This window comes from Cololabis saira, chromosome 22 (genome assembly GCF_033807715.1).
Source record: "Cololabis saira isolate AMF1-May2022 chromosome 22, fColSai1.1, whole genome shotgun sequence".
In the NCBI taxonomy this organism is placed as follows: domain Eukaryota; kingdom Metazoa; phylum Chordata; class Actinopteri; order Beloniformes; family Belonidae; genus Cololabis; species Cololabis saira.
Genome location: NC_084608.1, coordinates 36,917,202 through 36,989,290, shown reverse-complemented (window position 1 = coordinate 36,989,290; position 72,089 = coordinate 36,917,202). Strand labels below are relative to the sequence as shown.

The following is a 72,089-nucleotide window of genomic DNA, read 5'->3' as shown; positions in this document are numbered from 1 at the left end:
TCGACTTTTTTCTCAGAATTTCGACTTTTTTCTCAAAATTTCGTCTTTTTTTCTCAATTTTTTTGTCAAAATCTCAACTTTTTTTTCAAAATGTTGACATTTTTTCTCAAAATTTTGACTTTTTTCTCAGAATTTCGACTTTTTTTCTCAAAATTTCGTCTTTTCTCGATTTTTTTTCTCAAAATTTCGACATTTTTTCTCAAAATTTTGACTTTTTTTCTCAAAATTTTGACTTTTTTCTCCAAATCGACTTTTTTCTCAAATTTCGACTTTTGTCCCAGCAGATCTGATTGATCTCTAACTTGTTCCTCCAGAATCCTCAGCAGAAAAGACCTCTCTGGTTCCAGGAAGTGGCCTCGTCAACAACCGGGACAACATCATCAAGTAGGTCGTCAATAACTGGAACATCGTCAATAACCAGAATCACATCCATGAAGGAGACTCATCCATGATGAAAATGATGTCATTGATGATGTCATCATGACAGGAATGATGTCATTTATGATGTCAGTAACATAAATGATGTCAGATGAAGTTATGGATAAAGGAAACGTCTTCAGTAACGGTGATGATGTCATGATGACATCATGATGACATCATGGTTAAAGTTGTTCCTGATTCTTGTGTTGCAGGTTTGATCACACGCCGCTGACGACGCCCAACGGAGACGTTCTGATCCGGGACCTGAGCTTCGAGGTGAGACCCTAATCAATAACCTGATCACCTTTATCACAATCAATAACCTGAGCTTCGAGGTGAGACCCTGATCAATAACCTGATCACCTTTATCACAATCAATAACCTGAGCTTCGAGGTGAGACCCCTTAACCTTAATCAATTAATTGTTCACAACTGGTTACAAGTTTAGAGGAAACTGAGTATGGAGGGAATCTGGACTCAGACGTGGTTCCTGCAGTAGTAACTGGTTCCTCTGGTTCCTCTGGTTCCTCTGGTTCCTGCAGTAGTAACTGGTTCCTCTGGTTCCTCTGGTTCCTCTGGTTCCTGCAGTAGTAACTGGTTCCTCTGGTTCCTCTGGTTCCTGCAGTAGTAACTGGTTCCTCTGGTTCCTCTGGTTCCTGTTGTAGTAACTGGTTCCTCTGGTTCCTGTTGTAGTAACTGGTTCCCTCTCTCCCTCAGGTCCGGTCCGGCACCAACGTCCTGGTCTGTGGACCCAACGGCTGTGGGAAAAGTTCCCTGTTCAGAGTCCTGGGGGAGGTAGGAACCTGCAGGTCCTGGACTGGTTCTTGGGGCCCCTTTAACCCGCGTTAACTGGTTCTTAACCCCTTTAACGCGCAGCTCCGCCGTGGTCCCCACCACGCAGCTCCACGGTGGGCCTCACCCCGGAGCTCCACGGTGGGCCCCACGGCGGAGTTCCACGCTAGGCCACACCACGCAGCTCCGCCGTGGGCCTCACTAACAGTTATTTCTCTTGTTCCAGCTGTGGCCGCTGTTCGGGGGTCAGCTGACCAAACCGGATCGGGGGAAGTTGTTCTACGTCCCACAGGTATGAAACCTACACCTGAACCTGCTGAGTCAGGGTTTTACATTTGTTTAAATGTGTTATTAATGTGCATTGTCCCTGATAACTAAACCTTTACATAGATAAATAGATAAATAAATGGTTCTGCTGCAACTGTAACCAGCTTTAACCCAGTTACTGGTCTGAACTTTAGCCTCATGGTTCTCTAGAGACTAAAACATTACAATCAGGTGCAGCAGCTCCACCTAGGGGCCAACACGGCTCACTACTATTATTATTTGGACTCGTAATAAAGAAAATTACACAGGAAAAGGTTAAGAAAAGATGTGCAGTAGACGTGATAAAAACCTGAAGGAATTATAAGCAACTCCTGCCTCCTAAAAACATTATTACTCTGGTATTGTGAATAAACTCAAACTCAAACAAACTCCAAAAAAAAAAAAACAATAAAAAATAAAAAACAATAATTCAGAAAACCATTTAAGCACAATCCATATAAAGTATAACTGATAACTGAGTTCTACGATACTTCACAATACAATTAAACAGCTTAGAAATATATTTGGATAAAGGTGAATGAGAAACAGATATATTAAAATTCTATAAACTTTTTTTCAGCTTTCTTTTGAATGCAGATAATGTTGAGAATGTTTCACTTAGATGTTTTCTATTTGATTTGATTAGAATATTTTATTTCGAACATGCATGATAAAAAAAAGAGTATGAAAAAGTAAAAAAACAGAATACAGGACTTGCAGTACATGCAGCACTTCATATAATAATAGTTAACAGGTTCTGTTCCAGAGACCGTACGTGACGCTGGGGTTATTTATGTTAATGTTAATTATATAAATGTTCTTTATATAGATAATATTTATATATATTGATATAAATGTTCTGGTTCTGGTTCCAGAGACCGTACATGACTCTGGGGTTATTTTATATAAATGTTATTTATATAAGTGTTATATATTTATTTCCAGAGACCGTACATGACTCTGGGTTCCCTGAGGGACCAGGTTTATGTTAATGTTATTAATATTAATGTTATATTTGTGTTTCTAGAGACCGTACATGACTCTGGGATTATTTATATAGATAATATTTATATATATTTATATAAATGTTCTTTATTCCAGAGACCGTACATGACTCTGGGGTTATTTTATATAAATGTTATTAATATTAATGTTATATATTTATTTCCAGAGACCGTACATGACTCTGGTGTTAATTATATTAATATATATTAATATAAATGTTCTTTATTTCCAGAGACCGTACATGACTCTGGGTTATTTATGTTAATATTATTAATATAAATGTTATATTTATTTCCAGAGACCGTACATGACTCTGGTGTTAATTATATTAATATATATTAATATAAATGTTCTGGTTCTGTTCCAGAGACCGTACATGACTCTGGGTTCCCTGAGGGACCAGGTCATTTACCCCGACACCCTGGAGGAGCAGAGGAGGAAGGGGATCTCTGACCAGGTTGGTGGTGGGGCATCACCTGAGGGGCGGGGACCATGGATGTATTATAGAAACTGGATTGGAGACTAAAAATGGCCGCCCATTCATTTCAATGCATTCTGCTCAGCCAGCGCATAAGCCGAAAAAATCTCTGACTTCCGGGTTTACTTCCGCATACAGCGGCCCATAGAGCATGCTCAGTTGAGTCACCTCCCATGATGCTCTGGGGCCTCCCATCATGCCCCGGGGCAATGACGCGAGTATTAATATAATATGTATTAATATAATATATTAATTAATGTATATTATTACATGTATAGCATTACATATATTATTAATGTATTAATATAATATAATTATATAATATATATTAATATAAACATCCATGAATGCACGGACACGGCTGTGACGTCAGCCGTGACGTCACGCCCAGAAAGAGACTTTTCTTTGACTTTTCTGGCCGTTATAAAACATTGACGGATATAAAGTCCATGACTTAAAAATATAGAATACAAAGATTAGTAATTGGTGGTGATTACAGCTGGAGGTTCCTGTGAACAGTTTTAGAGGCTTCTCTTTTACTATTGTGGTCTATGGGAAAAAAGCTTTCTGGGCCGCATGGGATTTTTGGTTGCAGTACCGCGGCTGGACACTGGGAAAAATCGGCGCGCCTTCTGACTGCCAGACCCGGGGGCTGGCGGGGACCTGGGGGGGCACCGGAACACCCCACTTCCTGTCTGTCCCCTGACCTCTACTTCCTGTCCCCTGACCCGATGCCGGTTTTAGGGGGGGGGCAGGGGTGGGCTGTGCACACCCAAACAAAGTTATGGGGATCCTTTATTTTTTTATCATTTTATTTTTTTATATTTATAAAAAAATATCACAGAATATCTGTACCGTTCCTGATTGGGTCGGCACTGCGCATCATTTTTAGACACAACAATGAACGCATACCGCAAAAGTTGTGTCTCAGCAGAGGGACCCGGTGTTCAGAACAGAGACACACTGAAGGCTGGTTTATGGTTCCGCGTTACACCAACGCAGAATGGTGCGCGTCGCCGCGTAGCCTACACCGTAGCCTACACCGTAGCCTACACCGTAGCCTACACCGTGTAGGCTACGGCAGCCTCAACAGGCCCAAGCCAGTGTCCTGTTTGTGCCGGTGTTCTGCCATTTTTTGCTGCTTTGCCAAAAATGCTAATGTTTTTCTACCTTTGCAGAGCTACAATTTTTGTGTTTTGTTTTTTTCTGTGTTTTACTCCCTAAACCACTTCCTTGTCTCTTGCCAGGCCGTCATTGTAAATAAGAATGTTCTTAATGACCTGTCTGGTTAAATAAAGGCCAATGACTGAATTAATATCAAATAAAACGCTAGAATGTTCACAAAGTGTAATGTAATTCATGTCATAGGTAGTTTATTTTGAAGGATCCAATACTCAACATCCCATATTATCCTTTTTACATCGTGCAAGAAATGATTGGCGGGGCAATTAAACTTTGAAAATCCACTGGGCGCGTGGGCAGAACCACAAAGTAGCATTTCTCTGCAGGTATCAAAGATTGGCAGAACAGCTGTACCAGGCCCGGGTAAATGCAGAGGGAAGTGTCAGGAAGGGTTAGGGTTAGTAACTGTGGAGAAGACAGATGAACTGATATGATGACAGCAGAGTTTTCTAAGCATTTCGGGGGTTTATCCCCCAAAATCTTTTCGCCGCGGGCAGCGTCGCCCACCCTGCATTTCAGTCTACCCACCTTAGTGGGCCTCGCTAAATCCGGCCCTGCCCTGACCTCTGACCTCCACTTCCTGTCCCCTGACCTCACTTCCTGTCCCTAACCTCCACTTCCTGTCCCCTGACCTCACTTCCTGTCCCTAACCTCCACTTCCTGTCCCCTGACCTCTACTTCCTGTCCCTTGACCTCACTTCCTGTCCCCTGACCTCTACTTCCTTCCCTAACCTCCACTTCCTGTCCCTAACCTCCACTTCCTGTCCAGGTCCTGAAGGAGTACCTGGACAACGTCCAGCTGGGCCACATCCTGGACCGGGAGGGGAACTGGGACGCCGTCCAGGACTGGATGGACGTGCTGAGCGGGGGGGAGAAGCAGCGGATGGCGGTGAGTAGATCGATCATCAGCCGATCAATCAATCAATGACAGGAAGTGACCTGGCTGAGACAGGAAGTGACCTCGTTTTTGCGTGCGTCTTTGCGTGTGTTCCTGCGTTTTTGCGTACGTGCGTGCGTTCGTGCGTTTTTGCGTGCGTTTTGTGTGTTTTGCGTGCGTTTTGTGTGCGTTCGTGCGTTTGTGCGTGCGTCTTTGCGTGCATTCGTGCGTTTTTGCGTGCGTCTTTGCGTGCGTTCGTGCGTTTTTGCGTGCGTTCGTGCGTTTTTGCGTGCGTTCGTGCGTTTTTGCGTGCGCTTTGCGTGCGTTCGTGCGTTTTGCGTGCATTCGTACGTTTTTGCGTGCGTCTTTGCGTGCATTCGTGCGTTTTTGCGTGCGTCTTTGCGTGCGTTCGTGCGTCTTTGCGTGCGTTCGTGCGTTTTTGCGTGCGTTTTGCGTGCGTTTTGTGTGCGTTCGTGCGTTTTTGCGTGCGTTTGTGCGTGCGTCTTTGCGTGCATTCGTGCGTTTTTGCGTGCGTCTTTGCGTGCGTTCGTGCGTTTTTGCGTGCGTTCGTGCGTTTTTGCGTGCGCTTTGCGTGCGCTTTGCGTGCGCTTTGCGTGCGCTTTGCGTGCGTTCGTGCGTTTTGCGTGCATTCGTACGTTTTTGCGTGCGTCTTTGCGTGCGTCTTTGCGTGCATTCGTGCGTTTTTGCGTGCGTCTTTGCGTCTTTGCGTGCGTTCGTGCGTTTTTGCGTGCGTTTTGAGTACGTGCGTGCGTTTTTGCGTGCGTTTTGCGTGCGTTTTGAGTATGTGCGTGCGTTTTGAGTACGTGCGTGCGTTTTGCGTGTGTTTTGCTTGCGTTTTGTGTGCGTTTTGCGTGCTTTCGTGCGTTTTTGCGTGCGTCTTTGCGTGCGCTTTACGTGCGTTTTGCGTGCGTTTTTGCGTGCGCTTTACGTGCGCTTTGCGTGCGTTTTTGCGTGCGTTCATGCGTTTTTGCGTGCGTTTTTTTTGTGCGTTTTTGCGTGCGTTTTTGCGTGCGTTTTTGCGTGCGTTTTTGCGTGCGTTTTTGCGTGCGTTTTTGCGTGCGTTTTTGCGTGCGTTTTTGCATGCGTTTTGCGTGCGTTTTGCGTGCGTGCGCAAACGCAGGGGGGAAGAAGCAGCGGATGGCGGTGAGTATCGGTGATCAGACAGGAAGTGACCTCACTGGGACAGGAAGTGACCTGGTTGAGACAGGAAGTGACCTGGTTGAGACAGGAAGTGACCTCACTGAGACAGGAAGTGACCTCGTTTCCCCCCAGATGGCCCGGCTCTTCTACCACAAGCCCCAGTTCGCCATCCTGGACGAATGTACGAGCGCGGTTAGCGTGGACGTGGAGGACTTCATCTACGGACACTGTAGAACGGTAAGACCTGGACCCCCCCTGGGAACCAGGAACTAGTCTAGACCCCCCCCCCCCAGGGAACTAGACCCCCCCCCCCCGTAACCCCCCCACGGGCGCTAGCGCTCGTGTTGAAAAAATCCACTCTCAAAATGTCAAAAATGCTAAAAAATCATCCCGCCAGGCCGTGGTATACGCTCATTATATCACAGTGATATAATGAGCGTATACCACAGTTGTTAACCACAGTTAACAACCAATCAGATCATTATACCACAGTTAACAACCAATCAGATCATTATACCACAGTTAACAACCAATCAGATCATTATACCACAGTTAACAACCAATCAGATCATTATACCACAGTTAACAACCAATCAGATCATTATACCACAGTTACCAACCAATCAGATCATTATACCACAGTTAACAACCAATCAGATCATTATAGCACAGTTACCAACCAATCAGATCATTATAGCACAGTTACCAACCAATCAGATCATTATACCACAGTTAACAACCAATCAGGTTGCAGGATTTCCCCCCAGATGTCTCTCTCTCTCCTCATTCTTCTTCTTCTTCTTCTTCAGGTCGGCATCACCTTGTTCACCGTCTCCCACAGGAAGTCGCTCTGGAAGCACCACGAGGTAACTAGTCTGGTTAAAGTCTGGTAACTAACCCGTCAGTCTGGTTAAACTAGTCTGGTAACTAACCCGTCACTAACTAACCCGTCACTAACTAACCCGTCAGTCTGGTTAAACTAGTCTGGTTAAACTCTGGTAACTAACCCGTCACTAACTAACCCGTCAGTCTGGTTAAACTAGTCTGGTAACTAACCCGCCACTAACTAACCTGTCAGTCTACTACCTACTAACTTTTTTTTATCACTCTCATTTTACTAATTGTACTTGTCTTTGTTTCTGTGTTTCTTTTTCTTATTGCATTTTTACCTTTTCTGCCTTTAACACCTTACCTGCCGATATTGGACTACAGATGGAAACTAGCCTTGTGCTACAATCTGGCACATTTACATATGTATATATATTTATATATATATATATATATATATATATATATATATATATATATATATGTTCATCAATGTGCATTGTCCTGAGAAATAAAAAAATAAAAGAAAATAAAATGCAGTCTGGGAACTAACCCCAGTTTCTCCGGTCTGCAGTTCTACCCCCACATGGCCGGTTCAGGTTTAACCGGTGAAAGATCCAGTGTTGGTTTGTCTGGTGAACCATAAGAAAACCAGTGGAATAGAATAAAAGTTAATACAAGCTTTTAATTTATCAAGCACAACGTTTTCCGGCCGGAGGTTCAATTCTTTCAGACCACAAGGAGATCACAGATCAGACCCCCCAATGCTAAACATCTGTTTCTCCCCATTGTCTCCTCTTAACAAATGGTATGTGTATTTGTTATTTAACCCCTACATCTAAAATATTCTAGCCATAACAGTTTGACTCCGTGACCAGATGAAAGCAGTCCTGCTGAATACGACGTTACTTTGCATATAAAGAGAAAACCCACCAGTGTTAGAAACTCCTTGAACTCTTAACAATTTCATGAAATCCCAACACCGGTTTAAACAGGAGTGACTCCGGTTTAAAACCGTCTGACCGATGTAAACGCGGTGTAAACGTTGTGTAAATGCTTTTTCCACTAACCCTGGTCTTTCCGGTTTAAACTGACTCTGGTTTCAAGTCTAACCGGTTTAAACAGGAGTGACTCTGGTTTCTGGTGTAAACCGGTTTAAACTGACTCTGGTTTCTGGTGTAAACCGGTTTAAACAGGAGTGAATCTGGTTTCTGGAGTGAGTAAGGTCAGTGCGAAGACAGAGTGAGATTCTTTTGAAGAAAACGTTTGATTACATTACAGTGAATGGAGACTGAGACAGGAATTGGCGCCGGTCTAGTCCTCCCCGTTTAAATTTTGTGCATACCCCGCCTGTCAAAGTCACATTTTATGAATCCCAACACCTATGTCTACATTCTGACCAAAAATTATTCGTCTCCTTTTCACGGTTTGGCCGTGAGCTCGAATTACAAATACAAATGTGGGTTGTTTTTTTACTGTTTCTCCCACTCTAGAAACCAACACCCGCACTCTAGATTTGACAAAAAAGTGATTTCCAGTCCTCGCTTGTGCGCTCATATTTTGAAAAGTTTACATCTTAGGATAAAACTGTTGGTGTTTTGGAGAAAAGAGAAGTTTTCCTCCGTTTTGAAGTTTGAATGACATTTCTACGTATAAGTATGAGAAAGTTAGGTGACTTAGAAAAAAGGTGAATTTTTGCTTTTTCCCATGTAAACCGGTTTAAACTGACTCTGGTTTCTGGTGTAAACCGGTTTAAACTGACTCTGGTTTCTGGTGTAAACCGGTTTAAACTGACTCTGGTTTCTGGTGTAAACCGGTTTAAACTGACTCTGGTTTCTGGTGTAAACCGGTTTAAACTGACTCTGGTTTCTGGTGTAAACCGGTTTAAACTGACTCTGGTTTCTGGTGTAAACCGGTTTAAACTGACTCTGGTTTCTGGTGTAAACCGGTTTAAACTGACTCTGGTTTCTGTTCCAGTTCTACCTCCACATGGACGGCCGAGGGAACTACGAGTTCAAGCCAATCACAGAAGAGACGGTGGAGTTCGGTTCCTAGCCTAGCTCGCTGCTAGCCGGCTGCTAGCCGGTTGCTAACCGGTTGCTAGCTGGTTATTAGCCGGTTCTAAACCGGTTCTAAACCGGTTGCTAACCGGTTCCTAGCCGGTTCTAAGCCGGTTCACGGTTCCCGGTTCAAACCAGTCCATTAATTCTTTGCACTTGAGAAGAAAACTATAATTAAAGCTAGAAACGGATGTTTTTAATCATTTGTAACGGAACTGTGTTTGTTTTGTTTAGTTTTTTGTTCTTTTAGACGTTTGAATTGTTTCTAATCATTAACGGTTTTGTTGTGATCATGAACCGGTTCCTACGGGGGACGTTTGGTTCTCGTCCGTTTCCGTCGCCATGGAAACACGGATAACTAGACTAGACTAGTCCAGGAACCGGTTCTCGCTAACAAGGGGGCGCTGTGGCCCCAGGAGAACCGGACCAGCACCTGATTGGGTCATGTGACCCGGGGGGGGGGCGGAGCAAAAACCAGCTGACGGGTCATGTGACCCGGGGGGGGGAGGGAGGGAGGGATCGGGGCCCAACGGAGCGCGCTCAGTGTTGTGAAGCTAACGGAGCTAACTAGCATGCAGCTACAGCCTCTGCTAGCGGCAACGCTAACGTAGCCAGACCCGGAGTCGCGGGTCAGAACCTGCAGGAGGTCTGGACCTGGTCCAGGACCTGGTCTGGACCTGAACCCTCCGGTCCAGGACTGGGTTTGAAGTGCAATGATGGCGTCTTTGTAACCGTTCTGGTCTCTGGAACTGGTCTCTGGGTCTGGTCCAGGTCTGGATCTGGTCTCAGGATCTGGTGTCTGGGTCTGGTCTAAGGACCCTGAACTGTAAAACTGTAAAACTGTAACGACTTTGATTCACTGTAATAAAAAACTAAATCAGAAACTAAAGTCCTGCGTGATTCTGTGGGTCTCCGGGGTTTCAGGGGTCTGGATCCAGGTCTGGATCCAGATCTGGATCCAGGTCTGGGTCTGGGTCTGGGTCAAGTCTAGTCAAGTTTATTATTATCATTGCATAACAATAACTAGAAAATTTCCTTACAGAAATGTGGAGAGTGCCACGAGAGGCTGCTGCCCATTTGTGTACATTGCTGAATTTTTCAGCAATAAAGGTGAAGGACTCAAAACCAAGTCCGATGACACCACCATGACTCTATATCAAACCATTCAAAAGTTCAAAAATTGTATTGTAATTGTATAATTGGGGTCGGCTAAGGTCAAAGGTCAGGGGTCAGATTTTCCAGAATTTTTTTTAGGCGTCTCCAGTTTTCAGGTTAAAGCGACAGGTGGCAACCCGCGGCTCTTTAGCGGCTCCTAGTGGCTCCTGGAGCTTTTTCAAAATGTTTGACTTTTTTTTTCTTCTTTTTTTAATCTTTTTTTCTTTTCTTTTTTTTCTCTTTTTTTCTTTTTTTTCTTCTTTTTTCTTTTTTTCTTCCTTTTTCCTTTCCTTTTTAATCTCGACATTTCAAATTTTTTCTCAACATTTCAACTTTTTTCTCGAGATTGTACTTCAACATTAATCTCGACATTTCGACTTTTTTCTTCGACATTTTGACTTTTTTCTCAACATTTCCACTTTTTTTCCCAAAGTGCATAATGAATAAATAAATCTCCCCCCAGTTCTAACTAATATAGAAACATGCAGCATGTGTTGCTTCATTCTAATTCTGATATAAACCCTTCATTTTTTGCGGCTCCAGACATATTTGTTTTTTGTGTTTTTGGTCCAATATGGATCTAAAACATGTTGGGTTGCCGACCCCTGGGTTAAAGTATATGAAGTCTGTACTGACTGAGTCATGTGACCAGTTCTGGCTGAATGAGTCGGCAGCTGAGCTCTGGTTGCCCCGGCAACAAGAACCTCGACTTAGAACCTTCCGGTTTGGCTGTGAGAGAAACCCAGATTTTGGCTTCTGATAAGCTCTCAAATAACTCTGATTTGTGAGAAAACCGTAGCTCGTAGCAGAAAAACAAATACATTGTGAGAGACACAGAACCCGGCAGATTCTGAAAATCTTAATTTTATTCAGATATTCCTTAAAATGAGTGAGTAAGCTCAGTGAGAAGACAGAGTGAGATTCTTTTGAAGAAACTTTTGATTACATTACAGTGAATGGAGACCGAGGCAGGTATCCGCGCCGCTCTACACCCCCGTTTAAATTTTGTGCATACCCCGCCTGTCAAAGTCACATTTTATGAATCCCAACACCTATGTCTACATTCTGACCAAAAATTATTTGTCTCCTCTTTACGGTTTGGCCGTGAGCTCGAGTTACAAATAAAAATTCAGGTTATTTTTTTCACTGTTTCTCGCACTCTACCAACCGACACCCGCACTCTAGATTTGACAAAAAAGTGATTTCCAGTCCTCGCTTGAGTGCTCATATTTTGAAAACTGTACATCTTAGGAATTGGGAATCTTAGGAACGGGTTGGTGTTTTGGAGAGAAGAGAAGTTTTCCTCCGTTTTGAAGTTTGAATGACATTTCTACGTGCAGGTATGAGAAAGTTAGGTGACTCAGAAAAAAGGTGAATTTTTGCCTTTTTTTTTACCTCTTCCCATTCACTGTGAATGGGGTTTTTTGGGAATAACTTTGGGAAAAATGGGAATTTCAACACCAAAAGTCATAGCACACTATTCCCGATTGAGACACACGTTTTGATATAATCCAGATCTGGATCCAGGTCCAGGTCTGAGTGAATAATAACGAGTCTTATTGATCAGCAGTTTTATTTTCACTTGAATAAAAACATTCTGGAAACATTAAATGGATTAAGTTCGGGGCAGAAATGAAAACATTCACCACAGAAATTAAAATAGCTGCAACAGCGTCAACAATGACGCTCCATAAATGTAATAAATTAAGCAATAAAAGTAAAAGAATAATAAAATACAATGTGCAACGTAATGATTTATAGTGTAGCTTCCAGCCGCCTGCAGCTACAGTTCCACCGCCGACCACCAGGGGGAGCTGTTTGTCTGCATATTATTAATATATATTAATGGTTAATACCAAGATATATATATATATATATATATATATATATATATATGTATGTATATATATATATATATATATATATATATATATATATATATGTATGTATATATATATATATATATATGTACATTAATTCATATAGATAGAGTTTTCTGCTAGGTGCCGCCCCCTTGTGGTGGGAGGAGGAACTGACGCAGAGCGACTCCAACAATAATCCAACAATAATAAAACCATAAAAGTCACGATCACAGCAGGTTCAAGTTAATCTAAATAAATAAAGTATAAAGAAATATAAAGTCAGAAGTACCTTTTCCCAAAACAGAAGAAGAAGAAGCAGCTTAAAGTTTCTTAAAGTTTCTTAAAGTTTCTATGAGTGAGTTTGTCCGGAAGTTTCGGGGCAGTTTCACAGAAACTAAGAAGATTCCAGTGTCTGACTGAGGAATGGTGACGTCACGGAGGGGGCGGGGCCTCTGAGGGGGGCGGGGCCTGAGGAATGATGATGTCACGTCGATGGGGGCGGGGCCAGGGCGGTGGGCGTGGCCTCTGAGGGCGGTGGGCGGCTTCCTTCCCGGGGTTGGGGGCGGGGTTAGGGAGGTGGGCGGGGCCTAGACGGCCCTCAGAGGCACCGCCTCCTTCCCCGCCCTCTGGCTCCGCCTCCTTTTGGGGGCGGGGTTAAGGTGTTTGGGGGCGGGGCTACACCGCCCTCAGAGGCACTGCCTCCTTCCCCGCCCTCTGGCTCCGCCTCCTTTTGGGGGCGGGGTTAGGGAGGTGGGCGGGGCTACACCGCCCTCAGAGGCACCGCCTCCTTCCCCGCCCTCTGGCTCCGCCTCCTCCTGCAGCAGAACACGCCCACCCCGATGGCTCCGCCCACCAGCAGCAGCAGCAGCAAAACTCCGCCCACGATGGAGCCCAGGGAGTAAACTGGAACACAAGAATAATTAACATTAATAAGATAAGAAATCCTTTAATAGTTATTAATATATATGCAAATAAAATAAAACTGAAACAGGGAGTAAACTGGAACACAATTAAGAATTAAACATTAATATTATTAACATTAATGTACATGCAGACTAAATAAAATAAAACTGAAACAGAGAGTAAACTGGAACACAAGAAAGAATTAACCATTAATATAATTAACATTAATATACATGCAGACTAAATACAATAAAACTGAAACAGAGAGTAAACTGGAACACAAGAAAGAATTAACCATTAATATAATTAACATTAATGTACATGCAAATAAAATAAAACTGAAACAGGGAGTAAACTGGAACACAATAAAGAATTAACATTAATATAATTAACCATTAATATACATGCAGACAAAATAGAGTAAAAAAAATAATAAAAATAAGTAAATAAATAAATAAAAAGGATGTACTGGCTGTTGCTAGCCTGCTAGCCAGAAGATTAATTATAATTAATTGTAAATCAGCAAAACCGCTGGATTAGAGATTCCCTTTATTATCTTAAATTGGAGAAAATCAGTTTTTTTTTTATTTAAAATTTAATTAATAATTCCCATTAAAATTCTTTATTTATTTTTTGTAATTGTCTATTTCTGTCCTAGTTTTATTTTATATTTTTTTATTTATCTATCTAATTATTTTTATTGTGGTTGTTTTCTAGTTTTATATAGATTGTTCCGGTTTGCTGCAATACTTATCTTTTTCTGTTGTTTTTCCTAAAAGAAAACTAAATGTTTTAATATAATTTTTCTGCAAAACCCAATAAAAAAAGTAAAAAAGAAAGAAGTATCGGACATACCTAGTTATTAATGTTTTTAATATCTATTAAATATTAAATCGTTTTATAATTGTATTTAACAATCCAGACAGTTGATGTGTGTTTAAGGGCGAAAGATTCCTACACTGGTGTTACGGTCTAAAGGGTCCCTCCCTGAACAACCACACTTGGTTCCTACGCTGGTGAAACCGGACAGGAAGTCGGCCATTTTGAATTAATCATGTAATTTTGGCGCAATGTATGCCATTCCTTCTGCAGTTAATTCAGCCCGAACCGTAACGTGCACCCAGGTGTGTTATACATCAAAATGTGCGTCTCCATCCTCCGACACCACGCATTACTTTTCTCTTTCAAAAGTGTTACCGTGGCGACGCTAGACGCCAAGAAGTTTGCTCACCCTTCATCTGATTGGTCCATATTTGATAGTTCCTACTTTCTGTTATAACTTTTGAATAGTTTGATATAAAGAGTCATGGTGGAGTCATCGGACTCAGGTTTAGAGTCATTGAGCTTTATTGGCCTTAATTAACCCCGCCCCTTCTTCTCATAATGAGTTAGCATCATGAGTTAGCATTAGGATTTAGCATCATGAGTTAGCATTATGAGTTAGCATCATGAGTTAGGATTATGAGTTAGCATCCTGAGTTAGCATCATGAGTTAGCATTAGGAGTTAGCATCATGAGTTAGCATCATGAGTTAGCATTAGGAGTTAGCATCATGAGTTAGCATCATGAGTTAGCATTAGGATTTAGCATCATGAGTTAGCATCATGAGTTAGCATTAGGAGTTAGCATCATGAGTTAGCATCATGAGTTAGCATTAGGATTTAGCATCATGAGTTAGCATCATGAGTTAGCATTATGAGTTAGCATTATGAGTTAGCATTATGAGTTAGCATCAGGAGTTAGCATCATGAGTTAGCATCATGAGTTAGCATCATGAGTTAGCATCATGAGTTAGCATTAGGAGTTAACATCATGAGTTAGCATTAGGAGTTAACATCATGAGTTAGCATCATGAGTTAGCATTAGGAGTTAGCATCATGAGTTAGCATTAGGAGTTAGCATCATGAGTTAGCATTAGGAGTTAGCATTAGGAGTTAGCATCATGAGTTAGCATTAGGAGTTAGCATTATGAGTTAGCATCAGGAGTTAGCATCAGGAGTTAGCATTAGGAGTTAGAATCATGAGTTAGCATCTTGAGTTAGCATTAGGAGTTAGGATTAGGAGTTAGCATCAGGAGTTAGCATCGGGAGTTAGCATTAGGAGTTAGCATCATGAGTTAACATCATGAGTTAGCATTACGAGTTAGCATTATAAGTTAGCATCATGAGTTAGCATCAGGAGTTAGCATCATGAGTTAGCATCAGGAGTTAGCATCATGAGTTAGCATCATGAATTAGCATCATGAGTTAGCATCATGAGTTAGCATCATGAGTTAGCATTAGGAGTTAGTATCAGGAGATGATTGGTCCATATTTGATAGTTCCTACTTTCTGCTATAACTTTTGAATGGTTAAACCAGGACCCGGACCAGGACCAGGTTTAGGTCTAGGTTCAGGTCTAGGTTCAGGTCTAGGTCTGGGTCTGGGTTTAGTTCTGGGTCCAGGACCAGGACCAGGACTAGATTCACCTTTAAAGAGGGACTGGTGGTCGTCGTGGGAACACTTGGTGCTGCTCATCTCACTCAGCTGTTTCTCTCCGGTCCGGTCGGGGATGAAAGCCTGGACGGAGAAGCAGTAGCTCTCACCCGGGTCCAGGTTCTGGAGCTGGATCAGGCTGCTGGGGGAGGTCTGGACCTTCTGGGGGGACAGAGACCAGAGGGGGGTCAGGGGTCAGAACTGGTCTGGGAGGTCTGGACCTTCTGGGGGGAAACCCAACGGGGGTCAGAGGTCAGAACTGGTCTGGGAGGTCTGGACCTTCTGGGGGGACAGAGACCAGAGGGGGGTCAGAGGTCAGAACTGGTCTGGAGGACAGAGCAGCTCCAGGCCACTAGGGGGCGCTGGTCTGATCTGGTCTCACTAAAAATGAACGACTTCTTTTGAATTTTTTTTTTGTTTTGCTTTGTTTTTTTTTTTCCTTTTTATTCCTTTTTTAATTTATAATGTGTAGCTTTAATACTTAATTACTTAAAATAGTTTTCAGTTATTTATTTATCATTATCTTCGTTGAATTGTGTAATGTTTTGTCCTTAAATCCAGAAAAACATCCCATCAGGTCGACTGTACATGTATCATTATCTCTATTAATATATATTGATTTATAGTGATTTTTATGTATATAATTGAAGGTAAATATATGAACCAGTATCTATAATATCTACTCTTATATAGTTAATAAAGTATCTTGTTATATCATTGCTGTTTATTATTCTCTATTATATTGTATATAGTAAAGTAATGATAATATATACATTATAATTACTTCTATTATTACAAACATTCATAGTAACAACTAAATGCTGGAGTTTGTTTTCTTTCGTTTGCCTTGATTGTTTTTTTTTCTATATTTATATATACATATAATTGAGTATTATATCAATGTATTGAATAGTTATTAAAGTAGGTATGTGTGTTTTATAAGTAAGTTTATTCAAACTTGTCTTGTTATTTGTAACGTAGACTGTATATAATGTGAAAAGCAAAACAAAATTTAATGAAAAAAAGATTTGGCTAAAACTGTCTTGACCAAGAAGTAACTCCGTCTCTGACCACCGGGGGGCAGTAGAGGACCAGGACCAGGACCGGGACCAGGACCAGAACCAGGACCCCCAGGGGGCAGTAGAGGACCAGGAACTACCGGGTCTGGGTTCTGGTGAGGAGAGGAAGACCAGAGAACTACAGGACACCCTGGTCCAGGTCCTGGTCCAGGTCCTGGTCCTGGTCCAGGTCCTGGTCCTGGTCCAGGGTCTGGTCCAGGGTCTGGACCAGACCCTGGACCAGAACACGACCCTTAAATTAAAAGCATTCACTATGAATGAGTTAAATTCCGTTCTAAGAGAATATTTAACAGCAGTTGTGGACTGGGAAACAAGAACAAACTTGTTTTGAAGGTTTTTAAAACAAACTGTTGGTAATTGGCTATAATAAAAACATCAGTAAAATAATCCTAATAATCAGAGAGGTTTGTATCAAGTTCCAGAGACCAAACTGCTGGCATCATAGATGACAAACTCTCATGGAAAACACATCAAATGTTTAGTAAAATGGGAAGATGCATCTCTGTCGTTAGAACATGCAGGACATATTCATCACTAAAACCAGTTCAATTAGAAACCAGCTTTAATGTTGTGGACTGTAACACTAACACTAACCCTAACCCTAACAAGCTTTAATGTTGTGGACTGTAACACTAACCTAACCCTAACCCTAACAAGCTTTAATGTTGTGGACTGTAACACTAACCTAACCCTAACCCTAACAAGCTTTAATGTTGTGGACTGTAACACTAACCTAACCCTAACCCTAACAAGCTTTAATGTTGTGGACTCTAACACTAACCTAACCCTAACCCTAACAAGCTTTAATGTTGTGGACTGTAACACTAACCTAACCCTAACCCTAACAAGCTTTAATGTTGTGGACTGTAACACTAACCTAACCCTAACCCTAACAAGCTTTAATGTTGTGGACTGTAACACTAACACTAACCCTAACCCTAACAAGCTTTAATGTTGTGGACTGTAACACTAACCTAACCCTAACCCTAACAAGCTTTAATGTTGTGGACTGTAACACTAACCTAACCCTAACCCTAACAAGCTTTAATGTTGTGGACTGTAACACTAACCTAACCCTAACCCTAACAAGCTTTAATGTTGTGGACTGTAACACTAACCTAACCCTAACCCTAACAAGCTTTAATGTTGTGGACTGTAACACTAACCTAACCCTAACCCTAACAAGCTTTAATGTTGTGGACTGTAACACTAACCTAACCCTAACCCTAACAAGCTTTAATGTTGTGGACTGTAACACTAACCTAACCCTAACCCTAACAAGCTTTAATGTTGTGGACTGTAACACTAACCTAACCCTAACCCTAACAAGCTTTAATGTTGTGGACTGTAACACTAACCTAACCCTAACCCTAACAAGCTTTAATGTTGTGGACTGTAACACTAACACTAACCCTAACCCTAACAAGCTTTAATGTTGTGGACTGTAACACTAACACTAACCCTAACCCTAACAAGCTTTAATGTTGTGGACTGTAACACTAACCTAACCCTAACCCTAACAAGCTTTAATGTTGTGGACTGTAACACTAACCTAACCCTAACCCTAACAAGCTTTAATGTTGTGGACTGTAACACTAACCTAACCCTAACCCTAACAAGCTTTAATGTTGTGGACTGTAACACTAACACTAACCCTAACCCTAACAAGCTTTAATGTTGTGGACTGTAACACTAACCTAACCCTAACCCTAACAAGCTTTAATGTTGTGGACTGTAACACTAACCTAACCCTAACCCTAACAAGCTTTAATGTTGTGGACTGTAACACTAACCTAACCCTAACCCTAACTAGCTTTAATGTTGTGGGCTGTAACACTAACCTAACCCTAACGCCACAGCAGACGTGATCAATAAACTCCAAAGAGTTAAAATAGAGCAGCTCGTTGGTCCTGGGTCGGGATTTCAGAACAAATGTAGTTCAAATGCATATTAAATCTCAGCTGGTTAATGGTAAGAGAAAGATTACTTTATTCTTTATTCATATTGGTAAGAAATGTATCCAAAAACCCACAAGTTCTATACAAAAAAATAAAGATAATAAAGACAAACTCTGGTAAAAGAACAGTGAAGTTCAGAGCTGCGTCTGCATGGAAACCTCTTCCGTAACTCTTTAAACTATTAACATAATAACATAAAAATAACATATTAACATAAAATAATTCAAATTGTCAGTATAGAAACATCTCTTGAATATATATATATATCTATATATATAAAACGTATTTAATTATGAAATAAATAGATAATGTAGATAGTATATGGGTATGTGTGTACATATATATATACATATATATATATATATATATATATATATATATGTATATATATATATATATATATATATATATATATATATATATATATATATATATATATATATATAAATATTCATTTATATATATATATATATAAATGAATATTCATTTATATATATATATATATATATATATATATATATATATATATATATATATATATATATATATATATATATATATATATATATATATATATAAATGAATATTTATTAAAAATGGTTATTGGTGCAAACTATGATAACTATACATGGTTTCAATTTGTTGATGTTATAAAATGTATGAATTTGTATTGTTTTTATTTATATCTAAATGTTAAATGGAATTGCTTTTTATTATTTGTTTCTTTATTTTCTGTTTTTTCCTTTTTTTTATATGCTACCTCTTTAGGTTTGGTTTTAATGTCGTGTAGTAAAGTTCTGTGTTTTATGTGTCAGATCCAGGAGGAAAAGCTGCAGTTTAGCTGGAGCTGATGGGGATCAGAATAAACTCTAAACTCTAAACTCTGACCCATTATTACATAAACAACCGCAGGTAAAAACTCCCCTTTAGGAGATAGTCAGGGGTCAAACCCTAAGATTGGTAACTGCTCACGCTTCTGGGTAAAGTTAAACCTTATGTTTTTGTTAGAAGGAACCCCTAGGAGGAATAATAGGGTGTTTCATCTTGGATTGTTTTGCTGGTGACCACTGGAGGCGCTGTAACATTCAAATACTCAATTCATGCATATGGTCACAATAATGGTCCAAATGTACAGTTTATGCAAAATCTGCAATGTTCAACATTTTATATTTAGGGAAATGGATAAAACATCAATTGAAAAACATTTTTTTTAATTGTATTGCTATATTTTGTCCAATATTGGTTAAAAAATATGACTTTTTTATAGGTGTTTCTAACACACACATAATAAGCATCTTTTTTCTCTTTTTTTTTTTTTTGCAGTGAAACACATTTTCTATGAAATCCTGTGTCAAAAACGTCTATAAAAAGTGATATTTAGTATCCAATATTGGCTAAAATATTACAAAATGATTCATAAAGGCTTTTTTACTATTGTTTTATCTATTTCCTTAGATATACAATGTTTTAATGTTGACAATTATGGATATAAATTGTACACGTTGACCAAAACTGACCATATGCCTGAATGGAGAACTTGAATATTCTAGCGCCTCTAGTGGTCACCAGCTAAATAATTCAAGATGACAACAGCCCTAAAATTCCGGAGGCTTTTTATAAAGTCGCCCCTTGACTAAGGGAAGAAACCTGGACCTGGATCATAAGGGGGGGAGAAACCTGGGGCGGGCCTGGGTAAAGGGGGCGGGGCCTGACTAATGTGGGCGGGGCCTTACGGGAGTGGGCGGGGCCTGAGTAAAGGGGGCGGGGCCTCACTAACGTGGGTGGGTTCTCACCGTGCCGGTGCTCCGGTTCTTCCGGTACGTGACCTTGTACTGCAGCTTTTCTCCGAACACGTCCCGGACGTTGAGCTGCCGTCGGTCCGAGAACAGAGCGGTTAGCGGGTCGCTAACGACCAGCGTCGTTAACGACTTGTCCTCGCTCATCCGGAGCTCGAAGTCGGGACGGCCGATGTCGGCTGAGGAGACAGGGACAAATCAGGACAAATCAGTTAAAACTCTGCTGGAAAGATCAGGAAAGATCAGTCAAAACTCTGCAGGAAAGATCAGGAAATATCAGTCAAAACTCTGCTGGAAAAATCAGGAAAGATCAGTCAAAAATCTGATGGAAAGATCAGGAAAGATCAGGAAAGATCAGTCAAAACTCTGCAGGAAAGATCAGCAAAGATCAGTCAAAACTCGGCTGGAAAAATCAGGAAAGATCAGTCAAAACTCTGCTGGAAAGATCAGGAAAGATCAGTCAAAAATCTGCTGGAAAGATCAGCAAAGATCAGTCAAAACTCGGCTGGAAAAATCAGGAAAGATCAGTCAAAACTCTGATGGAAAAATCAGGAAAGATCAGTCAAAACTCTGGTAGAAGGATCAGGAAATATCAGTCAAAACTCTGCTGGAAAAATCAGGAAAGATCAGTCAAAAATCTGATGGAAAGATCAGGAAAGATCAGGAAAGATCAGTCAAAACTGCTGGAAAAATCAGGAAAGATCAGGAAAGATCAGTCAAAACTCTGCTGGAAAGATCAGGAAAGATCAGTCAAAACTCTGCAGGAAAGATCAGGAAAGATCAGTTAAAACTCTGCAGGAAAGATCAGGAAAGATCAGTCAAAACTCTGATGGAAAGATCAGGAAAGATCAGGAAAGATCAGGAACCTGAAAAAAGCCTTTGATAGCATAAATCATACCATACTTCTAAAAAACTGAGCAAATACGGTATCAGAGCGGTGGCACATCAATGGGTCTCAAGCTACTTAGAGAATAGAAAGCAGTATGTGCAGATAAATAATGTCAAATCTGAATCACAATTTATTAAGTGTGGCGTTCCTCAGGGGTCGGTACTCGGATCAAAACTGTTTATTTTGTATATTAATGATTTTGTTTGTGTTTCCAAACTGCTCAAATGTATTTTGTTTGCAGACGACACTACTTTATGTTATTCTGGGGAAGATTTAACACATGTGTTGAATGTGGTTAAAAAGGAATTTAAAAAAATAAAAACATGGTTTGAGGTAAATAAATTATCAGTGAATCTTGAAAAAACAAACTTCATGATATTTAGTAACAGAAAAAGAGAAACAGACACTTCAATTAATATAGATGGTATTGAAATTAATAGAGTAAAGGAAACAGAGTTTTTGGGTGTCATGCTGGATGAGAATCTGAATTGGAAATCACATATCAATTATACAAAGATAAAAATATCAAAAACAATTGCTCTGTTACACAAAGTAAAGGATTCATTGGACAACAAAGCATTGTACATTTATATAACACTCTGATTGTTCCATATCTGACCTACTGTGTTGAAGTTTGGGGAAATAAAAGCCTGTAAAACATTTATATTCAGTCAATTTTCATTTAGCAAAAAAGAGCCATAAGAATAATTAGTAGAAAACCATATAGATCCAACAAATCCATTATTCCTTCAGTTACAATTGTTTCATGAATTAGTAAACTATAGTATTCTGCTGGAAAAAATCAGGAAAGATCAGGAAAGATCAGGAAAGATCAGGAAAGATCAGTCAAAACTCTGATGGAAAGATCAGGAAATATCAGGAAAGATCAGTCAAAACTCTGCTGGAAAGATCAGGAAAGATCAGTCAAAACTCTGCTGGAAAGATCAGGAAAGATCAGTCAAAACTCTGCTGGAAAGATCAGGAAAGATCAGTCAAAACTCTGCTGGAAAGATCAGGAAAAATCAGTTAAAACTCTGCTGGAAAAATCAGGAAAGATCAGTTAAAACTCTGCTGGAAAGATCAGGAAAGATCAGTCAAAACTCTGCTGGAAAGATCAGGAAAGATCAGTCAAAACTCTGCTGGAAAGATCAGGAAAAATCAGTTAAAACTCTGCTGGAAAAATCAGGAAAGATCAGTTAAAACTCTGCTGGAAAGATCAGGAAAGATCAGTCAAAACTCTGCTGGAAAGATCAGGAAAGATCAGTCAAAACTCTGCTGGAAAGATCAGGAAAGATCAGTCAAAACTCTGCAGGAAAGATCAGTTAAAACTCACCAAACTTTATGTTTTTCAGCAGATTTAAACGTTCACTTTTATGCAGATGATACTCGGTTTTACCAACCGATGATAAAGTATTTGAACCGGTCTTCGTTTCGACCGTATAGAAACATAATTCCTGCCAGTCTAAGAATGAGATGTTTTGAGATTTTATTTCATTTAATTTGTTATTTACTGTTTAATTGCGTCTTGCCACTTTTAATGTTGATGTAAAACACTTTGAATGACCTTGTGTTGAATTGTGCTATAAATAAACTTGCCTTGCTTTATATAAACCCATGTTTGGGTAAAAACCGTCCATGACTCTTCTGTCTCCCCTGACGTCGGTAATTAACCAACTCTGTCCAAAAACCTCCTCGCTGAGGAAAGAAACCTGGAATTATCCTGGAATGTTGTGGTTGAAGAAGCAGCTACTGGTTCCAGGAACTTACTCTCTTTGTAGGAGCAGAACGTTAGGAACTTGTAGGGGTAGAACGTTAGGAACTTACTCTCTTTGTAGAACGTTAGGAACTTACTCTCTTTGTAGAACGTTAGGAACTTACTCTCTTTGTAGAACGTTAGGAACTTACTCTCTTTGTAGAACGTTAGGAACTTACTCTCTTTGTAGAACATTAGGAACTTACTCTCTTTGTAGAACATTAGGAACTTGTAGGGCAGAACTTTATGAACTTACTCTCTTTGTAAGGGCAGAACGGTAGGAACTTGTAGGGCAGAACATTAGGAACTTACTCTCTTTGCAGAACATTAGGAACTTACTCTCTTTGTAGGGCAGAACGTTAGGAACTCGTAGGAGCAGAACTTTAGGGACTTACTCTCTTTATAAGGGCAGAACGTTAGGAACTTACTCTTTTTTCGTACGTTTTTTGTTCGTTTTTTTTCGTACGTTTTTTCGTACGTTTTTTGTTAGTTTTTTTTCGTACGTTTTTTTCGTACATTTTTTTCGTTTTCTTTTTCGTACGTTTTTTTTCGCACGTTTTTTCCGTAAGTTTTTTCGTACGTATTTTTCGTACGTTTTTTTTCGTACGTTTCTTTCGTACGTTTTTTTCGTACGTTTCTTTCGTACGTTTTTTCGTACATTTTTTTTCTTGTGTTTTTTCGTAAGTTTTTTTCCGTACGTTTTTTTTCGTATGTTTTTTTCGTACGTTTTTTTTCGTACGTTTCTTTTGTACGTTTTTTCGTACATTTTTTTTCGTGTGTTTTTTCGTACGTTTTTTCGTACGTTTTTTTTCGTACGTTTTTCCGTACGTTTTTTTCGTATGTTTTTTTCGTTTTTTTTTCGTACGTTTTTTTTCGCACGTTTTTTTCGTAAGTTTCTTTCGTACGTTTTTTCGTACGTTTTTTCGTATGTTTTTTTTCGTATGTTTTTTCGTAAGTTTTTTCGTAAGTTTTTTTCGTACGTTTTTTTCGTACGTTTTTTTCGTACGTTTTTTTTCGTACGTTAGGAACTTGTAGGAGCAGAACTTTAGGAACTTACTCTCTTTATAGGGGCAGAACGTGGACGTGGTGGTGTGGGGAAACTCCACCAGGTCTCGTTAGAGAACATTAGGAACTTGTAGGGCAGAACTTTAGGAACTTACTCTCTTTATACGGGCAGAACGTTAGGAACTTACTCTCTTTGTAGAACGTTAGGAACTTGTAGAGGCAGAACGTTAGGAACTTACTCTCTTTGTAGAACGTTAGGAACTTGTAGGAGCAGAACTTTAGGAACTTACTCTCTTTATAAGGGCAGAACGTGGACGTGGTGGTGTGGGGAAACTCCACCAGGTTCTTTAGGAACTTACTCTCTTTATAAGGGCAGAACGTTAGGAACTTACTCTCTTTATAGGGGCAGAACGTGGACGTGGTGGTGTGGGGAAACTCCACCAGGTCTCGTTAGAGAACGTTAGGAACTTGTAGGGCAGAACGTTAGGAACTTACTCTCTTTATAGGGGCAGAACGTGGACGTGGTGGTGTGGGGAAACTCCACCAGGTTCTTTAGGAACTTACTCTCTTTATACGGGCAGAACGTGGACGTGGTGGTGTGGGGAAACTCCACCAGGTTCTTTAGGAACTTACTCTCTTTATACGGGCAGAACGTGGACGTGGTGGTGTGGGGAAACTCCACCAGGTTCTTTAGGGACTTACTCTCTTTATAAGGGCAGAACGTTAGGAACTTACTCTCTTTATACGGGCAGAACGTGGACGTGGTGGTGTGGGGAAACTCCACCAGGTCCGACGTGGCCCCCAGCGGCGGCTCCGACACGATGTCGGCCCGGTAGCAGCTCTGCACGTCGGTCATGGAGGCCGACAGGTCACATGACGTCTGGCTGGAGCGCGTGCAGTGGTGGTTCCTCTGTTTGTTCCCGCCGATCCTGCAGAGATCAGAAACACCGATGACCAACCAAGACTGGAGAAGATGAATCAGTCATTGAAATCCAAACAGTCTAGACCAGCGGTTTCAACCCAACATGTTTTAGATCCATATTGGACAGAAAACACAAAAAACTAATATGTCTGGAGCCGCAAAAAATGAAAAGTCTTGTATCAGAATTAGAATGAAGAAACTCATGCTGCATGTTTCTATATTAGTTAGAACTGGTGTAGCTGCTAATGTAGCTGCTAATGTATCTGCTAATGTAGCTGCTAATGTACCTGCTAATGTACCTGCTAATGTAGCTGCTAATGTATCTGCTAATATAGCTGCTAATGTAGCTGCTAATGTGGCTGCTAATGTAGCTGCTAATGTAGCTGCTAATGTAGCTGCTAATGTAGCTGCTAATGTGGCTGCTAATGTAGCTGCTAATGTAACTGCTAATGTAGCTGCTAATGTAGCTGCTAATGTCTTTCCACATGACTCTTTTTGTTACACGAATCTATGGAAGAGAATCAGGGCAGGAGAAAAAATAAAATAATATTTTAGAGGAGGAAGATTTTTTTTTCATTATGCACTTCGAGAAAAAAGTCTAAACGTTGAGAATGTCGAGATTATAAGGGAAAGGAAAAGGGAAGAAAAAAAGAAAAGAAAAGGAAAAAAAGAAGAAAAAAAAGAAAAAAAAGAAAAAAGAAGAAAAAAAGGAAAAAAAAAAGAGAAAAAAAGGAAAAAAAAGGTCAAACATTTTTGAAAAAGCTCCAGGAGCCACTAGGGCGGCGCTAAAGAGCCGCGGGTTGCTGATCCCTGATCTAGATGAACCTTTAACTCTGTCGTCCTGAGATCACTGGAATATTGATGGGAATATAAACCAGAGTGTCATCTGCATATACACTGACATTTATACTAATTAACACCAGATTGGGCTGAGGTTCATCATGTTAAATAAGCCGAGGTTTTCATACAGAGCTTTGTGGAACTCCTCAGTTAATAGATGCCACGTTTCCATGGTGACGGTTCCACAGTTTCCAGTGATATCGTCTGCAGGGAGTTTGCAGTGATTACACTTTGGCTGTTCAGTAGCTATTCAAAACTCTGTCACACAGCGGTTCTAAACCTCTGTTACATCTCTGTCACTAACTCTGCCACACGTATGTCACTTCCTGTAACACACCTGTCCCTACCACTGTTTCATCTTCGTTACTCCTCAGTCATGCCTGTCACTCTGCCATCTGTTACAACTATGTGACTACCGTATTGGCCCGAATATAAGACGACCCTGATTGTAAGACGACCCCCTCTTTTTCAAGACTCAAATTTGAAAAAAGACTTTTTTATTCAAATCTATTTATTTATTCAAATTTTCATTCAAATCATGATCTTGAAGTTTGCATCATAACTTCTTCCACCCACTTTTCTCCAGATTGTCGCTACGTTTCACCATTTTCTGTTATCTCTTCTGTTATTTCCTTGTCTTTTCTTTCTTACTGCTATTTTTTATTTTTCTTCTTCATGCAGGGGTTCCTTTGTCCTGGGGAATTAAATTCAGCATTGGCTTTAAAGATATCTGGCGCCATCTAGTGGTGTAAATGGGTATAACGTCTAGACCCCGAATGTAAGACGACCCACTTTTTCATTCTTATTTCAATGTAAAAAACACCGTCTTATATTCGGGACAATACGGTATTATTGTTACACCAGTTGCTAACTGTGTTACACCTCCATCACTGCCTCCGTCACACCATTATCACTGTCTGTTACACATGTGTTACACCTATTTCTACCACTTTTACACCTCTGTTGCTATCTCTGTTGTGAATAATAAGGTATAAGGATAAATACATAAATAAACATAAAAATAATCATTTAAACAACTAAACCTGAAGCCACCTCTGCCACTAGCGTTGCTGTTCCAACCTCAATTACACCCCGACTAGCATCCCCGCCACACCTTTTTTACGACCACTGCTACACCTTTGTTTCTACCGTCACATCCCTTCACCACCTTTCTTACTAGCACTATCACTGCTCTGTTACACCTCTGTCACTACTGCTGTTACACCTCTGTTACACCTCTGTTACTAACTCTGTTACACCTCTGTCACTATCACATACATGGCTATAACTACCGCTGTTACACCTGTGTTACCACTTCTGTAACACCTCTTTCACTACCACTGTTATACCTTGTCACACGCCTGTTACTGGCACTATCACTACTCTGTTACACCTTGGTCACTACCATGGTTGAGAAAACAGCCGCCGAACGACATGTTACTCTCTATTAAACCTCTGTCACACCCCTGTTACACCTCCGTTACTATCACATACATGGCTATAACTACCGCTGTTACACCTGTGTTACCACCACTGGTACTACTTCTGTAACACCTCTTTCACTACAGAGTTAAAAACTCTGTCACACCTGTAACATCTGTTACACCTCTGTTACTAGCACTATCACTACTCTGTTACACCTTGGTCACTACCATGGTTGTGGCCTTTGTCACTAGCTCCCAAGAGAAAACAGCAGCACAACAACGTGTTACTCTCTGTTACACCTCCGTCCTTACTGCTGTTCCACCTCTGTCCCAGGTGTATCCTCAGGTGTATCCTCAGGTAAACTGCACCTGTTATACCAGGCGTTGGGGGAACGGGCCGGTACTCACGCGTAGAACTCCACGGTGTAGGTGTAGTCCGGCGTGGGTTCGGGTCCCCAGGTCAGGACGGTTTTAAAGTTGGTCGACTTCCAGGTGACGTTTTCAGCCCGTGGATACGATCCTGACGACAGAGGAAACTCTGGATCAACATCTGAATCAATTTAACAGCTGGAACGAGGAGGACGAGGCCGTGACGATGAAGATGAAGATAAAGCTTATAATGAAAAACAAACGACGTACGTCCCACAGAACTCGACCTCAATCGTAACATCAGTCACAACATCGTCCGTTTCTTTTTATCTATCTGGATTTGAACCATTTTACTGACTTTATGATTAGCAAAGAATATATATTTAGTTTTATTTACATTTAATGACAATTTATTAACACTGAACCAATGTTTGAAAACGTCTAACTGTTTCCGCTGATCCACAGCTGTTCAGATTGTTACCAGAACAGGTTTGTGTCGTCGGCAAACAGGAAAACTTGAAAGATTTGGACACATTACAGATGTCGTAACATCAGTCGTAAACTCAGCCGTAACATCGGTCGTAACATTAGCGGTAACTAGTAATGCACCGAAATGAAAATTTGTGGCCGAAAGCGAAAATAATAATAAACACTTGGCCGAATACCGAACATGGTTCTTCAGCAGTTTTTCATTTATTTTGCCAATTTTTTCACCATTGCATAAATCAAATACATTTGATTTAGGCTTTTAAAAGAAAAGAATCTTTTACAAAATTACAAGGTAGAAAATATTTATTGAACATAAAAAACTGAACATGTTTTAATTCCCAGCATGATGTTGTTTTGGTTCCACCTGCTGGTGAATGTTGGTAAAATTCTTATGTGGTTACTTTTTGGTTGGCCAACGATTTATGTTTGTGGTGCAACAGTTACGGAGCGGCCAGTCTATTTCCTTATTTTACAACGTTATTAATTGTTCGGTTTTTTTCCCACTTATTCCACCGAACACTGAAAGTGTTTTTTTGCCATTTTCGGCCGAACAATTCCGTTACCGAACAATCGGTGCATCACTAGCGGTCACCTATGCTAGCAGTACATATCCTTCTCTGTACTTTGAGCAACAACTTCTTCTTTGTTGCGTTACAGTCGTGTAGAAAGACAGATCCTGTAACTTCAGTAAAAGTTACAGATGTTCAACATTTAACAGTTAACATCGGAGGTAAAAACAGGAAGCTGAGCTGCTAGCAGCGCGGCTACAGGAACTAGCCCACACTGCCCCCTGGTGGCTGGAGGAGCTACAGCAGCTACAGGAACTAGCCCACACCGCCCCCTGGTGGCTGGAGGAGCTACAACAGCTACAGGAACTAGCCCACACCGCCCCCTGGTGGCTGGAGGAGCTACAACAGCTACAGGTGAGCGTAACGGCCAGGGGCGAAAATCCCAGGGGGGACAAGTCCCCCCCATTAGTAAAGCTGTCCCCCCCTAGAATAATCTGAGACAGAATTAATAATTTTGGAACAATGCAGTAGTATTTAGTAGTGATGCACCAACATGAACATTTGTGGCCCAAACCGAAATCGAAAATAATAATAAACAGTAAAATCTCATTCCACTTAAAACAAGAGTCATCACTGGAAAAAAACAACAATTTTCACCTGTTTCAAGTACATTTTCACTTGAAATAAGTAGAAAAATCTGCCAGTGGAACAAGACTTATCCTCTCATTACAAGCAAAAAAATCTTGTTCCACTGGCAGATTTTTCTACATATTTCAAGTGAAAATTTACTTGAAACAGGTGAAAATTGTTGTTTTTTCCACTGATGAGTCTTGTTTTAAGTGTAATGAGATTTTTTTAACTAAAAATGAGACATTGTAACTAGAAATCAGACAGATATTCTTGTACAGATTGTGTGTTTTTGTATCAGTGTATTATGTCAGATGTGTGTATTATTGCACCTTCACCTAATACCATTGTTTTTATTGCTCTAAGAAAGCTCTTCTGCCTGTTTGAGATAGAGATGGAAATGTCAAAATGCTGTATTAAAGGAAGGATCAAACTTTTATTCCTTGTCCCCCCCTGGATTGATTCTCTAAAATCTTACTGTTTATTGTCCCCCCCAACTATGAAACGGGATTTTCGCCCCTGGTAACGGCTAACGGGGACATAAAGGTACAGAAGTAGAAACATTGACGACTCGTGCAGATTCCAACAACAACGGAGGATTAAGAGAGTCGTGTCTGTTCTAACTTATTTACTGTTTTCTTTCTTTTTAATGTATTTTTAAAGTATTTATTCGTTTTCTATTGTAACGAGTCTTGATGGGAACGTGTGAATGTGTTTGTTAGAAACCTGTCACGGAGGAATTTCTGTCACCGTTGGGACAATAAAGTCTAATCTAATCTAGACGGATATAAATAAAGCTCTTACATAAAAACGCTCATGTTTTGTAACATGTCTATATTATTTTCAGACACACATTTATCTCAGGGCATTAATAAGTTTATGTTTTTATGTAAAGCACTTTGTGCTGCTTCTATGCATGAAAGTTTGATTTGATTTGATCTTTTAGAAGCTCTAAAATGGAACGTCGGAAAGTTTCACGGAATAAAACAAACCACTTATTAATTTGAGGGATCGTCTAGACCAGGTCCTGGACCTGAACCTGGATTTAAACCTGGACCTGGACCAAGATCTTCCTTCTTCTTTTCATAATTTATTTTGTGTTAGTTCTGATATTCATTCTTTTGCCACAAAGCTCAAAGATGATTTTAATTTAGCGTTTAGTAGAACATTAAACATCAATCTTTCATCACTTGTGGAATTCACTCCATAAATCTCTTAAATCATCACCTTGCCAATATTCAAAAAACATTTAAAGAACTTTCTTATTGTTTCATCTTTGTAGTGTTTATTATGATTTACATTTTCTTTTGTGTTTTTAGTTTTTTACTCTCCTTGTGTAGATTTTGTTGTGTTTTTATTCATATAAGGAAATGATTCTATAGAAACTTCTTCTTTTCCTTCATGTTATTTCAATGTTTTTACATTTATTGTTCAATTTGTCTTATATTGATAAATAAAAAACTAAACTTAACTGAAACCTGAACCTGGACCTGAAACCGCACCTAGACCTGGACCTGGATTTAGACCTAGACCTGAACCAGGACCTGAACCAGGACCTGGATTTAGACCTGGATTTAACCTGGATTTAAACCTGGACCTGGACCTGGATTTAGACCTAAGACCTGATCAGAATCAGCAAGTTGAAACATTTTCCCGACAGGAATTTAACTCCGGTTTTTTCAATCTCTGTTCCAGATTAAAACCCAGATTTAAAAAGTAGCAGCAGTAAATAAATAAATGTACAGTAAATAAACTAATGTGTCACTCACTTATTAACACAAATACAATGACGTCACTCTGGTTCTGGTAATTCCTGTAATCACGGATTCATGATTTAATGACGAAGATTAAATAACTGAACTAACTAAGGTTTCTTGAGTGCAGATGGGACCAGGACCAGGACCTGATGGCGTCACTCTGGTTTCCCGGTTGCTGTAATCACGGATTCATGATTTAATGACGGACCAGAAACGGGTTTGGATTTGTATGCTTATAATTAACCGAAATAAAGATTAAATAACTAAACTAACTTAAGGTTTCTGGGGTGCACATGGAACCGGGACCGGGACCAGGACTTACCGGACGCGCAGCGCGCAAACAGCAGCACCAGAAGGATCCACTTGGACCCGCTCATCTCCTGCGTAAAACTCATGATCCGGATCCTGGGGGTCCGGGGTTTGACTGAAAATCCCGATCCGTGAGTCTGAATAAAGGTCCGGATCCGTGGGTCTGAATGAGTAATGATCCGGATCTATGGGTCTGATCTGTGCGTCTGGACCAGGTCCGGGTCTCAGTTTTACTGGGGAGGTGGTTTTCCTCGCCCAGATCTCGGATCCGTGGGTCTGGCTGCAGGTCTGGACCAGGTCCGGAGGTCTGAAGGTCCGGGTCTGGTGGGTCTGGGATCCGTGGGTCTGGACCAGGTCTGCACCAGGTCCGGGTCTCTGTGCTGTGGTTTTTACTGGGGAGGCTGATTTTCTCCCGTCCAGATCTCGGATCTTGTGGGTCTGGACCAGGTCCGGGTCTCTGTGGGTCTAATCCGTGGGTCCGGGGGTCTGGTGGGTCTGTCCGGGTCTCTGCAGGTCTAGTTGAAGGTCCGGGTCTCAGCTGTGGTTTTTACTGGGGGGGCAGGTTTTTTCTCGCCCATAGAGCGGATCGAACCAAATAAGGAGCGTCCGTCCGTGACGTCACCAGACGGGGCGGGGCCTCGGCGGCGCGTGCCGATCCCGGTGAAGTCATGGAGGGGATTAATGTCTGTGACACCCATGGGTGCTGGAGTAGTAGACCCACATGGACCCCCACATGGACCCCCCAGGATCTGGTCTACAGCAGGAACCTGATCCCGGTGAAGTCATGGAGGATTAATGTCTGTGACACCCATGGGTGCCCCGGTAGACCCCCCAGGTCCTGGTCTAGACCTGGACTCTGATCCAGGTCCTGGTCTACAGCAGGAACCCGGGTCCTGGTCTAGACCAGGTTTCAGGTCCAGGATCATCCTGGCTCAGATCTTTCCAGAATTTACACAATCCAGTAAAAGTTAGTGGTTCAGTAAAAGTTTACGGGCAGAAACATTAACGTGATGAATCTAATCCTCTAATAACTTCAGCTGAAACTGAAAGTGAAAAGTTTTAAATCATCAGTAATTTACACCGGAGGAAAAAACAGGAAGAAAGTTTTTCTCACTTCGTTTAATTCCAATAATTCCAGAAATAGAAAAGTGATGAGGCAACAACATTAATCATCCCCCACTGCTCAGCACGGAGGGGGGAGTATGATGATGTGGGGGAGGAGTATGATGGGTGTGTTTCCATCAGATTAATCAGAGGTGAAGTTAATCAATCCTGGACTGCAGAGTGACTGGTGTTCAGCACGGAGGAGGGAGTATGATGATGTGGGGGAGGAGTATGATGGGTGTGTTTCCATCAGATTAATCAGAGGTGGAGTTAATCAGTCCTGGACTGCAGAGTGACTGGTGTTCAGCACGGAGGAGGAAGCATCATGGGGGGTAATTACAACAGAGGAAGTATCATGAGTCTGTGGTGAAGGCAGGAGTATTCTAGTATCATCATGATTGGAGGGGTGTGTTTACAGCAGAGGAAGTATCATCATGGGGGGTATTTACATCATGAGTTTGTGGTGAAATTCTAGTACATGATGACGACACGAATCACCGACACAAAACTTCCAGATTTGGAAAACATTACAAAAGTGGAGCAACGTCAATGATGCTACTACTATTATTATTATTATTATTATTATTATTATTATTATTATTATTATTATTATTATTATTACCACTTCTACTACTGTTACTGATGCTAATGATGCTACTACTACTATTATTATTATTATTATTATTATTATTATTATTATTATTATTATTATTATTATTATTATTATTACCACTTCTACTACTGCTCCTCTACTGGTACAACTACTAATTATACTGGTACTATTGCTGGTTCTACAACTACTACTACTGCTAATGATGCTAATGATGCTGCTACTGCTAATGATACTAATGATGCTAATGATGCTGCTACTGCTAATGATGCTAATGATGCTGCTACTGCTAATGATACTAATGATGCTAATGATGCTGCTACTGCTAATGATACTAATGATGCTAATGATGCTGCTACTGCTAATGATACTAATGATGCTAATGATGCTGCTACTGCTAATGATACTAATGATGCTGCTACTGCTAATGATGTTAATGATGCTGCAGGTAATGGTGCCTGATAGCAGAACGCCCGCCCTCCAAATCTACATTTAGATACTCTAGGAACTACGAGTAAACCTGCACTCTGAGAGCGGAGAGCTCTGCCAGGAACATAAGGCACTATCAGGTCTTGTAAATACTGCGGAGCTGAGCCGTTTTGGGCTTTATATGCAAGTAATAAAATTTTAAACTGGATTCTGAATTTCTAATGATGCTAATGATGATACTACTGCTAATGATGCTACTATTGCTAATGATGCTACTACTAGTACGCAGCGGCAACGGCGTCACAGCAACAGCGTTACGACAACGGCGTTACGACAACGCCGTCATGGCAACGGAGTCGCGGCAACGGCGTGTGTTCTACATTGGTTTAACGCAGAACCATAATCCAGGCTTTAGTGTGTGTGTGTGTGTGTGTGTGTGTGTGTGTGTGTGTGTGTGTGTGTGTGTGTGTGTGTGTGTGTGTGTGTGTGTGTGTGTGTGTGTGTGTGTGTGTGTGTGTGTGTGTTGTTTCAAGCAGGGAAGCAACAGCCAGATGCCAACCCTTACGACTGTAATTACATTAAGGCCGCCTGGATTTATTTAGATTTTATGGCTGTAGAAATGTCAAATATGCAAAGAATCAGCCCATTTTTATTCCCAAGATAAACTTCAATATCTGGCAGTTTTTCAATATTACTGTGTGTTCTGACTGTGTAATAACTGTTTAACTGACTTTCTTTCTTTCTTTCTTTCTTTCTTTCTTTCTTTCTTTCTTTCTTTCTTTCTTTCTTTCTTTCTTTCTTTCTTTCTTTCTTTCTTTCTTTCTTTCTTTCTTTCTTTCTTTTTTCAGGCTCATTTCTTTCTTTCTTTCTTTCTTTCTTTCTTTCTTTCTTTCTTTCTTTCTTTCTTTCTTTCTTTCAGGCTAATGATGCTACTACTGCTAAGGATGCTAATGATGATACCACTGCTATTGATGCTACTACTGCTAATGATGCTACTACTGCTAATGATGCTAATGATGCTAATGATGCTGCTACTGCTAATGATGCTAATGATGGTAATTATGCTGCTACTGCTAATGATGCTAATGATGCTAATGATGCTGCTACTGCTAATGATGCTAATGATGCTGCTACTGCTAATGATGCTAATGATGGTAATTATGCTGCTACTGCTAATGATGCTAATGATGCTAATGATGCTGCTACTGCTATTGATGCTACTGATGCTACTACTGCTAATGATGCTAATGATGCTACTATTGCTAATGATGCTACTCCTATTATTTTTTTATTTATTTTTTTTACCTTGTATTAATGATTGATACCATGCCAGTAAAAACCTAAGGCATATATATGTGCATTATTACTATATTTAATATATATACATATATATACGCGCACACATACACATACACATACGCATACATACACATACACATACAAACCCAGTGAGGTTTTTTTTAGGGTGGGGGGGGTGACGACATCCACTGCTAATCCAGGAAGCAGGAACACACGGAGACACACGTCAAACACTGGAAATCTGCAACAAAAAACCACAAACAAAACACAAAACCGACACGGAGCCAACCAAAACACAAGCAGCAATCGACCCAAATCACAGTCTGAGCTAAGCTACCGCTACCGCTAACTAACCCCAAAAACTACAGAGCAGCATGCAGGTGTGTATGTCTATGTGTGTGTGTGTATGTACTACTAGTATGCTACTACTATTATTATTACTACTGCTACTGTTAATGATGCTAATGATGCTACTACTGTTAATGATGCTACTACTGCTAATGATGCTACTATTATTACTACTGCTAATGATGCTACTACTACTACTACTGCTAATGATGCTACTACTACTACTACTGATAATGATGCTACTATTATTACTACTGCTAATGATGCTAATGATGCTAATGATACTACTACTGATAATGATGCTACTATTATTACTACTACTACTGATAATGATGCTAATGATGCTACTACTGTTAATGATGCTAATGATGCTACTACTGATAATGATGCTACTATTATTACTACTGATAATGATGCTAATGATGCTAATGATACTACTACTGATAATGATGCTACTATTATTACTACTACTACTGATAATGATGTGAATACTACCTCTGCTATTGTTACTGCTGCTTTACTGGTTCTACTGGTACCAGCTGTACTAGTACTGGTACAGCAGCTCTCTCTGATCCCAGTGTTCCTGGAGCTCCAAGTGTTTGTTTGCAGGTCCAGGAACAGGAAACTCTTCCTTCGTCCTCGGGGGGAAACGTCTTTAACTGGGCGTCTCTCGGCTCTTCCTGTTGTTATAAACTTGTTCTGGAGAATGTTGGAGTCGGACTGAGGTTTAGAATCATCTAAACCTGTCAGGAAGTGATTCAACTGTGGAATAATCTAAATATTAGTTCCCAGGTCAAGGTGTGAGCGATCGCTACGATCTTGTTTCATTAGAATCAGTGTTGCCACCCGTCCCTTAAATACGGAATTGTTACATAATTGGGAATTAAAAGTTGCGTTCCGTATTGAACCAACACTGAACGCAGTTTATTCCGTATGTCACTCACGCACACACACGCACGCACGCACATGCACGCACGCACTCACACGCACGCACGCACACACACACGCGCATGCACGCACACGCACGCACACGCACGCACGCACACGCACACGCACACGCACACACATAAACAACAAATTGACAATAACCAACAAATCAAAGGACAGGAAACATTAATTAAACACTGCAACATGTGTTGTTTCACTCTCTGTTATTTAATATAATCTACAGGTGAAGGTTGGAAAATTTGAATAACTTGCAAAACTTCATTCGTAGTAAATTCAACTAAAGGTGAAACAAATATATTATTTCCCACTACATGCAAAGTGAGATATTTCAAGCCTTTATTTGTTATAATTTTGATGATTATGACTCACAGTTTATCAAACCCCCAAATAAAAAATCTCAAAAAATACATAAATATACACACACACACACACACACATAGCCACACATACATATACGGCGGCGGCCTCCGTCAGTCGATTATCGACTATGGATGCTTGCCAGTGCACTTCCTACAGAAATGGTTGGTGCTCTGGCAAGCGCCTGGGCAGGTAGTTCAGAGTTCCAGCTGTTGCCCATGTAGCATGGTTCTCTCTCTCCACGGCGCTGGATTGTCTGGGGGAAAGGCGAGCCAATACAACCCAAATTCCAGTGCCGTCGCAGGTGCTGCCGGTCAGTCGTGCAATGCATCAGCTGATCGCCATTTGATGGGGGCACCAGCTCCCAGTGCCACTTCCAACCGATCCAACCGTTGTAACTGGTTGCAGCTGTCGTCCGCCTGGATTCACCGTTGTGGTCTTCAGTCGTAACCCTGACCAGGGGGACTGTGAGCAACCAGAGCGGCCTCCCCACGTACAAGGGGACAAGGCAAAACTGGACCTGGGTGATGAGGTGTAAAAAAAAAACCTTGCAGAGCGTAGAATGCCACAAAAGTAAGGCTTTTTATTGTGTGCCAAAAAGCACAAAAACATACAGGCGAAGGCAAAAACAGTATTCAGAAAAATGGCACAATGGGGCATAGCCTCTCTGCAAGCTATCTCAAACCAGCAGACCCCTTTCTGGTATCCAGCCGCTGTTTATAACCCCAGGTAAGGTGGAGATGTTGATTGGACACAGGTGTGACACAATCAGCAGAACCAGACACACCTGTGTGCTGCTCCCCCGCAGACCACGCCCAATCCTCCACTCTGCAGACCACGCCCAATCCACACACACACACACACACACACACACACACACACACACACACACACACACACACACACACACACACACACACACACACACACACACACACACACACACACACACACACACATAGCCACACAGACATATATTCTACATCTTGGCTGATGAGGATGTATGTAGCATAACAGGCTGGTTCAGCTGCTAGCATGGTTGCTAGTCTCTACAGTCATGCTACTTCAATGCTATAAAAGCTATTTAATCTTTAAAGGAGCTTGAGGCCGGATTGTGGCAGGATTTATGAAAAAAATGTGTATACATTTTAAGTTTTCTAGTAATAATGTCAGATGAAGCGTTCCAAACCAAAAAGAATGTTTCCTCTAGTGTATCTCTCCTTTGCCTTGAACAGGCTGTTGCTGCAAAATGTGCTGCAATTCGGTCCCGAATTTCCCGCGCTGTGCTGTGGATGTGACGTCACATGACGCTGCATGCACGTTCTCCCTGTTTGCTTTTCTTTTTTTTTTCCTCTTTTTTTTCTTCTTTTTTCCTATTTTTTCTCTTTTCTCCTCTTTTTTTTGTCTTTTTTCCTCTTTTTTTCCTTTTTTTCCAATGTTTTCCTCTTTTTTTCTCTTTTTTCCTCTTTTTTTGTCTTTTTTACTCTTTTTTTCTCCTCTTTTTTTGTATTTTTTCCTCTTTTTTTTCCTTTTTTTCCAATGTTTTCCTCTTTTTTTCTCTTTTTTCCTCTTTTTTCCCCTTTTTTCTCTTTTCTCCTCTTTTTTTCTCTTTTTTCCTCTTTTATTCCTTTTTTTCCAATGTTTTTTCCTCTTTTTTTCTCCTTTTTTTTCCTCTTTTTTTTCCTTTTTTTCCAATGTTTTCCTCTTTTCTCCTCTTTTTTCCTCTTTTTTTTGTCTTTTTTCCTCTTTTTTTCTCCTCTTTTTTCCTCTTTTTTTTCCTTTTTTTCCAATGTTTTCCTCTTTTCTCCTCTTTTTTCCTATTTTTTTGTCTTTTTTCCTCTTTTTTCCAATTTTTTCCTCTTTTTTTCTCTTTTTTCCTATTTTTCCCCTTTTTTCTCTTTTTTTCCTCTTTTTTCCTTTATTTTCCCCCTTTTTCCCTCTTTTTCCCTCTTTTTTCCTCTTTCTTCCTCTCTTTTCCCCCCTCTGCATGCACGTTCTCCCCGTTCTCCCCGTTCTCCCCGTTCTCCCGTGCCGGCTTCACTGTTGGCTGCAGTACCCCCAACGGCCGTCGTGGTGAAGGGTGGCGCTAGAGAGTCTCATTTCTTATAAGGAGCCTCAAGCTCCTTTAAATCAAAGCATTTTGTTTTTACATATATAATAAATAAATTTCTATGCAGTTTAGAAGTTTTGGGGACGTCTCTGCTGAAATCGGGAGTAACTTATTTCTATTTCTGAAAGGTGGCGACGCTACGTAGAAGTTAAGAGAAGCTGCATGAACTGGTTTCATCCGGTCAACGTACAAACTTCTACCATAAACTCCAGGATGACGTCTGTAGGCCCGGCAGGACAGAAACCAAAGTTAGAAACCAGAACCAGACGGCAGGAATTCCTCCGGGAACAAAAACCAAACAGGAAATTAACGATGGCACGAAGTGACAGAAATAACTCCAAACAGAAGAACGACGACGTCTGCAGCTTTGATCTGTTTAGAGTTCAGTGATTTAGCATTTATTAGTCTGGACTTCAGCAGTTAGCATGGCTAGCATGGCTAGCATGCTAAATAAACATAGAAAAACTACAGCAGGACAGCTAATACGGAAGGCTAATATGGGAGCTTTTAGAGACGCTAATAAGCTGAAAGGTTTAAACTAAGACTAGTTAACACTATAGCCTAACTAGTTAAACCTGGAATCTTAGCAGGAATGCTAGTTAGCGCAGCCAGCATGGCTAGCAGACTGATAATATAAGCTAGCTCTAAAGATGTTTGGAGGATTTAGTTTTAAATTAGGTTTTTGCAGTTGAAAACTTGAACTTCCACCGAAGTGAATAAGTATCAAATTTTAAATGTGTTTAAAAGAAGATTTTGCACAAATGAATCCAGACAGAACGTTTTTCTCTGATCCCCGACCGTAACGTACCGGCACCAAAAGAGTAAAGTGATTCCTTACAAATCTTTAATTGAAAAATGAACATTAATTATGTTTTTGTGATACATTTCTCTTTGGTTTACCCTGTATACACATGACTTTGTTTCTCTCCTTCATTTTGTTTCACCAATGTATAAAATACACACAGAAAATAATTGCAAGGACATAAAATAATTTCTGAAAAATGTCTCTTTTAATATGAAAGCAACACTTTTTAACTATTTTTCCTTTAACAACCTGTGGGAGTGGTAGTCTGATGAAATGTTGAATAATGATATAATAATTAGTAATAAGTAATGAAATCATTTCCTGTGTTTGTCACCAGTTACAAAAAACACAAAAATGATTCAAAGACATTCATAAATTATTCCTAACAAAGTCTAAAGAATGATTGTCATTCTGTTCATTCATGAACTAGTTTAAACCACACTGCAAAAACTACAAATCTTAACAAGAATATTTGTCTTATTTCTAGTTAAAATGTCTCATTTTTAGTAAAAAAAAATCTCATTACACTTAAAACAAGACTCATCACTGGAAAAAACAACAATTTTCACCTGTTTCAAGTAGATTTTCACTTGAAATAAGTAGAAAAATCTGCCAGTGGAACAAGATTTTTTTGCTTGTAATGAGAAGATAAATCTTGTTCCACTGGCAGATTTTTCTACTTATTTCAAGTGAAAATTTACTTGAAAAAAGTGAAAATTGTCAAATAACAAGTTATTTTTCTGGTAATGACTCTTGTTTTAAAGGGATTTTTGGACTAAAAATGAGACATTTTAACTAGAAATAAGACAAATAGTTTTTGCAGTGTACAGTCAGAATAGCAGTGAAATTTGCGCGAATCAAAATTTTCCAAACTGTACTTCGTGTATTTGTATTTTCTTTCATAATCTTTTTTAATTTTCTCCCGTTCAAATCCAATTAAATCCAATTATTGTATCTGTAGGAATTGTTCTCGTTGTTTTTCCCATTTTTATTTTTCTTCCGACTAAATGAGGATCTTTTTTCCCCTAAACGTGCCCAAAAGTCACCAAATTCTGCACCAATCCAGTCCTGGTGATAAATGTGATATTTAATGGTTTACATTAATGGGCGTGGCCTAACGGCTCAACAGCGCCCCCTAGAATACTTTGTGCCTCAAGCCCCACAATACGGTTTGACGAACATGCACGAAAATCGGTACACACCTGTATCATGTCACAACTTAAAGAAAAGTCTCTTGGAGCCATGGCCCAAACCCAACAGGAAGTCGGCCATTTTTAACATTTTGAATTAATGTGTCATTTTGCCGCAATTTATGCCATTCCTTCTGCAGTTAATACGGCCCGAACCCCAACGTTGCACCCATGCATGTCAGACATCATTAGAAGCGTCTCCATCGCTGCTTCGATGGGCATTACTTTTCTCAGTGAAAAGTGTTACCGTGGCAACGCTAGATGCTAAAAAGCAAAAAAAAAACGATTGGCCCTAAAGCACCGTACAACCTCATCATGCTAGTTATTACGGTTTTTGCGATATTTAACTTTCAATTTAAAAAAAAATAAATTTTATTTTGGACGCTTGTTGCTAGGCAACGGTTTATCGTACAGACATCATTACAACATTGACAAACCCGGGACGCGTTGTACTACATCATATTCTAGTCTCATCATGCTAGCTATTACGGTTTTTGAGATAGTAAACTATGCTCATTTTGATGCAAAAAATGTGATGGCTCTTTAGCGCCGCCCTAGTGGCTCCTGGAGCTTTTTCAAAAATGTTTGACCTTTTTCTTCTTTTTTTTCTCTTTTCTTTTTTTGCTTCTTTTTTTCTCTTTTCTTCTTCCTTTTTCCTTTCCTTTTTAATCTTGACATTTCGACTTTTTTCTCTAAATTTCGACTTTTTTCTCGAAATTTCAACATTAATCTTGACATTTTAACTTTTTTCACGAAATTTTGACTTTTTCCTCAACATTTCGACTTTTTTTTCTCAACATTTCGACTTTTTTTTCTCGACATTTCGACTTTTTTTTTCATGAAATTTTGACTTTTTTCTCGACATTTCAACTTTTTTTTCTCGACATTTCGACTTTTTTTCTCGAAATTTCGACTTTTTTCACGAAATTTTGACTATTTCCTCGACATTTTGACTTTTTCTCAACATTTACACTTTTTTCACAAAATTTTGACTTTTTTCTCGACTTTTCGACTTTTTTCATGAAATTTTTACTTTTTTCTCAACATTTCAACTTTTTTTCTCGACATTTCGACTTTTTTCTTGAAATTTCGACTTTTTTCTTGAAATTTTGACTTTTTTCTCGACATTTTTTTCTCAACATTCCACTTTTTTCTGGAAGTGCATAATGCATAAGTAAATCTCCCCCAGTTCTACCTAATATAGAAACAGCAGCATGTGTGTTTTCATTCAGAGGCGACTCAGCGCTCTGCTCCCCGGGAGCCAATGAGAGGATGGAAACTCGGTCATGTGATGAATCATGAGCCAATGAGAGGATGGAAACTTGGTCACGTGATGAATCATCAGCCAATGAGAGGATGGAAACGTGGTCACGTGATGAATCATCAGCCAATGAGAGGATGGAAACTTGGTCACATGATGAATCAGCGGAGAGTTCAGGCGGGAGGTGATAATCCTTGTTTGACCTTTTTCTTCTTTTTTTTTTCTTTTTTTGCTTCTTTTTTTCTCTTTTCTTCTTCCTTTTTCCTTTCCTTTTTAATCTCGACATTTCGACTTTTTTCTCGAAATTTCGACTTTTTTTTCGACATTTCGACTTTTTTCTCGAGATTTTGACTATTTTCTCGACATTTTGACTTTTTCTCAACATTTCGACTTTTATTTCTCGACATTTCGACTTTTTTCTCGAAATTTCGACTTTTTTCTTGAAATTTTGACTTTTTTCTCAACATTCCACTTTTTTCTGGAAGTGCATAATAAATAAATAAATCTCCCCCAGTCCTAACTAATATAGAAACATGCAGCATGTGTGTCTTCATTCAGAGGCGACTCAGCGCTTTATTCCTCATCAGCGCTCTGCTCCCCGGGAGCCAATGAGAGGATGGAAACTTGGTCATGTGATGAATCAGCGGAGAGTTCAGGCGGGAGGTGATAATCCTTGTTTTACCTTTTTCTTCTTTTTTTTTCTTTTTTTGCTTCTTTTTTTTCTCTTTTCTTCTTCCTTTTTCCTTTCCTTTTTGATCTCGACATTTCGACGTTTTTTCTCGAAATTTCAACTTTTTTCTCGAAATTTTGACTTTTTTCTCGACATTTCGACTTTTTCTCGACATTTCGACTTTTTTTTTTCATGAAATTTTGACTTTTTTCTCGACATTTTGACTTTTTCTCAACATTTCGACTTTTATTTCTCGACATTTCGACGTTTTTTTCTCGAAATTTCAACTTTTTTCTCGAAATTTTGACTTTTTCTCGACATTTCGATTTTTTTTTTCATGAAATTTTGACTTTTTTCTCGACATTTCAACTTTTTTTTCCCGACATTTCTACTTTTTTTTCTCGACATTTCGACTTTTTTCTCAACATTCCACTTTTTTCTGGAAGTGCATAATGAATAAATAAATCTCCTCCAGTTCTAACTAATATAGAAACAGCAGCATGTGTTCCTTCATTCAGAGACTCAGCGCTTTATTCCTCATCAGAGGCGACTCAGTGCTCTGCTCCCCGGGAGCCAATGAGAGGATGGAAACTTGGTCACATGATGAATCATCAGCCAATGAGAGGACGGAAACTTGGTCATGTGATGAATCATCAGCCAATGAGAGGATGGAAACTGGGTCATGTGATGAATCATCAGCCAATGAGAGGATGGAAACTTGGTCATGTGATGAATCAGCGGAGAGTTGAGGCGGGAGGTGATAATCCCGGGGAATGACTCCACAACTCCAGAACTCTGTGACTGATAATCACCACATTTCTGCCTCAAGTGGGTTATTTTTAGACGTTGTGGCTCAAGAATGTTCCCCAAACACTGCAGAAGAGCCAAACTTAGATGACCAACGAGGGAGGACTGGCTTTGATGTGGTTTCTCTAAAGAACTGGACTAAAAGAGTCATTTAGAAGCTTCACTTTCTCTCCCTGGATAGTTCCAGCCTGGGCTAGCTCAGGCTAACCGAGGCTGGGCTAGCTCAGGCTAACCGAGGCTGGGCTAGCTCAGGCTAACAGAGGCTAATTGATGCTAATGTACATTCATCCTGAACTAATGAGAGTTAACTTCCCCAAAGTGATTAAATGTCTCATTTCAGGGGTCGATACTGAAACATCTGAACCCAGATTAGTTTAAACTAGGACTAGATTAGTTTAAATTAGGACTAGATTAGTTTAAACTAGGACTAGATTAGTTTAAATTAGGACTAGATTAGTTTAAACTAGGACTAGATTAGTTTAAATTAGGACTAGATTAGTTTAAACTAGGACTAGATTAGTTTAAATTAGGACTAGTAGATCTGAAATCAGGACTAGATTAGTTTAAATTAGGACTAGATTAGTTTAAATTAGGACTAGATTAGTTTAAACTAGGACTAGATTAGTTTAAATTAGGACTAGATTAGTTTAAATTAGGACTAGATTAGTTTAAATTAGGACTAGATTAGTTTAAACTAGGACTAGATTAGTTTAAATTAGGACTAGATTAGTTTAAACTAGGACTAGATTAGTTTAAATTAGGACTAGATTAGTTTAAACTAGGACTAGATTAGTTTAAACTAGGACTAGATTAGTTTAAATTAGGACTAGTAGATCTGAAATCAGGACTAGATTAGTTTAAATTAGGACTAGTAGATCTGAAATCAGGACTAGATTAGTTTAAATTAGGACTAGTAGATCTGAAATCAGGACTAGAGGAGTTTAAACACGTCACGTGTTTGTTTTTTTTTTAACTTAATTTTTATTTAGTTTCAACAACAATACACCACATACATTTTCTTTCTTTTTCCTTTTTTCAGCTGCATACAACATCTGTACACATTTTACAAGAGAAAAACAACAACATAATTATTCACTCCAAAATATACGTATATAATAACAAACCCATAAATTAAAAAAAAAAGAAAAAATAGTAAAGTCAATAATAATAATTGTCCACTCCAAGGCACAACGGTGTGTATAGAAAGCAGGCACCATATTTATTCTAGGAAAAATTGGCTATTGGCAAATGTGTGTGCAGAGGGAATCCAGTAAGGATTAGGCAGGTGAGCCGAGCAACACTGGGTAATAGAATTCACTGTATTAATAGAGCCATTAGGGCTGCACCGCTTAATAAAGGTGGGTTTTTGGAGCCTTAACGTGGTTTAAACATCTTTATCCTTGTCGTCAATCAGGCCAAATATGGTTCATGAAACCTGCTGATCTGAGTTTGAGCTCAACATTCTTTCCTACCCACGATTCTTAACATAAATCTGTCGTGGTGTTTCCTTTAACTTTTCAGAGACATTTGGCTTAAACAAGCCTAGAAGCTTCCTGACCTCAACCCTGAGACCCTGAGTCCACCCTGATGTATATATATATATATATATACATATATAGATATATCTATATATATATATATATATCTATATATATATATATATATATATATATATATATATATATATATATGTATATATATATGTATATATATATATATATATATATATATATATATATATATATATATATATATATATATATACATATATATATATATATATATATATATATATATATATATATATATATATATATATATATTACAGGGGTTCATTCAATATTTTCAAGGTTCATTAAATATATTCGGAGTTTCATTCAATATATTCAAATATGAATTGCCTGAACAGCATGCCATAGTGTATATAATATGTATATAATTTATAATTTATCTGGTATATAATTTATTTTTTAATGCTCAGGTATAATATTGTAATGAAGTACTGTAATATTTTTACATTGGTAATAATGTAATAATAGGTATATTTTTTTGATAAAGCTTGCTGTTATATATTTTCTTTATTCTTATTTTTCTATGTTGTATTAGAGTAAAATTGAAATAGAAACACGGTTAGGACCTCATTAGTTTTAACTTCCTCCTACTCCCTTTCAGGCATGAACGTTTACTGGTTTTTAATTGTGTTTAATGACTCTTTAATTCTATTCTTTTCTGATGTTTTGTGTAAATTGTTTTTTGTTTTTACAATTATTTTATGCTTGAAATAAAGAATTAAATTCCAGACTTTGTCTTGGGTAAGAACCGGGTCTGAGTCACGTATAAACTTATAAACTTATAAACCTGGATTTGTGAGTCATGTGACCAAACAACCACATCACCGGTGTAACTGGATCCCGTTACCGTGGAAACCGTGGAAACGGAGGCTCCCGTTACCGTGGAAACCGTGGAAACAGAGACGACTGTAACTGTATAATAACCAGCGGTGGAACCAGAACTGGTCTAGACTGGACCGGGGGCGGACCAGAACTGGTCTGGACCGGTCGGACCAATGACATCGTTCCCTGGTATCAGTTTATAGATCAGATAACAGAGTCGTAAACTCCAGGATTTATGTAACTATTGTTATTATGTAATTCATGTGTTTCACCTTCAGGCTCTCAGGTGAGACGACCGGATCCAGACCAGACTCTGGAACTATTATAGGAACTATTCTAGACTCTGGAACTATTCTAGACTCTGGAACTATTCTAGACTCTGGAACTATTCTAGACTCTGGAACTATTATAGGAACTATTCTAGACTAAGGAACTGTTCTAGACCAGACTGAAACTGTTTATCAGTAAAAACTGAATCTTCCTGGACTTTGTCTGATTCACGGGTCGGCAACCCAACATGTTTTAGATCCATATTGGACCAAAAACACAAAAAACAAATATGTCTGGAGCCGTCTTTTACAAGCCTTAGAATGAAGAAACTCATGCTGCATGTTTCTATATTAGTTAGAACTGGGAAGATTTTTTTTTTCATTATGCACTTCCAGAAAAAAGTCGAAATGTGGAGAAAAAAGTCGAAATGTGGAGAAAAAATTTAAAATTCGAAAGTCGAAATGTCAAGATTAAAAAGGAAAGGAAAAAGGAAGAAAAAAGGAAAATGAAAAAAGAAAAAAAAGAAAAAATGAAAAAGAGAAAAAAAGGAAAAAAAAAAAAATGGTCACACATTTTTGTAAAAGCTCCAGGAGCCACTAGGGCGGCGCTAAAGAGCCGCATGCGGCTCTGGAGCCGCGGGTTGCCGATCCCTGCTCTGATTGATCATCGTCATGGTCTGATCATCAACAGAACTGTTGCCATGGAGACGCGTAAATGTGCAGCTTTTCTCAACACAGTTGTTTCCCCAAGTTGTTCGTTCATTGGAAAAAATATTTGAGGAAGATTTTTTTTTATTGTTCTCTTTGAGAAAAAAGTCAAAATGTCGAGAATAATGTTGAAATAAAATTTCAAGAACGAAGTCGAAATTTCGCCTTTTTCTCAAAATTTCAACTTCATTCACGAAATATTGACTTTTTTCTTAACATTTTGACTTTTTTCTCGAAATTGTACTTCAACATTAATCTCAACATTTCAACTTTATTCACGAAATATTGACTTTTTTCTTGAAATTGTACTTCAACATTATTCTCGACATTTCGACTTTTTTCTCGAAATTTCAACTTTATTCACAAAATGTCGACTTTATTTTCAACATATCTACTTTATTTATGAAATGTTGACTTTTTTCTCGACATTTCGACTTTTTTCTCGAATTGCATAAAGAAAAAAAGATCCACCTCTCTAGAATATTATTTTATTTTTGCATTAATGGGCGTGGCCTAACGGCTCAACAGCGCCCCCTAGAATACTTTGTGCCTCAAGCCCCACAATACGGTTTGACGTACATGCACGAAAATCGGTACACACCTGTATCATGTCACAACTTAAAGAAAAGTCTCTTGGCGCCATGGCCCAAACCCAACAGGAAGTCGGACATTTTGAACATTTTGAATTAATCGTGTTATTTTGCTGCAATTTCTTCCATTCCTTCAGCCGTTAATTCAGCCCGAACCGTAATGTGCACCCAGGTGTGTTATACATCAAAATGTGCGTCTCCATCCTGCGACAACACGCATTACTTTTCTCTTTCAAAAGTGTTACCGTGGCGACGCTAGACGCCAAAAAGCGGACCCCCCTTCATGTGATTGGTCCATATTTGATAGTTCCTACTTTCTGCTGTAACTTTTGAATGTTTTGATATAAAGAGTCGTATGTTTCTAGTGCTAAAAATGATGAACTTAGTTTTAGTTAGATTTAGTGAAGCTTATTGATATCAAACCTTCACATGTTTCAGTTCTGCTTCCACCACCTTCAGCAGCCGGTACAGATTCTTCCCTGAAACAATAAAACATGCTGGTGAGAAAGTGAGAGTTTAAACTCGACTCCCCAGAGATCAGACTGTTCCATCAAAAACACTAGTTTGGTGATAAATATAGAAAAGAATCAATAGGAGCTTTTTAAACATCAGACTCCTGCTGGAATTCTGTAGACAGAAACAACATTAACCTGGAAACTAGAAAACTAAATAGTTTAATATAATTACAACAAATCTCTTTCCTTCAATGAAAGGGAACAGAAAGACTAAGCTGATTTTATCCGTCCCTTTTTCCTAAGAAATCACATTTTAATTAATGTAATAATAAAAACAACTAATTACAAATTACGCAATTAAAAAAAAAACACTTTCCAATAAACTTATATAAAATAAATAAAAAAACAAACAAATAAAAAAAACAAACCAAAACTAAAACAAAGTTATAAAATAACACAAAATATTTGTCGTCAAACACAGATAATCGTATTCTTTTTAGATTCAGAGAAAACCCGCCTAACTTAACAATTATCATGATATTTCTTCATCAAACTGGTTTTATTCTTCTTTTAAATGTAATGTTTGATTTGCATTCTTTGGCTTCAGCTTATTTTATCTTTCCCTTTTTCAATTTTAAATTTCAATGAATGTAATAATAAAAAAAATAAAAACAAATGACAAGTTATGGAATTTTTCAAATCCAAAACCATCACCTTGTTATTGCTTTTTTACTTGCTGATAGCAGAACTTTAAGATATTCATCCTCTTTTTGTATTATATCTTATATCTAAAGTATCTTACAAGGTTTGGGAATCTTTTATCCTGTTATTTTTATTAAACTCTGCCATATTTTATCCCAATATCCTTTTATCTTCTGGCAAAACCATAAAAAAAAAATGGTGCTTTTATGTTTTTTAAACCTAAATACTGATCAGAGAGACGTCTTAGTGAGATAGTGAGAGTTTAATCCGATTTTATTTTAGTTTAAGCTGATTTTATCTGTCCCTTTTTCCTAAGAAATCACATTTTAATTAATGTAATAATAAAAAAAAAATTAAAAATTACGCAATAAAAAAAACACTTTCCAATAAACGTAATTAAAAAAAAACAAAACACAAACAAACAACAAAACAGAACCAAAACTACAACAAAGTTGCAGAAGTCATAGAAGTCTGAATTATATGTTGTTTGGGGGCATCCCCTGATCAGACAGACGTTAGTTTGGTGCAGATCAGACCTGTACTTTTCGATGGGCGGGGCTTTGAAACGTCACCTTTTCCAACATTTGAACGGACGCCGTTGCCACAACATTTGACCAAACCAAGTAAAACTTGACCTGTGGCCTTCATATGGGGCCTAGATTGGGCTTGCCAAGTCTCAACTCTGTGAACCCTCTGCAACGCCAACTAGCTCTGTGGAAGTCGTACAGCCACGGGACCAAAAGATCCTAGCAAAGGGCCTTCTGCATTGCAACATAGTCAAAAATCAGCCTCCCAGCTCAAAGCGTTAGTGAATTATTCAAAAAACACACAAAAGAGGCCTGAAAAAGGCACCACACACGGTGACCTTTGGCACTTCAGAAGGTCGCACGGGACTGGACCTCAGCACAGTGGATGAGTCACCTCCTGATACAGAGTCTAGAATTTCAGCCTCCTAGCTCAAAGCGTTAGTGAACTGTGCAAAAAAGAACACGAAACAGTCTTCGCAGGCCGAAAAGCAACAGACACGGTGACCTTTGGCACTTCCGAAGGTCACACAGATCTGAAACTCGGCACCATGGATGAGAGTCCCCTCCTGATACAGAGTCTAGAATTTCAGCCTCCTAGCTCAAAGCGTTAGTGAACTGTGCAAAAAAAGAGACGAAATAGGCTGCGCAGGTCCGAAAAGCAACACACACGGTGACCTTTGGCACTTCCGAAGGTCACACAGATCTGAAACACAGTGAACTGTGCAAAAAGAGACACGAAATAGGCCTCATAACAATACATAACAAACGTCCTGTGCCTACTGAGCATTAATAACATGTCATAATCGAAGGAGAACTAATTAAAACGGATGTCCTTAACATGAACCTATTGTATTATTGAATTATCAAGGACACTTTCGTGTTTTTGTGTTTAGAAATGTTAAAGATATTAAAAGAAAACCATAACACAATGAGGAAAATACTGTGGCGAACAAGTCGTGCCCAGAGCGTGTCTCGAACCACAGTCTCCCAGACCACAGTCAACTGCACTAACCAGTCTCCCAGACCACAGTCACCTGCACTAACCAGTCTCCCAGACCACAGTCAACTGCACTAACCAGTCTCCCAGACCACAGTCAACTGCACTAACCAGTCTCCCAGACCACAGTCAACTGCACTAACCAGTCTCCCAGACCACAGTCAACTGCACTAACCAGTCTCCCAGACCACAGTCAACTGCACTAACCAGTCTCCCAGACCACAGTCAACTGCACTAACCAGTCTCCCAGACCACAGTCAACTGCACTAACCAGTCTCCCAGACCACAGTCAACTGCACTAACCAGTCTCCCAGACCACAGTCAACTGCACTAACCAGTCTCCCAGACCACAGTCAACTGCACTAACCAGTCTCCCAGACCACAGTCAACTGCAATACCAGTCTCCCAGACCACAGTCAACTGCAATACCAGTCTCCCAGACCACAGTCAACTGCACTAACCAGTCTCCAAGACCACAGTCAACTGCACTAACCAGTCTCCCAGACCACAGTCAACTGCACTAACCAGTCTCCCAGACCACAGTCAACTGCAATACCAGTCTCCCAGACCACAGTCAACTGCACTAACCAGTCTCCAAGACCACAGTCAACTGCACTAACCAGTCTCCCAGACCACAGTCAACTGCACTAACCAGTCTCCCAGACCACAGTCAACTGCACTAACCAGTCTCCCAGACCACAGTCAACTGCACTAACCAGTCTCCCAGACCACAGTCAACTGCACTAACCAGTCTCCCAGACCACAGTCCACTGCACTAACCAGTCTCCCAGACCACAGTCAACTGCACTAACCAGTCTCCCAGACCACAGTCAACTGCACTAACCAGTCTCCCAGACCACAGTCAACTGCACTAACCAGTCTCCCAGACCACAGTCAACTGCACTAACCAGTCTCCCAGACCACAGTCAACTGCACTAACCAGTCTCCCAGACCAGTCAACTGCACTAACCAGTCTCCCAGACCACAGTCAACTGCACTAACCAGTCTCCCAGACCACAGTCAACTGCACTAACCAGTCGGCCAAATGCTGATGTGTTGCCCAGGCGGGCAAGGCCTTATCTATCTGTGGTCGTTACACTATGTTCCAAAAAGTATTGTTTTTAATGGACAAGATCCAGCATTTTACGTTGAATTCTATTTTTCAGATTTTAAAATTCTAGCTAAATACATAATAAAGGGAGGTGAGGTGTGAGCTTCATAACAAAACTTCTGTGCCTACTGAGCATTAATAACATGGGGTTAGCCATAGAAAGGGGTGATAATGAGGTGTTAGCTCCATAGTAAGCATTAATAACATGGGGTTAGCCATAGAAAGGGGCGATAACAGCCTCCTGCGCCTACTAGTAGGTAGAGTAGGGCCCTACTAGCCCATATCTATGGATGATTGTTATCGTTTTGTCCTTCATTCAATGGTATGACAGCAGTCAAATCAGGTGACGGATCCCATTGAATTTGCATAGTACTGTATCCGTGATGCTCCCATTAAAACCTCAATAAAACACTGCTAAAACAGCGTTAAAACATGCTTTTACAAACTGACAGTAACAAACAGTACCTTGCGCGACAAAATTCATAATTTAGCCACTACAACAAAGAATAATATATAAATAATAATAATGTCATAATCTGTGTATATATCACGCCAACTTCTCTAAATTTTGACTTTTTTCTCAACATTTGGACTTTTTTCTCTAAATTTGGACTTTTTTCTTGACATTTTGACTTTTTTCTCTAAATTTGGACTTTTTTCTCTAAATTTTGACTTTTTTGTCGACATTTGGACTTTTTTCTCTAAATTTTGACTTTTTTCTCAACATTTCGACTTTTTTCTCTAAATTTTGACTTTTTTCTTGACATTTTGACTTTTTTCTCGACATTTGGACTCGTGTATATATCACGACCACGGATCCCATTGACTTTGCATGGTACAATATCCGTGGTGCTCACACGGAATTTGACCATTTTCCGTGTATATACCACGGAAAATAGTGGTGAGAGGTCGTGGGCATTTCACGGATTTTTGTGAGATCAGGATGATTTCAAATCAAATCAAATCAATCAAACAAATCAAATGGACTTGAGTCCCATAAAAGGTTTATGGACATAAAAGGTTTATGGACTGAAAGAAAGTCGTTAGTCACGTAGTTCCTGCAGCGTTATGTAACCTGTGAGTTTCACCTCTTATCTCGTAGCAGGTTTTATTTGGGTTTGTTTCTTCGTCTTCAGGTCTCAGAGTCCAGGTAGTTAAAGATTAAAGATTAAACATTAAAGAATAAAGTCCTGCAGCCACAGGTTCCTCCTCCACGTCTGAGCTTTAATCTCAGGCATCGTGAACATTCCTGAGTTACTGATCCTGCAGATATGACCCACATCTGGGAACGTTTGAGCTGCTTTAAACTTCCCCGCCGTCTGGAACAAGCTGTCAATTATTAGAAAGGTCAAGGTTGACCTGAGCTGCTCCTAACTTTTTTTTTGTGATCAAATTTTTATTTCTTTTTTCCATTTTCTGAAAAAACAACATGGGGCATGTATATGATATTTTAACAAAAAAAAAAAAAAAACCCCGATACATAACAACAACAAATGAATAGATAATTGTAATAACAAAAAGCAAATACAAAAAAAAAAAAAGTAATAAGTACTGCGGCTGGACACTGGGGGAAACCGGCGCTGCAGAGTGCGAGACTGGGGGGCTGGAATGTCCCCGGTCGGTCCTCCAGATGGCGCTGACAACAAAAAACGTCACGTGACTGATACCCGAGTTCTTTGTATCTGCACTCGATTGCTGTTCCTGCGGAAGACCCGGATGTGGCAGTAGAATTGAAATTGAATTTCAAGAACTGAATTTGAATTGTGAGAGCTGAATGTAGATTCAGTTTTTCGGAATGTAGATTCAGTTTTTCAATGCAATGATTCAAATTAAACAATACAAATTCAAATTATGTGATTCAGATTCAGTTTTTCAATGCAATGATTCAAATTAAACAATACAAATTCAAATTATGTGATTCAGATTCAGTTTTTCAATGCAATGATTCAAATTAAACAATACAAATTCAAATTATGTGATTCAGATTCAGTTTTTTAATGCAATGATTCAAGTTGAGCAATTCAAATTCAAATATAAATGATTCAAATTCAGTTTCTAGTGGCACATAGAAGTCATTTTTACACAGACCACTAGAAAATAAAAAATTACGTAGTTGAAAACCGATAACCATAATAGTCTTTTTCCATACATAATATTTTTGTATGACACAAAAAAAAACTAAATAAAATACAGATCAATCATCACCCCCTCCCTCCCTCCCTCCCTCGGACCAACCAAATTACGTAATGCATAATAATTTATTTTTTTTTATCACATTTGCCTTGTATCAGTCTATTATGTAGGGGTGTAACGGTACACAAACATCTCGGTTCAGTACGTACCTCGGTTTGGAGGTCACGGTTCGGTTTATTTTCGGTACAGTAAGAAAACAAAATGCTAAATATAAACGTGCTAGTTGTTTATTACACACACACAAAATAACATTGGCTCTACGTGTGCCGGCACTAGGACCCCGCGGACGCCTGGTGTGTGGTCGGGCTGTGTTTTCCTTCATGCTTCCCTGCAGCGTCACATGCAAACACAAACACACCGACCTGCAGAAATATTTCTGTTATCATGTTGTCTGTCGCCCGCCATATTTTTTCTTTTTTTGGCCGGCGCCATAGTTGGCTAGCTACAAACTCTATACATCCCATAATGTATAATGATATGCCCGCGCTCTCAGCAGCGGTACTCGCATCGTTACGGCTGAATTATGGTTCCGCGTTACACCAACGCAGATCCTACGGCGTAGGGTACGCAGCGAGCGGCCGTACGGTGCACGTCGCTGCGTACCCTACGGCGTACCCTACGGTGTACCCTACGGCGTAGGTTCTACGTCGATTTAACGCCGAACCATAATTCAGGCTTTACTGGGCAATGAAGCAGGTTGACTCCTGTTGCAGAACAGCTGCAGAGGCGCTCATAAACGTAAATGATCATCGTTTGTTTTTTTTAGGCCTGGCGGGGGGTCTCGATGGTAGGGGAAACACTGGACTTGTCACAATTATGTGCTTAGCTCTTTAGTTCTTCATTAGTTAGTGCTTTTTTCTTTAATCTTAATACTTTCTCGGTGTGAGTGCAGCTGCAGCAGCGCTCTGTTCCACAACGTGCGGTCCTCTACTTAATATGTCCGTGTCGAAACTCGTTCGGTACGCCTCCGTACAAAAAGACGTACGAAAAAAAAAGTATGAAAAAACGCAAGAAAAATTGTACGAAAAAACGTACGTTTTGTAGTTTTTGTCCGCCAAAAACTACAAAAACAAAAATGTAGCTACCACCACCGGTGAGAATGTGTATGAATGAATAATGGTCTCTGTAAAGCTTGAAGGAGCTAAATAAAACCAAGCCGTTATTATGGGCATGCCAAGTAGTGGCATGACCATATTGCAATTGTCCAGAATGGCCCAAAGGGCAATGTTGCTAGCATTTTGCTAACAAGCTAAAGTGGCAAAAGTCCCACGTCACACCAGCGGGTGTACAGCATGACCCCGCTCTGATGTGGAAAAAAAAAATCCCCAAAAAATAAAACACGCCCGAAAAAATGAGGAAAAACATGAAAATGAAGGCGATATAATGGTATACAGAAAAGGTTTCCCTTTTCTTATTATTCCGCACTTTTATTCGTCCGTTAATACGGCCCGAACCGCAATGAGCACCCATGCATGCCATACATCGTTGGATGCGTCTCCATCGTTCCTCGATGGGCATTACTTTTCTCAGTAAAAAGTGTTACCGTGGCAACGCTAGACGCCAAAAAGCAAAAAAAAAGGCGAAAATTCAGACGCTTATTGCTCAGCCGAACTTTATCGTAGGGACATTGTTCAAACTTTCAAACACTCGGCCCGATTGGCACTAACGGACCGTACAACCTCATTATGCCAATTATTACAGTTTTTGTGATATTGACCTTTCATTGTTTTGTTTTTTTCTCCGTTTGACTTTGGACGCTTGTTGCTAGGCAACAGGTTATCGTAGAGACATCGTACAAATGTCCCCTGACTCGGCACGCTGTGGACTTCAACATATTCAAATTTCATGAAGCTGTGATTTAAGGAAATTTTATGTCAAAATCCAGGCCACATGGCCCCATTCATTCAGATAGGGTTTTTTACCATGGTGGAAAAAAACCCTATCTGTAAACGTAGCCTGAACCAGAACGTGCACCCATGCATGGCATACATCGTTAGATGCGTCTCCATCGTTCCTCGATGGGCATTACTTTTCTCAGTCAAAAGCGTTACCGTGGGGACGCTACATGCCAAAAAGCGCGCCCCATTAATAACTATTGGGAGCACAGGAATGAATGCAATACAACCGTAAACACCTCAAACTGACATAGAACCACCCCGAACACAACCACTACAGCCCCAAACCAAAGCAGCGAGAGGGGACGAATGGGCGGTAGGGCATGCCCATATCAAAATTTCATGAAATTTTCTAGTTATTATTATTGTTAGGATGGGGGTTACTTGCTTGAATGTTTGGTGGTCGGAGGGCCCGTTTGGTCAATACAGCAGCCACGCTTCTGTCAGTCTGTTTGGAGCTAAAGGATGTCCATTGTGCTAGCTAGCAGCTAAGGAAGTGGTTAGTTATCACGGCCAGACCCGGCCGGAGCTGATCCATCAGTCTGAGACAACGCCAGGTCAAGGTGGGACGTTTCCAAGTCGTTTCCTGCCTGTTATCTGCTATAAAGACAGGAAGTCGTTACGATACGCTGCTTCCTGAGAACCAGGTTCTTGTTCCAACTTCGACCTTCCCAAGTTCCTAAAGTGAAAACCGAAGGGCCTGATTTCCCACAAGTCTGAGGATTTACAGGATTTTACCGGACGTGGTGAATAAAGTTCCCTGTAGTCGTCGAGGACGTGAACCGTAACCATGGAGACCAGAACTGTTTCTGCACCAGACGGTAACCATGGAGACCAGACCGTAACCATGGAGACCAGACCGTAACCATGGAGACCAGACCGTAACCATGGAGACAGAAACTGTTTCTGCACCAGACCGTAACCATGGAGACCAGACCGTAACCATGGAGACCAGACCGTAACCATGGAGACCAGACCGTAACCATGGAGACCAGACCGTAACCATGGAGACCAGACCGTAACCATGGAGACAGAAACTGTTTCTGCACCAGACCGTAACCATGGAGACCAGACGGTAACCATGGAGACCAGACCGTAACCATGGAGACAGAAACTGTTTCTGCACCAGACGGTAAACATGGAGACCAGACCGTAACCATGGAGACAGTGGCGAAACTACCATATATGCAGACAATGCAACTGCATAGGGGCCCGCACGCGTCCAGGGCCCGCACGCGCAGGACCTGGGGACGTGCGGACTTTTTTTTTTTTTTTTTTTTTTTTTACATCAATGTTATGGGCTGGTTATAAAGATATATCTACTTTAAATAAAAATTTTAATTCATAGATGATCTCGGATGATGCAGTGTGTAGTGCGCATGTGTAACCCATATTTGCGTAGAGGAAGAGTTGGCGAGTGAGGAGAGGAAAGGAGTTAAGGCTGATTTATGGTTCCGCGTTACACCAACGCAGATTACGGCGTAGGGTACGCGGAGACGCGCACCGTACGGCGCGCGTCGCCGCGTACCCTACGCCGCGGAACCATAATTCAGGCTTGAGAGTTGAACTGTTGTCAGGAATTAATTAATGACTTTGCCCAGCGGAAGGCCCGGAAAGTCAAACTCTAATTGTAAGTAATGACCCATTATTATTAATATTTGTTATAGTGATAGTGTATCACTAGTTTGTTTGTGTTTATGCGTGTTTATGATGTTTTCATTTGTGGTGTGCCGCCGTGCCACCAAATTTCAATCTGTGCGCTGTGGGTTTATTCTCAGCTGTTGGCACTGCCGGTGTTCCGTCTCACACCGGCGCACTGTGTGCGTTATGCTGTTGGTTATATGTGCTATATATATGGGATTTTTTTAAAACATATATATCTGCGCTGTGGTTGTGTTAAGGGTTAAAGCTGTCAGTAGTGCCCGTTGTCATTTGAATGGTGATGCATCTGCTGTGAGATTGCGTCAATCACAGCGTGTCTGTTTTACATTGTGATGGGCAGGGCCCGGTTTAATGATCTTGCATCGGGGCCCGGTGCTGAGTTGTTTCGCCACTGCATGGAGACCAGACCGTAACCATGGAGACCAGACCGTAACCATGGAGACCAGACCGTAACCATGGAGACAGAAACTGTTTCTGCACCAGACGGTAACCATGGAGACCAGACGGTAACCATGGAGACAGAAACTGTTTCTGCACCAGACGGTAATTCTGTTTATTTCTGCTGAAAGTTCCACCTGGAGAATCAGAATCAGAATCGTGTTTATTTGTTCCAGTCGGGTCAAACACGACGGGGAATTTGACTCGGTTATTTTCGCTCACTCTGCAGTAAATATAAATAACAAACCCAGCTCTAGTAAACGTTTAAACATTTATGCTCGGTCTGTTTAATACTGGATTCTGATTGGCCGGCAGGTGGAGGTTAAAAGTTAGAAAACTAATGATTTACACTGAAAACACATTAAAACACGAAGAACTCATTAAATATTGGTGTTTTTTGGTAAGTGACCGTGGTATAATATATATATTTATGATAATGTAGCCTTGTCGGGCTTTATCCCTTACAGGACTGTCAGAAAATTAGAACTCTTTATTTTCTGTAATGCAATTAAAAAAACTAAAATGTCATCCATTCTGGATTCATTACAAACCAACTGAAATATTACAAGTCTTTTATTATTTTAATATTGCTGATCATGGTTTACAGTTTAAGAAAACTCAAATATCCTATCTCAAAAAATTGGGTTTTACCAGGGTTGGTATTAAACATTAATATAAATGCAGACAAGGGGAAAAAGTAGACTAATTATAGGATCTTTTTTCCATGTTTTTCTCCCTGAACTAAATATTACCTGCTGTAACAGGAGTGTTGTGGTTTGTTGCCGTGGTGAGTTTCCACTGCGGTGTCTGAGCTCATTCTGCAGATCTGGGAGGAACCTGTGCAGGTATTCAGGTAGAGGGTGAAACATGCAGGTAGGAGTGAGGAATCTGCAGATACGGGGGGGAATCATGCAGGTAGAAACTGAGGAAACCGTGCAGGTATTCAGGTAGAAACTGAGGAAACCGTGCAGGTATTCAGGTAGAAACTGAGGAAACCGTGCAGGTATTCAGGTAGAAACTGAGGAAACCGTGCAGGTATTCAGGTAGGAGGATCATGCAGGTAGATGGTGAAACATTCAGGAATCTTTAGGTACAGTAAGAGGGAGGGACATGCAGGTAGAAACTGAGGAAACCGTGCAGGTATTCAGGTAGGAGGATCATGCAGGTAGAGGGAGGAATCTTTAGGTACAGTAAGAGGGAGGAACATGCAGGTAGAAACTGAGAAAACCGTGCAGGTAGATGGTGAAACATTCAGGAATCTTTAGGTACAGTAAGAGGGAGGAACAGCAAACTCCTGCTGGAACACGAGCAGGAATGAAGCCAGAGCTCCGATAAAGATCTGAGTCGACATGATGTCAGATAAACACAAACCTGCAAACCTGCAAACCCGAAACCTGCCTGAGCTTGAACTGATCTGTGTTAGGAAACAGATCTGAGGATACGAGGACTGAAACGAAGCTTCATGAACTTTAGAGGAATAAAACTGACCAGATCTGCAGTTAGGAAACAGATCTGCAGTTAGGAAACAGATCTGAGGATAAAGGGATTGAAACGAAGTTTAGAGGAATAAAACTGTCCAGATCTGCAGTTAGGAAACAGATCTGCAGTTAGGAAACAGATCTGAGGATACGAGGACTGAGACGAAGCTTTAGAGGAATAAAACTGACCAGATCTGCAGTTAGGAAACAGATCTGCAGTTAGGAAACAAATCTGAGGATAAACGGACTGAAACGAAGCTTCATGAACTTTACAGGAATAAAAACTGCAGTTTTATTCTTCCAAAGTTCAGGAAGCTTTGGAGGAAGCTCCATCTGGTCCAGATGGAGCTTCCTGAACTTTAGAGGAATAAAAACTGACCAGTTATTAACTAGTATAAGTTAAAACACAGATTAGTTCAAACCAGGACTAGCTAAAACTTGGCCTAGCGTTAACACACTAAAGGTTAGCTAACCTGCTGCAGATCAGTTCATCAACTAGAGTTTACACTACCTAGAGATTTTACTACCTAGATCAGCGGTCGGCAACCCAAAATGTTTTAGATCCATATTGGACCAAAAACACAAAAAACTAATATGTCTGGAGCCGCAAAAAATAAAAAGTCTTGTATCAGAATTAGAATGAAGACAAATGGCGAAAGGTGAAATGTCGAGAAAAAAGTCAAAATTTCAAGAAAAAAGTGGAAATGTCGAGAAAAAAGTCGAAATGTCGAAGAAAAAAGTCAAAATTTCAAGAAAAAAGTGGAAATTTTGAGAAAAAAGTCGAAATGTCGAGAAAAAAGTGGAAATGTTGAGAAAAAAGTCAAAATTTTGAGAAAAAAGTCGAAATGCTGAGAAAAAAGTCAAAATTTCAAGAAAAAAGTGGAAATTTTGAGAAAAAAGTCGAAATGTCAAGAAAAAAGTCGAAATGTTGAGAAAAAAGTCAAAATTTTGAGGAAAAAGTCGAAATTTCGAGAAAAGTCGAAATGTTGAGAAAAAAGTCGAAATGTCAAGTTTAATGTTAAAGTCAAAATTTCGAGAAAAAAGTAGAAATGTCGAGATTAAAAAGGAAAGGAAAAAGGAAGAAAAAAAGATAAAAAAAGGAAAAAAAAGAAGAAAAAAAAGAAAAAAAGAAGAAAAAAAGAGAAATAAAAGGAAAAAAAAGAGAAAAAGAAGAAAAAAAAGGAAAAAAAAAGGTCAAACATTTTCTAAAAAGCTCCAGGGAGCCACTAGGGCGGCTCTAAAGAGCCGCATGCGGCCCTAGAGCCGCGGGTTGCCGACCCCTGACCTAGAGATTTACCAACACCAGCTAGAGGTTTACTAAACACTAACTATAGGCTTTACTAAACAGAAAGGTTTTAAGTTTAGTTTTAAAGGTGGAGGTGGTGTCAGCCTCCTTAACCCAGATTGGAAGTTGGTTCCATAGTAATGGTGCCTGATAGCAGAACGCCCGCCCTCCAAATCTACATTTAGATACTCTAGGAACTACGAGTAAACCTGCACTCTGAGAACGGAGAGCTCTGCCAGGAACATAAGGCACTATCAAATCTTGCAAATAATGCAGAGCTAAGCCGTTTTGGGCTTTATACGCAAGTAATAGAATTTTAAATTGAATTCTGAATTTTATGGGTAACCAATGGAGCGACGCTAACACTGGAGAGACGTGGTCTCTCCTGCTGATTCCTGTCAGCACTCGCGCTGCTGCATTCTGGATCAGCTGGAGCCTATTCAGCAAATTACTTGGACATCCTGCTAACAACACATTACAGTAATCCAGTCTAGAAGATACAAACGCATGAACTAGTTTTTCTGCATCACTCTGCGAGAGGATTTTCCTAGTCATCAATAATAATCATCAATAAACATTTCAAGCAGTCCAGAACATCCAGGACCAGATCAGTCCAGAACATCCAGGACCAGAACTTCCAGGTCCTGGACGCCCGCCCTCCAAATCTACATTTAGATACTCTAGGAACTACGAGTAAACCTGCACTCTGAGAACGAAGAGCTCTGCCAGGAACATAAGGCACTATCAGGTCTTGTAAATACTGCGGAGCTAAGCCGTTTTGGGTAGTGATGCACCGAAATGACAATTTGTGGCCGAAACCGAAAATAATAAAAAAACACTCGGCCGAATACCGAACAATACCCAACATGGTTCTTCAGCAGTTTTTCATTTATTTTGCCAATTTTTTCACCAATGCATAAATCAAATACATTTGATTTAGGCTTGCTTTTCAAAGAAAAAAATCTTTTACAAAATTACAAGGTAGAAAATATTTATTGAACATAAAAAAATGAAAATTTCCCAGCATTATGTTGTTTTAGTTCCACCTCCTGGTGAATGTTGGTAAAATTCTTATGGGGTTAGTTTTTGGTTGGCCAACGATTTATGTTTGTGGTGCAACAGGAGCGGCCAGTCTATTTCCTTATATTACAACGCTGTTATTAATTGTTCGTTTTTTCCCACTTATTCCACCGAACACCCAAAGTGTTTTTTTTGCCATTTTCAACCGAACAATTTCGGTTACCGAACAATCGGTGCATCACTAGTTTTGGGCTTTATATGCAAGTAATAAAATTAGGACTGATCTGGTCCTGGATGTCCAGATCAGTCCAGAACATCCAGGACCAGAAATTCCAGATCCTGGACGCCCGCCCTCCAAATCTACACTTAGATACTCTAGGAACTACGAGTAAACCTGCACTCTGAGAGCGGAGAGCTCTGACAGGAACATAAGGCTCTATCGGGTCTTGTAAATACTGCGGAGCTAAGCCGTTTTGGGCTTTATATGCAAGTAATAAAATTTTAAATTGGATTCTGAATTTTATGGGTAACCAATGGAGCGACGCTAACACTGGAGAGACGTGGTCTCTCCTGCTAATTCCTGTCAGCACTCGTGCTGCTGCATTTTGGATCAGCTGGAGCCTATTCAGCAAATTACTTGGACATCCTGCTAACAACACATTACAGTAATCCAGTCTAGAAGATACAAACGCATGAACTAGTTTTTCTGCATCCCTCTGCGAGAGGATTTTCCTAATTTTTGCAATATTACCTAATATTAGCTGCACTCTGGGAGCGGAGAGCTCTGCCAGGAACATAAGGCACTATCAGGTCTTGTAAATACTGTGGAGCTGAGCCGTTTTGGGCTTTATATGCAAGTAATAAAATTAGGACTGATCTGGTCCTGGATGTCCAGATCAGTCCAGAACTTCCAGGACCAGAACTTCCAGAACCAGCTTCAGCAGTAAAAGTGCTGACTGGTGGAACTGGAGCAGGAACAGATCCTGTTTTATCCTGACTGGGCTGAGAGAAAGTCTAAGTTCTGAACAAACAGCAGCAGCACCTTGGAGACGATCATTTACATAAGTGCTGGTTCAGGGGGGGCGGCACCTTTGGTTAAGGAACTGCAGCGCGGTGAAGGGGGGCAGGACCTTGGGTTAGGGAACTGCTGGGTGCTGAAGGGGGGCGGCTACCTTTCTGCAGCGCGGTGAAGGGGGGGCGGGCAGGAATCCAGGCAGGAATCCAGGCAGGAATCCAGGGCTTGTTTTCAGAACAACATGTTGTTACAGGAAGAGTTTTCTCAACTCATTACTGGCAGCGCTGATTTGTCCCGGCGCTAAAACCCGAACAACAACAAAGCTCTGCTGTTCAAACACCAGGACCTGGCATAAAAGCACCAGGACCTGACCTGGACCTGAACCCCAGACCTGGACCTGGACCTGGGACCTGGTAGTGACTGGTGGAGACTCAGACTGGTGGGGATCCAGGGCAGGATGAAGCTCCTCAGGCTTGTCTTGAGGGAAATCCTGCCAATAAAACACTTTTTTACTGAACTGTCATTTACAGTAATCTGGTGTAGACGACACAAACAACTGAATCAGAGTTTAGAGTTCAACTGGGAGGAAGTTCCTGATCTCTGGAAAAACCTGATTCATCTGCTGTTTAAACCACAAATCCTCAGAATCAGAATCAGAATAAACTTTTTTAGCCAAGTCAGACATGTCAGACGCAACCTGATCTCACAAAAATCCGTGAAATGCCCACGACCTCTCACCACTATTTTCCGTGGTACCAACACGGAAAGTGGTATAATTCCGTGTGAGCACCACGGATATTGTACCATGCAAAGTCAATGGGATCCGTGGTCGTGATATATACACGGATTATTACATTATTATTATTTACATATTATTCTTTGTTATAGTGGATAAATTATGAGTTTTTGTCGCGCAAGGTACTGTTTGTTACTGTCAGTTTGTAAAAGCATGTTTTTACAAAGTTATAAACTAACACAAAATAGTCATATTCTTTTTTGATTCAGAGAAAACCCGCCTAACTTAACAATTATCATGATATTTCTTCATCAAACTGCTTTTATTATTCTTTTAAATGTAATGTTTGATTTGCATTCTTTGGCTTCAGCTTATTTTATCTTTTCCTTTTTCCTAAGAAGTCAAATTTCAATTCATGTAATAATAAAAAAAATAAAAACAAATGACAAATTATGCAATTTTCCAAACACTTTTCACACCATCACCTTGTTATTGCTTTTTTACTTGCTGATAGCAGAATTTTAACAAGATATTCATCCTCTTTTTGTATCATATCTTATATCTAAAGTATCTTACAAGGTTTGGGAATCTTTTATCCTGTTATTTTTCTTAAACTCTGCCATATTTTATCCCAATATCCTTTTATCTTCTGGCAAAACCAGAGAAAAGATGGTGCTTTTATGGTTTTTAAGCCTAAATACTGATCAGAGAGACGTCTCGGTGAGAAAGTGAGAGATTAAACTCGACTCCCCAGAGATCAGACTGTTCCATCAAAAACACTAGTTTAGTAGAACTGTGATAAATATAGTTCAGAATCAGCAGGAGCTTTTTAAACATCAGACTCCTGCTGGAATTCTGTTGACAGAAACAACATTAGCGCTGAGCTGCAGCTGGAAACTAGAAAATAAAACAGTTATAAAACAAGCTGCAGCTGGAAACCAGCGCTAGCTTGTTGACTCGGGCTCATCAGAGGATTTTAAAGCATGTTTGTACAGCGGCGGGGCAGCTAGCAGCAGTTAGCAGCAGTTAGCAGCATTTAGCAGCAGTTAGCAGAATTAAGCAGCAGTTAGCAGCAGTTAGCAGCAGTTAGCAGCAGTTAGCAGCAGTTAGCAGCATTTAGCAGCAGTTAGCAGCAGTTAGCAGCATTTAGCAGCAGTTAGCAGCAGTTAGCAGCAGTTAGCAGCAGTAAGCAGCAGTTAGCAGCAGCTAGCAGCAGTTAGCAGCAGTTAGCAGCAGTTAGCAGCATTTAGCAGCAGTTAGCACCATTTAGCAGCAGTTAGCAGCATTTAGCAGCAGTTAGCAGCAGTTAGCACCATTTAGCAGCAGTTAGCAGCATTTAGCAGCAGTTAGCAGCATTTAGCAGCAGTTAGCAGCAGCTAGCAGCGTTCCAGTCCTATCACAGCCTGATAATAACGACCTGATAAACTAAGAGAAGCTGGAAGAGACTCCTGGGAAACGCAGGGAGCAGAAGTTACAGATAAAAACACAGCGAGCAGAATCAGAGATAAAAACGCAGCGAGCAGAATCAGAGATAAAAATAACCGAGTAAAGAAAAACGTTCAGGTGATTCTAAGAGAATCTGAGATGACACACCAGAGAAACGCTGACTTAGACACAGAAATCAGGACGTTTTTGTACAAGAAGAAGAAGACGGAAGAAAAGAGGCCAGAACAGGAACAGACCAGGACTGGACGTCACTCACTTTACAAGAGAATATTGTGATAAAGTTCTTTATTTTCTGTAATGCAATTAAAAAAACTAAAATGTCATCCATTCTGGATTCATTACAAATCAACTGAAATATTGCAAGCCTTTTATTATTTTAATATTGCTGATCATGGTTTACAGTTTAAGAAAACTCAAATATCTAAAAAAATTAGAATATTCTGGGAATCTTAATCTTAAACTGTAAACCATGATCAGCAATATTAAAATAATAAAAGGCTTGTAATATTTCAGTTGATTTGTAATGAATCCAGAATGGATGACTGGAGCCGCAAAAAAGTCTTGTATCAGAATTAGAATGAAGAAACACATGCTGCATGTTTCTATATTAGTTACAACTGGGGGGAGATTTATTATTCATTATAAATTTCGAGAAAAAAGTCGAAATGTCGAGAAAAAAGTTGAAGTACAATCTTGAGAAAAAAGTCAAAATGTCGGGATTAAAAAGGAGAGGGAAAAGGAGGAAAAAAAGAGAAAAAAGGAAAAAATAAGAAAAAAGAAAAGAAGGAAAAAAGAAGAAAAAGAAGAAAAAAAAGAAAAAAAGAAGAAAAAAGAAAAAGTCAAAATTTCGAGATTAAAAAGGAGAGGAAAAAGGAAGAAAAAAAGATTTAAAAAAAGGAAAAAAAGAAGGAAAAAATAAAAAAGGAAAAAAGATTTAAAAAAAAGGAAAAAAGGAAAAAAAAAGTCAAACCTTTTAGAAAAAGCTCCAGGAGCCACTAGGGCGGCGGTAGAGAGCCGCCCTAGTGGCTCCTGGAGCTTTAAAAAAAAAAATTGAAATTGTTTCCCCTTTTTTCTTCTTTTTTTCATTTTTTTCTTTTTTCTCTTTTTCTTTTTTCTTCTTTTTTTCCTTTTTTATCTTTTTTTCTTCCTTTTTCCTCTCCTTTTTTTTAGATAGGATATTTGAGTTTTCTTAAGCTGTAAACCATGATCAGCAATATTAAAATAATAAAAGGCTTAAATATTTCAGTTGATTTGTAATAAATCCAGAATGGATGATATTTTTGTTTTTTTAATTGCATTACAGAAAATCACAATATTCAATAAAACTATGGACAGTCCTGTATTACTAAATCCTGATAAAACAGAGGTTATTATTGGTCTCAAACACCTCAGGAAACGACTAGATGGTTAACTAACTGCTGATGATACAGCTGTGTTTGTCTATGAAGGTGAAACACAACCGTTAGCTAAACTTAAGTCTTAAGGAAATCAAGGACTGGATGTCCACAAATGTTTTCCTTCTAATTTATAATTATTTCTGATCCCAAACCCCTCAGGAAGGAACTAGATGGAGCTGTGATGGATCCAGTCCAACTGGGAGGAACTTTGGAGGTTTTTAGATCAGTGTTAACCGGAGTCACGTTCATTGTCTGACCCACGACCTCTCACCACTATTTTCCGTGGTACCAACACGGAAAATGGTATAATTCCGTGTGAGCACCACGGATATTGTACCATGCAAAGTCATTATAATGTCATAATCCGTGTATATATCACGACCACGGATCCCATTGACTTCACATAGTACAATATCCGTGGTGCTCCCATTAAAACCTCAATAAAACACTGCTAAAACAGCGTTAAAAACATGCTTTTACAAACTGACAGTAACAAACAGTACCTTGTGCGACAAAAACTCATAATTTAGCTAAAATAACAAAGAATAATATATAAATAATAATAATGTCATAATCCGTGTATATATCACGACCACGTATCCCCTTGACTTAACATGGTACAATATCCGTGGTATATACACGGAATTATACCACTTTCCGTGTTGATACCACGGATAATAGTGGTGAGAGGTCGTGGGCATTTCACGGATTTTTGTGAGATCAGGTTGATTGAAATTCTTTATTCAGTCACATCACACTAAAACATTATCAACACAAACATTATCAGCCCTTTACACCGGGGCTCGGCAACCCGCGGCTCTAGAGCCGCATGCAGCTCTTTAGCGCCGCCCTAGTGGCTCCTGGAGCTTGTTCAAAAATGATTTACCTTTTTTTTCCTTTTTTTCTTCTTTTTTTCTTCTTTTTTTAATATTTTTCCCTTTTTTTCTCTTTTTTCTCTTTTTCTTCCTTTTTCTTTTTTTGCTTCTTTTTTTTCTTTTTTTCTTTCCTTTTTAATCTCGACATTTCGACTTTTTTCTCGAAATTTTGACTTTTTTCTCGAAATTTTGACTTTTTTCTCAACGTTTCAACTTTTTCTCAACATTTCGACTTTTTTCTCGAAATTTTGACTTTTTTCTCAACATTTCGACTTTTTTTTCAAGATTGTACTTCAACATTAATCTCGACATTTCGACTTTTTTCTCAAAGTGCATAATGAATAAATAAATCTCCCCCCAGTTCTAACTAATATAAGCCCCTTTCACACAGCCAGTTCGAGGCGGGAACGTTGCGCCTTTAAGCCGCCTCGCTGTTCTGTGTGAAAGTCACGGAGGCGGAATGGGGGGGCCAAGTGGCCCCACCAATAAGCCGGCAGCGGAGGTAGTCACAGAGCCGTCACAGAGACGAAACGGGGTCTGTGTGAATGACACAGCCGGCATGCCGCTGACATGACGGTCGGACTGACGCTGTCGTCACGCCTCTGATTGCGGAACGCCGGCATGCTGTGTGAGTTTACAGACGGGAGCGGCGTTATGCCGGCGTTGTATGGTTCTGTGTGAACCAACAAAGGTGGCGTATTGGCAGGACTTCTTTACACCAATATTGCGGAATCTCTGTGTGAAAGGGGCTATAGAAACATGCAGCATGTGTTTCTTCATTCTAATTCTGATAAAAGACTTTTCATTTTTTGCGGCTCCAGACATATTTGTTTTTTGTGTTTTTGGTCCAATATGGATCTAAAACATTTTGGGTTGCCGACCGCTGCTTTACACAAATTCACTTCAATACTCGTGTGGCTAACACACAATACAATCACCTCCATTTCATAATAATTCATCAGGTCAAAGTGATAAACTTTACATGCTCTTAATTCATGAGCACAGTTTAAATTTACTATTTACATTTAGCAACAATCAGCTCACGTGGACATGGAATAGTTAACGAGCTAATGTTACGAGTCACAGAAGTCTCTGTAGCTCATCTGGTCAGGAAAAGTTAAACTTTTCCAAATGCAGCTTCACTCACATCCTGCTAACGTAAATATGAACTAAAAACACCAAAAACAAATATGTCTGGAGCCACAAAAAATTTAAAGTTTTGTATAAGCCTTATGTAAGAGACATACACAGGATCACAGTGTTTATTTGTGTGTGCGTGTGAGGGGGCGTTTCCCACGGGAGTAGGCGTGTGTGCGTGCGTAAAGGTGCGCTCTCACCAGGTGGTCTAGATGAGATGAGAGAGAGTCAGGGTTGGCAGCCGTAATTTTTGTTGACCGCTTTTGTCATTTTTATTCACTCATTCATCACCCTTTTTGTTATCAGTTAAATCCACCGGTTTCTGTTCCTACCATATACCACTTTTTTGCGCTGTGATAGCCTGATGTTTTTGAAACAATAAATGCACCAAAAGGCATTATGGATCTCAGCTCATTTGTCACCATAAATAGCGCGTCATACAAATCTGAATAAGGATCCAACCTCACACTCTCCGGCGGCTAAGGAAAATGTTTGTAGCCGCAACACCTTAGAATGAAGGAACACATGCTGCATGTATCTATATTAGCTATAAATGGGGGAAGATTTTTTCATTATGCATTTCCAGAAAAAAGTCGAAATGTCAAGATTAATGTTGAAGTACAATCTCGAGAAAAAAGTGAAAATGTCGAGAAAAAAGTGAAAATGTCGAGAAAAAATAAGGTCACAATAATGGTCAAAATGTACAGTTTATGCAAAATCTTCAATGTTCAAGATTTTATATTTAGGGAAATGGATAAAACATCAATTGAAAAAAAATTTTTTTAATTGTTTTGCTATATTTTGTCCAATATTGGTTAAAAAATATGACTTTTTTATAGGCGTTTTTAACACACACATAATAACAAAAAAGTTGAAATTTCAAGAAAAAAAGTCAAAATGTCGAGAAAAAAGTCGAAATGTTGAGAAAAAAGTCAAAATTTCGAGAAAAAAGTCAAAATTTCGAGAAAAAAGTCAAAATTTCGAGACAAAAGTCAAAATTTCGAGAAAAAAGTCAAAATTTCGAGACAAAAGTCAAAATTTCGAGACAAAAGTCAAAATTTCGAGAAAAAAGTCAAAATGTCGAGATTAAAAAGGAAAGGCAAAAGGAAGAAAAAAAGAGAAAAAAAGGAAAATAGAAGAAAAAGAAGAAGAAAAAAAGGAAAAAAAGAAGAAAAAAGAAAATAAGGAAAAAATAAGAAAAAAAGAAGAAAAAAAAGGTCAAACATTTTTGAAAAAGCTCCAGGAGCCACTAGGGCGGCGCTAAAGAGCTGGATGCGGGTTGCCGAGCCCTGATCTAGTCGTTTCCTGAGGTGTTTGGGACCAATAAAAACCAAATAACCTCTGTTTTATCAGGATTTAGTAAAACTGTCTCAGAAAATTAGAATATTGTGATTTTCTGTAATGTAATTACAAAAACAAAAATGTCATCCATTCTGGATTCATTACAAATCAACTGAAATATTACAAGCCTTTTATTATTTTAATATTGCTGATCATGGCTTACATCAAACTCAAATATCCTATCTCAAAAAAGGAGAGGAAAAAGGAAGAAAAAAAGATAAAAAAGGAAAAAAAGAAGAAAAAAGAAAAAGAGAAAAAAAGAAAAAAATGGAAAAAAAGAAGAAAAAAGAAAAAGAGAAAAAAAGAAAAAAGAAAAAAATGAAAAAAAGAAGAAAAAAAGGGAAACAATTTCATTTTTTTTTTAAAAAAAGCTCCAGGAGCCACTAGGGCGGCTCTCTACCGCCGCCCTAGTGGCTCCTGGAGCTTTTTCTAAAAGGTTTGACTTTTTTTTTCCTTTTATCTTTTTTTCCTTTTTTTATCTTTTTTCCTTTTTTAATTTTTCTTCTTTTTTTCCTTTTTTTTAATCTTTTTTTCTTCCTTTTTCCTCTCCTTTTTAATCTCGAAATTCTGACCTTTTTCTCGAAATTTTGACTTTTTCTTTTTTCTTCTATTTTTCTTTTTTTTCTTCTTTTTCTTCTTTTTTCCTTCTTTTCTTTTTTCTTATTTTTTCCTTTTTTCTCTTTTTTTCCTCCTTTTTCCTCTCCTTCTTAATCCCGACATTTCGACTTTTTTCTCGTCATTTCGACTTTTTTCTGTATGTGCATAATGAATAAATAAATCTCCCCCAGTTCTAACTAATATAGAAACATGCAGCATGTGTTTCTTCATTCTAATTCTGATACAAGACTTTTTTGCGGCTCCAGACATCCATTCTGGATTCATTACAAATCAACTGAAATATTACAAGCCTTTTATTATTTTAATATTGCTGATCATGGTTTACAGTTTAAGATTAAGATTCCCAGAATATTCTAATTTTTTTAGATAGGATATTTGAGTTTTCTTAAACTGTAAACCATGATCAGCAATATTAAAATAATAAAAGGCTTGTAATATTTCAGTTGATTTGTAATGAATCCAGAATGAATGACATTTATGTTTTTTTAATTGCATTACAGAAAATAAAGAACTTTATCACAATATTCTAATTTTCTAATTTCCTGTAAAGTTAGTGACGTCCAGTCCTGGTGGAGTTAACCAACGACCAAAGCCAGAAGTCGTGAGTTAACCAACACAACACAAAAAACTAATATTTCTGAAATTCTTGTATAAGCCTAGAATGAAGGCTACACATGCTGCACGTATATATATATATATATATATATATATATATATATATATATATATATATATATATATATATATACATTAGTTATAACTGGGGGAAGATTTTTTTTTTCATTATGCACTTTGAGAAAAAAGTCGAAATGTCGAGATTAAAAAGGAAAGGAAAAAGGAAGAAAAAAGAGAAAAAAAGGAAAAAAGAAGAAAAAAAGGAAAATAAAGAAAAAGAAGAAGAAAAAAAACAAAAAGGAAAAAAAGAAGAAAAAAAAGAGAAAAAATGAGGAAAAAAAGAAAGAATAAAAAAAGGAAAAAAGAAAAAAAGAAGAAATAAAGAGGAAAAAAAGGTCAAACATTTTTTAAAAGCTCCAGGGAGCCGCTCTAGAGCTGCGGGTTTAGACCCCTGATCTAGTCCTTCCTGAGGTGATTAACCAGTAAAAACCCTGATCCTTCCTGAGGTGATTAACCAGTAAAAACCCTGATCTAGTCCTTCCTGAGGTGATTAACCAGTAAAAACCCTGATCCTTCCTGAGGTGATTAACCAGTAAAAACCCTGATCTAATCCTTCCTGAGGTGATTAACCAGTAAAAACCCTGATCCTTCCTGAGGTGATTAACCAGTAAAAACCCTGATCCTTCCTGAGGTGATTAACCAGTAAAAACCCTGATCCTTCCTGAGGTGATTAACCAGTAAAAACCCTGATCTAGTCCTTCCTGAGGTGATTAACCAGTAAAAACCCTGATCTAGTCCTTCCTGATCTGCACGCAAAAACTTACAAACACACGAAAAAATGCACGCAAAACGAATGCAAAACGAACGCAAAACGAACGCACGCACGCAAAAACGCACGCAAGCACGCAAAAACGCACGAAAAAAACGCACGAAAAAACGCACGCAAAAACGCACGCAAAAACGAACGCAAAAACGCACGCAAAAACGCACGTAAAAACGAACGCAAAAACGCATGCAAAAACGCACGCAAAAACGCACGTAAAAACGAACGCAAAAACGCACGCAAAACGAACGCATGCACGCAAAAACGTACGAAAAAATGCATGCAAAACGCACGCAAAAACGCACGAAAAAACGCACGCAAAAGCGCACGCAAAAACGCACGCAAAAACGCACGTAAAAACGAACGCAAAAACGCACGCAAAAACGCACGCAAAAACGCACGCAAAAACGCACGCAAAAACGCACGCAAAAACGAACGCAAAACGAACGAACGCACAAAAAAACACACGCAAAACGAACGCAAAACGAGCGCAAAACGAACGCAAAACGAACGAACGCACAAAAAAACACACGCAAAACGAACGCATGCACGCAAAAACGTACGAAAAAACGCATGCAAAACGCACGCAAAAACGCACGAAAAAACGCATGCAAAACGCACGCAAAAACGCACGAAAAAACGCACGAAAAAACGCACGAAAAAACCTCCAAAGTTCCTCCCAGTTGGACTGGATCCGTCACAGCTCCATCTAGTCCCTTCCTGAGGTGTTAGAACCAGTAAAAACCCTGATCTAGTCCTTCCTGAGGTGATTAACCAGTAAAAACCCTAATCCTTCCTGAGGTGATTAACCAGTAAAAACCCTGATCCTTCCTGAGGTGATTAACCAGTAAAAACCCTGATCTGATCCTTCCTGAGGTGATTAACCAGTAAAAACCCTGATCTGATCCTTCCTGAGGTGATTAACCAGTAAAAACCCTGATCCTTCCTGAGGTGATTAACCAGTAAAAACCCTGATCCTTCCTGAGGTGATTAACCAGTAAAAACCCTGATCCTTCCTGAGGTGATTAACCAGTAAAAACCCTGATCTAATCCTTCCTGAGGTGATTAACCAGTAAAAACCCTGATCCTTCCTGAGGTGATTAACCAGTAAAAACCCTGATCCTTCCTGAGGTGATTAACCAGTAAAAACCCTGATCCTTCCTGAGGTGATTAACCAGTAAAAACCCTGATCTAAT

The 72,089-nt window shown here is 39.5% G+C and overlaps 2 protein-coding genes across 2 annotated transcripts in view; one reads left to right on the top strand and one right to left on the bottom strand.

Annotated features, from left to right (window-relative positions):
• Positions 1 to 9,931, top strand: part of abcd3a (ATP-binding cassette, sub-family D (ALD), member 3a) — a 50,451-nt gene extending 40,520 nt beyond the window's left edge. Inside the window, exons 15-23 of the mRNA XM_061713512.1 lie at positions 324 to 384; positions 633 to 696; positions 1,138 to 1,215; positions 1,439 to 1,504; positions 2,891 to 2,980; positions 4,953 to 5,072; positions 6,354 to 6,458; positions 7,031 to 7,087; positions 9,027 to 9,931. Of these exons, the coding sequence (XP_061569496.1) occupies positions 324 to 384; positions 633 to 696; positions 1,138 to 1,215; positions 1,439 to 1,504; positions 2,891 to 2,980; positions 4,953 to 5,072; positions 6,354 to 6,458; positions 7,031 to 7,087; positions 9,027 to 9,104 (719 nt within the window). The 3' untranslated portion in view covers positions 9,105 to 9,931. The remainder of the gene's footprint in view (positions 1 to 323; positions 385 to 632; positions 697 to 1,137; positions 1,216 to 1,438; positions 1,505 to 2,890; positions 2,981 to 4,952; positions 5,073 to 6,353; positions 6,459 to 7,030; positions 7,088 to 9,026) is intronic.
• Positions 9,932 to 11,820: 1,889 nt separating this feature from the next.
• Positions 11,821 to 31,927, bottom strand: f3a (coagulation factor IIIa). The gene is made up of 8 exons (XM_061713597.1): positions 31,781 to 31,927; positions 31,464 to 31,694; positions 31,243 to 31,366; positions 27,578 to 27,689; positions 24,719 to 24,912; positions 20,334 to 20,515; positions 15,497 to 15,665; positions 11,821 to 13,029 (listed from the first exon to the last, which is right to left on the bottom strand). The coding sequence occupies exons 1-8, from the start codon at positions 31,925 to 31,927 to the stop codon at positions 12,887 to 12,889; spliced, it is 1,302 nt and encodes a 433-aa protein (XP_061569581.1). The 3' UTR covers positions 11,821 to 12,886.
• Positions 31,928 to 72,089: the final 40,162 nt, after the last annotated feature.

Bases quoted from the DNA above. Each gene is read 5' to 3' on its own strand.
- f3a (XM_061713597.1), bottom strand. From the start codon at position 31,927: ATGGGTGTCACAGACATTAATCCCCTCCATGACTTCACCGGGATCGGC. The intron at 31,695-31,780 runs GTAAAAACCACA...CCCACGGATTAG, and splicing joins AGAAAAAACCTGCCCCCCCA to ACCCACAGAGACCCGGACCT. The intron at 24,913-27,577 runs GTGAGTACCGGC...TGATCTCTGCAG, and splicing joins TACACCGTGGAGTTCTACGC to GATCGGCGGGAACAAACAGA.